The sequence below is a fragment of the Schistocerca serialis genome, chromosome 1, assembly GCF_023864345.2.
Source record: "Schistocerca serialis cubense isolate TAMUIC-IGC-003099 chromosome 1, iqSchSeri2.2, whole genome shotgun sequence".
Taxonomy (NCBI): domain Eukaryota; kingdom Metazoa; phylum Arthropoda; class Insecta; order Orthoptera; family Acrididae; genus Schistocerca; species Schistocerca serialis.
In genome coordinates, this window is record NC_064638.1 from 761,874,495 (window position 1) to 761,946,583 (window position 72,089).

The following is a 72,089-nucleotide window of genomic DNA, read 5'->3' on the forward strand; positions in this document are numbered from 1 at the left end:
TGCAGCAGCAGCAGCAGACAACAACCTATTCCCCTGTGCACTGTGTCCACCGGATTTAACATCCTGCGATTTCTTTCGGTGAAGGTTTGTTAAAGACCGAGTTTGTGTACCATGAATGAACATGTCCCTTGAGGAAATGTGTGACTGGATAAAGCATGCACTGCAGACCGTCGCGGAAGACATTTTACGCCGACTAGGGGAAGAACTCGATTACTGTGTGACAAAGGGTGCACATAGTGAAGGACTGTGATTAATGCATCAAAAAATTGGACAGTTGCCTTATTAATTTTTAAAACCACACCATTTATTTATAAACACACTGTATATTTTGTTTTGTTTATCATTTGTCAGTTATTTGTCCGTTCTAACTGCAACACACGAGGTACAGAAATTATAAAGCTCCAGAAAGCATTGTAACGGTTCTAGGCGCTTCAGTCCGGAACCGCGCGGCTGCTACGGTCGCAGGTTCGAATCCTGCCTCAGGCATGGATTTGTCTGATGTCCTTAGGTTAGTTAGGTTTAAGTAGTTCTAAGTTCTAGGGGACTGATGACCTCAGATGTTAAGTCCCACACTGCTCAGAGCCATTTGAACCATTTGAAAGCATTGTAAATAAAGTTGATATGTACTGTCCCTGATGAGATACGTAGACAGCTGAGAACGGAACACATAAATAATAATAAACGGAATTACAAGTGTTCCGGAATGTGACGTTATGGGCGGGCCTGCAGGACAATGAAAAGTGTGTTTCGTTTTCATCACACCACCTGCTCGGCCATGTGTGTGAAACTGAAGCGCACCATTTCAGCATGGGAGGTTCTGCATCCAGATTCGTTAGAGGAAATGTCTGGAGGAGGGCTCGTTTGTGTCCGCATTAACGAGGTCCGAGCTGATAAACGTATACACAACTAGTAGTAGGGCGCTATTAACGAAGAGTAATAGTAGACGCAAATCGACACTTAGTTACTGGGTCACAGGGATAATATAATTCAAGTGCTCTCGTAACCTAGTCAGTATCTGTTTCTGCAGCCAGTGCCATTATGGAGCTGCCAAAACAGGTTCGAATTCCCAAACCTCTGCTCAGCACGAAACACGCGTCTGGAATAATGAAAATATTTAATATGAATGTTCATCATGTCTCCCATAATGATGAAACAGTCTTGCTATGCGCTACATGTCTTCATTTCTGTGAACCGATGTTGAGTGGTATTTATTTGAACTTCCTGTTACTTCCTAACTGCTAAATTTCGGTAAGTTTTCTTATGATACTTGCAACAGGAAAGCAGTGTGATTGGTCGGTATTGTCTATTGACGTATCTACCCCACCCGTTCCCATACTGTCACGATTACAATCATGCTACTGGTTGCAAAAGGGGCTGGTAATAGTAGACAGGACAGTAGGTCGTGACGACAACGGAGTTTGTCAAAAGTTCGAGTTTTTGCTGAAATTAAGGCAGCTAAAACACTGAGAATCTTCTTGGTTACGGAGTGGGATAGTTGTCTGTCAATACTGAACGATCTATCAGGAAATTAGTGGCTGTAGTGGTCGAAGTACACTGGTGTCCAAAATCAAAGCAGCAAATGGAAATGTTACAAGGTTGCGCTTATTTTGCCACAAAACAATATAAACGGGTGACAGTAAAGTAGAAACAACGCAAAGAATACTGAACATGCATAGCGGTAGACAAAAATGTTCATCGTTTTTTCCAACTTAACGGATTTGCACACATATTCCGACAACTCATAAATGTGCTCAGTATGGCCTGTGACTAACTCTGGTGCCGGCCGCTGTGGCCGAGCGGTTCTAGGTGCTTCAGTCTGGAACCGAGCGACCGCTACGGTCTCAGGTTCGAATCCTGCCTTAGGTATGGAGGTATGTGATGTCCTTGGTTTGGTTTAAGTAGTCCTAAGTTCTAGGGGACTGATGACCCCAGATGTTAAGTCCCATAGTGCTCAGAGCCATCTGAACCATTTGAACCAACTCTGGCAACAATACAGGCCTGACAATGACGGAGCATGCCCCGAATGATGTCATCAGTCTCTTATTGAGGGAAAACGCCCATTCTTCTTGCAGAGCTGTACGCAAGTGAATGGTGGATGCTGACGTGAAACATCCCGTATCCCTACTGCTTTCTGGAGATTATAGGATGCAAATCGGGAGAGTGAGCAGGCCAATGCGTGCACTATCTTCCGTTTCCATGAAAACATCAGTTAACCACCCATGCTCTATCAGGTCGAGAATTATTATCTATCAATAAAAAGTCTGGGTCCACAGCAGTTCGCAACAACTGCACATGCTGTCCCAAGAGCTCGTCACGATACCTGATAGCAATTAAACCTGTAGATTCACCCGCAAAAATTCATGGAGAGGTATTCGAGTGTTATACATATCCCTGCTCACGCCATTAGCGATCCTCCTTGATATCGGTCTTTTTTCACAATGTTTGCGCCCCGAAATCGTGTTCCACGTTCCCTCCGGATGCGGATTCGTAGAGAATCATTCTCCAGACCAAATCGCGACTCATCTGTGAAAAGAACATTGGCTCACTTTTTGACTGTAAGGTGGCTTGTTGACGACTCCACTCTAGACGTTCCCTCTTGTGAAGAGCCGTCAGAGAAAAACATACGCCAGGTCTCCGACAATAAAGGCCGTCTGTACACTGTTTGCCTCGATACAACACATGTAGTGGATGCTGCGAGGTCTAATGCAGTACTAAGGCGTGCCGTCGTGCCCTCACAGCCAAATAACGTTCCACTCTTTCTGATGCCACACGTGATTGGCCCTACCCTGGTTTTCAGGATACAGTTTCGGTCTCTATAAAATGCCGCCACATTCGAGAAGTAACAGAACGATTCACACGAAGTCATCGAGCCACATCAGTTTCCAACTGTTCTGCTTCCATTCTTCCTATGGCCCTCCTCCGCGGAGAGGCTGGTAGGCTCCTTCCCCGTGCCATACCGCACTGTCTGTGGCTGTGTGCGCAGTGATGGTGGATGTGGGTCTAACCGGCAAACACTGTCCCGTGTGATAGGCGCCCTGACGTCATCGCTGGTGTGACTGTACATGACTGGAATGCCATGTTCCGTGCAGAACATGCTTGTACGGACATCTGTTGACAGTTTGTATCATTATATTGCAACGTAACCTTCCGGTGCTGGTGGTGGTAAAAGTCTGCCTAAGTAGGAAGATTACCGTCGCTTTGACATGTCCTACCGCTCCTGCAAGCTACCGTCTGTAGTAAATGGTTTCTTAAATTCGTGTGGTCTACGAAATTACTGGCCCCTGCGAGTTATTGCGGGATATTAATAATTACTAGCGGAAGGTTTTAACGAACCGGTAGAAATTTGAACGCAACGGATAACGCATTTTTTTTGAACCACTACAGAAGGCACCTATACAGGGCTTAATAGGTAGTATATAGCTTTTATTTGCTTTCATGACCCAGAATTCGACTGTGGTACTGACTGCCACCTATTCTTTATGATGGAAGGAGTAAATAATCAGTCGAGGGTAGGGATTAATTGATATTTATTCAGCACCGATGGTATTTCAACAACTAATCGTGTTTCTCTTGCAATGTACATCATCAAAACCGGTCTCTAGTTAATATGATTCAGTTTCGCCATGTAATTATGGAATGGGACAGAGGAGCGCAGATCTGGCTTCAATGTAATTTTATACAACCGCACAATTATACCTAAACCCTCGGTTATTACATTCAGTTGCTATAGATTACTCAGAACAAGTTCCGCAAAGACGATACAAGCAAAACTAGGTCAGGGTGGAAGAGTATTTCGCAAATCTTTATCAAATCAGTGGGCATTATAATCCGATACTTTTCCTAGTGGCACGAGTATTTTACTTAACGCACAACATCGCCAACAAATCAAATCGCTATGGGGGTGCACAATAAACATCACTTCAATGCTGTTCAACCCACATGACCAAGTTTCAGTAGCCAACAGAAACCCAGAAAAATGGTCATACACGAGTATTCCTTCCCTATTTTACACTCGCTCACTATCGTATGATTTTTCATCGTGTACAATATATTTTCAGACCGAAACTACAATTTATCAATGCGGCGGTTGCTCCAACCGACCACGTGGTGCGAAAGCAAGTTCACAAAGAAAACATATGGAAAATAAATAAAAATCCCCAAAATATTACTGTAAATGGAAGCGCAGATTAAAATACATTGAATGAGTGAATTTCGGTTAAGCACCGAGCAATAACGTGACCGTGAGCTTAAGGCACATGGTGCATTGCCTGAACAAGGCACTAACGCAAGGTCTACAGAAATTCGAGTAAATTAAGCAAATCAATTCCCTTATGGGGTTCAGTGGTAATTTCGCACCTGATTTCAACATCTGGACTTCATTACAGAGCAGATTTCAGACAATCTAATACCTATGTTAATATTACCAAAACGAGAGCTGCGTCTCCATGTCTGTCCAGCGCTACGACCCAGGAACAAGTGCTCTTCCAACCGAATTCGCCTAACCGTCCCGCTTACAAACGTAGTGGGGGTGGCGCGCCAACCTGACAGAGCCAATACGCGCGCCTACGTGTCATCTTTGCCCTGACCTGCAAACTTGGTCTCTGCTAAACTTGTTCACGCTTGGGGGGTTGGTACTACCCTACCCCAGAATGACCATTCATGCAGTGTTACAATCAGTGCCTAAAGCTTTCTGCTAGTTCACACACTCACTCATTCATACCGTCCAGGCCGCACAAAGGAAAGGAAAATGGTAAACGTAGTACACAACATAAAAAAATACAATAAATAACTCTGTTTAGTCCATTCTCTCCTTTTGGACTCCAGCTGAGGTATTACCTTGCTAATAATTTCTGCGTGCTAGCAATTTAATGAAACATTGGAGCGGTACTACAAGTTCCGTTTCAATATCGTGAATTAGACATGGTAAGGACAAACAGATGTTTGTTGCTTTGATTTTGGACACCAGTGTATTAGGATAGGCAACGGAGATTTTAGTATGGAAAACATAAACGCACAAAATATTAGCGCTACCGCTAATAATCTGGCGAGTAAAACTGACAAGTATAATTCGGTAATAGTTCCAACGAGGCAGGGGAGAACATTTTGTGGAAGGCTATATAGGTGTCAGTTCAATATGGATTTTCAGTGAACCTGATTTCCATATTGATGACTCATCAATAAACAGAAGCTGCCCTCTTGGGGAATTACATCTCTGCTTGTGTGACAGACCAAAAAAAGAGTCATAACTCTGTTTTTATTATCACTCTATCGTCATCATACTAACTACAGTGCGATGCTGTACATAGGGGGATTGTTCCTACAATGCAATAATAATTTGACCAGATAAGCTACTCGAAAGACAATAAAATAGTTACTTCAGACAATTAATTTCCGGAAAACGCGAATGACTGGAAGTGTTAAATTACTGAAAGCCGAATAGCTCCCCTCACAAGCAGCGACTCTGAGAAAACCAGATCGATTTTTTAGAACGTATATAGAAAGTGAGTGCCAAGTTGCTACTTTTTCTTGACGCAAAATAGACAAAATATGCGATTTCGCCACATTAGACTAAGTAACTCAAAATACAAAATTATGAAACGAACTGTGTACTTTGAAGAACAGAGATTCAGTTTGGCACTACTTGAGGAGCGGTATATTTAGTGGGACTCTGTTCCTAGTTCGTATTCATTCTCCAAGAAGCACCTTAATAATAATAATAATAATACGAACCGTAAATGGTTTTGCTTAGTACTCCATTTTTTATTTGCTCTCGATGTACAGACAATGCCATCTGGTTTTTTCCGGAAAGCGTCGTGGCGCAGCGCTATAGGCATTCCTATTTTAGCCACTGCATTCGTTTAGCACTACTGTGTTAGCTGATATTTGAGAGTAGATTTCAAGTTCTTCAAAAATATTTGTAAATTATCTTTCAGTGCTACATTCAGATGTTTAAAATTTTCTTCACTACCTAATGGAGTGCTTCCTTGTCGCAATATATCCCATAAAAGCCGTTAAAAGGTTTTAAATAAGTTCCATGAACCACGCCTCTCAATTTCTCTGAATTTTCCCAATATACTAAATGTAACAGTTGCTTTACGTAGTTTATATACTACTGAGTACAGAAATTAATTGTAAGTATGTAATTATTAAAGTTATGTTTTAGTGCGTATTTGATTACATTACTACTTTGAAATGAAACATTTAACATTCGAACTTCGAATTCATTCAGTGGTTTCTCAAGGCAGTATTTTGTGCCCGTCATATTGATGTACTGTGCTTAGCTTGTTTGTAGAAGGCACGGTCATTGTTCCTTTATTTCCTTGCATGTTATACAGATGGAAACAGCCACCCTCCCTCGCCCCTTAACGAATATGACAATTTATCCATGATTGACTTTGATTAATCGCTGTAACTGTTCACTGCTTGATTCATGCCTGCAAGCAGGATCAAGTGCCATGATTTCGAGCTGTACGGAGCAGAATCTATTTTCCTGGTTTCCTCTTGTTAAGGTAACTGGTGTGTTAGTTAGGTGCACTACCACGGCTTTTCCAATTATTTCTAGAGTCGTCACCGACGCTCATCGGATGATAATTATTATTGAAAGTAATGGTTAAATAAAGGAGTTGGGTTGAGTTGTAACTTCAGAGGTGGAGAAGCAACCATACACACGACCCGTAAACAATGGCCGAGCGGTTCTAGGCGCTACAGTCTGGAACCGCGCGACCGCTACGGTCGCAGGTTCGAATCCTGCCTCGGGCATGGATATGTGTGATGTCCTTAGGTTGGTTAGGTTTAAGTAGTTCTAAGTTCTAGGGGACTGATGACCTGAGAAGTTAAGTCCCGTAATGCTCAGAGCCATTTCAACCATTTGAACGACCTGTAAATCATCTAGATCCTTATCTTCCTATCTGGAGGTACAATGAAGGAAATGTCGCTCTAATCGCACAATACTTCAAATATTAAAACAGCTACTTGAGGATATGACCATCACACACAAAGGAACTTTCCGTCATTTTGATTCATTTAGCCATAGCAAGGATATGAGTTCGTTCAGAGGGCCACCATGAATGGAGTCTGAACCCATTTATTCCACATACTGTAAGATACCCCAGTACCTACGTTATGGCTGCACTGACGAACCAAAATATTATGATCACCAGCTTAATAGCTTGTTTCTCCGTCTTTGAAACAAAATACATAATCGATTCTGCTTATCAGTGATCCGACGGTTGGTTGCTCGGTTTGTGCTGGTATGTGGAATTAGATATGTAATCACAGGTCATGTATTTTGCGTAAATAACGAGTAGTAACTAATACGTCCTTGGTCCCGGGTTCGAAAACCGCCACCGCTTAAATGTTGGTTAATAATCAGCATTGGCCGCCGAAGACTTCCGGAATAAGAAGTCACCCTCATTCTGCCAACGGCCTTGTCAAAGAGGGCGGAAGAGCAGACAGAGGTTCAGGGCACTCTCTTGTCCTTGGGTTGGAAAACTGCATCTAAAGGCGGAAGAATCAGCAATAATCAATTGCATGAGGATGCAGAAGGAAATGGTAACCATTGCATTAAAGACACATAATGTGTATCCACAGGACATGTGTCCAGTCATTGAAAAACTATCTTGATGATCTCTCTTTTGGAAGAAGTTTCTGGAATAGTTCCTCGTTTGGATCTCCGCGAGGGGACTGACTATCAGAAAAAGATTGAATAATCAACGAAAAGATAACATTCTACGAGTTGGGGCATGGAATGTCAGAAGTTTGAACATGGTAGGGAAGCTATAAAATTTGAAAAGGGCAGTGCAAAGGCTCAATCTAGATATGGTAGGAGTCAGTGAAGTGAAATGTAAAGAAGGCAAGGATCAATATAGAGTACTACCAAAAGTATAATGGGCGTGGTATTCGCTATGAATAGGAAGGTAGGGCAGAAAGTATGTTACTGTGAACGGTTCAGTGATAAACTCGTTCTTATCAGAAGTGACAACAAACCAACACCGACAACGTTAGTTCAGATATACATGCCGTCGTCGCAGGCTGAAGAAAAAGAGGTAGAGAAAGTATGTGAGGATATTGAAAGGGTAATACAGTGCATAAAGGGAGATGAATAGTCATGGGGGAATGGAATACAGCTGTAGGAGAAGGAGCAGAAGAAGAGGTTACTGGAGAATATGGTGATGGGACAAGGAATGAGAGAGGACAAAGACTAATTGAGTTCTGTAATAAATTCCAGCTAGTAATAGCGAATAGTCTGTTCAAGAATCACAAGGGGAGGAGGTATACTTAGAAAAGGCCGGGTGATTCGGGAAGATTTCAGCTAGATTATATCATGGCCAGACAGAGATTCCGAAATGAGATCTTGGATTGCAAGGCATACACGGGAGCAAATACAGACCCAGATCACAATGTAGTAGTCATGAAGAGTAGACTGAATTTTAAGATATTAGTCAGTAAGAATCAATACGCAAAGGAGTGGAACACGGAAGTACTAAGGAATGGCGAGATACGCTGGAAGTTCTCTAAGGCTATAGAGGAATAGCTCAATAGGCAGTAAAGTTGAAGAGGAATGGACATCTTTAGAAAGGGAAATCACAGAAGTTGGATAGGAAGACATAGGTACAAAGAAGGTAACTGCGAAGAAACCACGCGTAACAAAAGAAGTACATCAGTTGATCGATAAATGAAGGACGTACAAAAACGTTCAGCGAAATGCAGGAATACAGAAATACAAGTCGCTGAGGAATGAAATAAATAGGAAGTGAAAGGAAGCTAAGACGAAATGGCTGCATGAAAATTGTGAAGACATCGGAAAAGAAATGATTGTCGGAAGGACTGACTCAGCATATAGGAAAGTCAAAACAGCCTTCGATGAAATTAAAAGTATTAAGAGTGGAATGGGAATTCCTCTGTTAAACGCAGAGGTGAGAGTGGATAGGCGGAAAGAGCTCATTGAAGGCCCCTATGAGGGGGAAGATTTCTATGATATTATAGAAGAAGAAACAGGAGCCGATTTAGAAACACAGTATTAGAATCAGAGCTTTGGAGGGTTAAGACCAAATAAGGAAGAAGGGATGGATAACATTCCATCAGAATTCCTATAATCATTGGGGAAACTGGCAACAAAACAACTATTAACGATGGTGTCTGGAATGTATAAATTTGGGTAGATACCATCTGACTTTCGGAAAAAAAATATTATCCACACAATTCCAAAGACTGCAAGACCCGACAAGTGTGAGAATTATCGCACAATCAGCTTAACAGCTTGTGCATTCAAGTTGCTTACAAGAATAATATACAGAAGAATGGAAAAGAAATTTGAAGATGTGTTAGATGACGATCAGTTTGGCATTATGAAAGGTGGTGGCACCAGAGAGGCAATTCTGACACTGCGGTTGATAGTGGAAGCAAGACTAAAGAAAAATCAAGAGACGTTCATAGGATATGTCGACCTGGAAAAAGGGTTAAACAATGTAAAATGGTGCAAGGTGTTCGAAATTCTGAAAAAATATAGTGGAAGCCTATAGCGAGAGACGGATAATATACAATATGTACAAGAGCCAGGAGGGAATAATGAGCGTGAACGACCTAGAACGAAGTGCTCGGATTAAAAAGGGTGTAAGGCAGGGATGTAGCCTTTCACTCTATACATGGAAGAAGCAATAATGGAAATAAAAGAAAGGTTCAGGAGTGGAATCAAAATTGAAAGTGAGAGAATATCAACGATACGATTTGTTGATGACTTTGCTATTGTGAATGAAAGTGAAGAAGAATTACAGGATCTGCTGAATAAAATGAACAGTGTAATGAGTACAGAATATGAATTGAGAGTAAATCGAAGAAAGATGAAATTAATGAGAAGTAGCAGAAATGAGGTCAACGAGAAACTTATAATAGGATTGCTGGTCACGAAGAAATTCTGCTACATAGGCAGCAAAATAACCAATGATGACGGAGCAAGGATGACATGAGAAGCAGACTAGCAATGGCAAGAAGGGCATTCCAAGCCAAGAGAAGTCTACTAGTATCAAATATAGGTCTTAATTTGAGGAAGAATTTCTGAGAATGTACGTTTGGAGCACAGCATTGTATGGATATGAAACATGGACTGTTGGAAAGGCAGAACAGAAGAGAATCAATATATTTGAGATGTGGTGCTACAGACGAATGTTGAAAATTAGGTGGACTGATGAGATAAGGAATGAGGAGATTTTCCGGAGAATCGGAGAGGAAAGGAATATCAGGAAAACACTGACATCAGAAGGAACAGGGTGACAGCACATCTGTTAGGACATCAGGGAATGACTTCCATGGTACTAGAGGGAGCTGTAGATGGCAAAAATTGTAGAGAAAGACAGAGATTGGAATACATCCAGCAAGTAAATGACGACGTAGATTGCAAGTACTACTCTGAGTTGAAGAGGTTGGAACAGGAGAGAAGTTCGTGGCGGGCCGCATTAAACCAGTCAGAAGGCCGCTGACTCAAAAAGTGCATAGATAAATAAAAATAAAATCAGGCCGCTGATTTGCGTACGGGGTGTTGGCGTTCGATAGCGATCCATATGAGTTCCATAAGATTTACATCAAGCAAATCTGGTCACCGAGACATCTACGTGAGTTCACTATAATGGTCTTCAAATCACTGTAGCACAGTTTTGGCTTCGAGACACGGACAATTGTACTACTGAAAGATATACTACCGAAAGATAACATCTCTGTCGGGGAAGACATCTACCATGAATGAATGCGGGTGGTTCGCAGCTGTCAGCATGCCTTCGATTACTGACACAGGTCCCATGCAAGCGCAGGAGAATGTCCACCTTAACATAATACTGCTCCAACCTGTGTCCTTGGCGCGTCGCGCGTTTCGAGCCGCCGTTCACCTCAATTACGGGTTTGTGAATACGACCAGCGACCTAGTGTAGCAAACATGTGATTCACCCGAAGAGCTGGCACGTTTCCATTGATCGACGACCGAAACCCGAAAGTCCCGTGCTCACTGCAGTGGAAACTGACGATGTCTTTAGGTTAACGTGTGAACACTTTGGGGTGGTTTGCAGCGAAGCTCCATGTTCAACAATGTGCGATGAATGGTGTACTCCGAAACACTTTTGCGTGCATCAGCATTCTGCTATTTCGGCAGAAGTGCGACAGATCGCCATATATCGTACTTTACAGAGCAGACAAGCCTACGAACCTCACCATCTGGAGAATCGTGGACACCCAACCGGACATGAACATTTGAAGAGCTTCGTCATTTTCGAGATACTCGTTCACAGGCTCTGCGTAATAATAATCTGCCCTTTGTCAAAGTCGCCTATCTCGATGGATTTCCCCATCTGCAGCCCATATCTTCGCTAGGGTGATCCCCCGTGCGTGTCTGCTCGGCTTACATACCTTTGTTACCGCGTCACGTGCCCGCTAAGCCACCAGGCAGCATCCAACATCGCGGTGGGCAGCGGTCGTAAGGTTTTGGCTCAACAGTGTGTATCGTGGACAAGACAAATTGAGGAGTTAAGCGCAGCATTGTATAGGATAAAACCGGACTTTAAAAAGAAGTAAGAATTATGGATTTTCCTCTAAAATAAAGCTGCGTGGAACAGGGCTGATAACAGTGACTAGTTGTACCACAAACTACTGCTCACTTGTTTGTAAGCCTACAGAAGTATTAATTGTGAAGTAACTACGGTTCAAAGTGATCAAACGCATCAAGTATCATTTCTTGTAGGCATGAGTCAACTATTAATGAAGGGACAGCATAGCATGAACAAAACTAATTAATGAAAATGAACATAAAGGCAATTTAACAAATAGATTATGATGATACGGGCAGTGTTTATCATTGGCAGAAAAAGGCGCATGATTTTTTTATCGAAATTTTATAACTGTATCAATTTAGGAACACCCAGACTATGTAAAAAATAATACTATTCGTCTTACATCATAATTACGGGTAGGTGTTCTGGGTGACATCTGGTGATTAATGATTAAATTTTCTGATCATTTACTAGTGGGCCTACCACGTCCAAACCAGATGATGATTTTCCAGTAGTCTGCGTCCCATAATTAAATGCTGTTTTCACTAAACACTGTCACTTGTTGTATTGGCTTTGACAGGAATTATCGCCACGCCAGTAGTTGCATTCGTTAGCAGTCCAGATGTAATTATCTTACGTGGCTGCTGAATACAACTTTTATTATCAGACTAGTGCACTGAGCTGAAAAGACTGTAAGTGGCAACAAAAGTTAAGATTTCAATATGCTTAATGCTATAATTTATTTTAAATATTTTAAATTATTGAGCTATAGTGGTTCAAAAATGGTTCAAATGGCTCTAAGCACTATGGGACTTAACATCTCAGGTCATCAGTCCCCTAGACTTAGAAGTACTTAAACCTAACTAACCTAAGGACATCACACACATCCATGTCCTAGGCAGGATTCGAACCTGCGACCGTAGCAACCGCGTGGTTCCGCACTGAAGCGCCTAGAACCGCTCGGCCAACGCGGCCGGCGCTATAGTGCTTCTTTCGTAATTAAATAACTAGAACTGGAATACAATTAGCTACCCTGTTCGTAAGTAAGATGAATGATTCTTTTGTTTCTGATCAACTAGCTCATAGACCTAGCCTCTTCTTTTGTCATTCCTCTTATTTCAGTGCTTTCAGAATCTATCTCGGAAGTCAAACAAAAATATTCACAAAAGTCATAGAAGTTCATTGTCTTCTCCCCTATACTAAATTGTCATATATACACTGCGGAACACAGGGTCGGTTCCTTGAAACTCCTTAACTGTCTTCCATTGCGACGAAGAAGTTGAAATTTGACTCAAAGGTACGAAAGCGTGGCGCCCTGCAACGTGCCCCTAGGGCTCGGCGACGTTTCGCTCTAGGTCAGGGCTCAGAGGTTTAAGTGAGGCGTAAATTGGATTAGTGATGTCGCATTGGCAACAAATTTCATCACAATTTTTCCCAGCGTCATCGTGGGAAGGTTGTCACACGCTCTCTTACCCATATTTTACCTCATTCTTGGACGCCTTTGCGGTGGAGGTCAGAACCGTGACGACTAGCACTGAAATCACGGTGTTTCCATACCTTTGGCTGGGGAAAAGACATACAGGTAACGTCGCTCAAAATAGACTTGACAAGGCCACAGGGGTTGTATAATGGGCTTCAGTGAAACAACACTTTCCTTGGCTGGTTGACTCCCACGTATTTTTTGGTCGAAAGCGAGAGTTCACAGTGCGATAAGCAACATGACGATGTTCTTGACAACCTTTGACTCTGCTGTCAGCCCCCCCCCCCCCCCCACAGTTCAACTCTTCTCTAAAGACATGTCTAAGGCGCTGCAGTCATGGACTGTGCGGCTGGTCCCGGCGGAGGTTCGAGTCCTCCCTCGGGCATGGGTGTGGGTGTTTGTCCTTAGGATGATTTAGGTTAAGTAGTGCGTAAGCTTAGGGACTGATGACCTTAGCAGTTAAGTCCCATAAGATTTCACACACATTTGAACATTTTTTTTCTAAAGACGTAAAAGCCTGTATGTATTTAAAATGACCCAGAAAGTTAAACTAGTGCTGGACACGTCTTCAAGTACCAAGAGAAATTATTGTGCAAAATGGAATGACTAACGCGAATTTACGGTCGTAACTGTGGGTCGTAAAGTGGGCAATTGCGTAGTATTAAATTTGATATTATGGAAGATGTTGACAGAAACCATTTTTAAGTAAGCAGATGCATTTAGACAGAACTGATACTATAAATGTGTCGTAGCAGGAAGATGTTAAGTAAACTTACTGGCTTTCTGCGTTACTTGAAGGCGAAGGGGACTGTGCCCTTGAGACACAACTCACGTTCTAAAATTTTACGAACTAATATTCCAGCGAATATTATTGATGTGACAGTTAGAGGATCGCATGCATCTACTAAAGCAATGCTCAACTTCCGAAACATAAGCGCAATGATCTGCGAGCAAGCGTGGACCAAGGGTTGTCCTAAGATGCAGGTGCTGTTAATAATGCTCACCACAAATATTCAGCAAGAGAAGGGCAGAAAGATTCTGTCTTGCCTGTGTCTCTGCGGTACAAGGTGGGGGTCGTTCTTCCACCAACAAGAACTGCGGACCCCAGTCAGCTGCTAAGGGGTACACCGCATCCACGCTTCCCTGTCTACGGATGAACGCTTTAATACGTCAGTGTCTGTCCCACAACCAACTCCAAATATTCTAGCTGAATCGTACGCCTGATCTTTTCCTTCTGCCAAACAGTACATACTCGCCAATCGCCGAATAAGGGCATTCAGAAAGCCAATGGTGTGGTTCCTTCTTGTACGAAAACCCTACCAAGAAAGCACATAAAGTAAAAACGCCAATCACTTTTTGATTCGTCCTCCTTTCTCAAAAAAGATACTGCTTCTGCTTTGCCCTTGTGACCTCACAAACATTTTTACCGATCATGCATTTTTGTGCCCAGTAAATAAGCCTCACATCATAGGTCCTCTGAAAGTAAAAAACTGCACCCAAGGCTAGGCTCTTATTTTTCTGCAAGTTTTTTTAAGTTTCTTATTCGCTGAGGGCACTTTCTAGAACATAGGAAAGTTCTGACCTACCGCTGATAAAGTTCGTTCCCTGGCCTCTGCCCGGCTGCAAGGCTGGGGACAGTTCAAATGCACAGTCGCTCCAACTCCCTGGTGAGGTGACTTTAAGGGAGACAACAGCCGAGGGCGCCTGCCTGTGTGGATGCCAGAAGCTGCTTCTTTCGTGACATCGGACAGTGCTGGCCTGTTCAAGATCCAGAATTCTGTCCTGTTCCCACGAATTCTCAAAAGTAAAAGGAAAAGAAGACACGCACCATGTTAAATGTAATTAAGATCTGAAGCTAGTTAATCAGTATGTATAGTCACTGCAGTTCAATTGGCTTTTGTATTCTACCCCCTCATTATCCTCTAGGTAGAATGTTATTCTCATATTAAACTTAAAAGGACTTGCCAATTGGCTTGCCACTTTTCATATCATCCCCGTAGCTATGAAATGTTTTACTGTAATGTTATACTGAAGGTGACCCTCTGAAAAGAGGTACAGGGGCAGTTACAAGCAAAATGTACTATTCACAATGCGTTTGATTCTGAGAGAACGTCAAGTTTGTCCAGCTGACAATCTGCTTCAATAACTGTGAATAGAGTAGATCAAGTAACTCTAACAACCATATCGTGTACATAATAAGCAGGTGACAATCACAAACAAGCACATACATCGTCAAGGAAATTACCCTAACTATACTTAATGTTAGTTTGAATGCTGAAGGCATTATTGAATGTACAAACACAAATATGGAATCTATTATAAGCTGATCAACACAAAATTATCTTTACCAAGATGAGAGTCAAATTATTTTACCATTATGTTTGTTAGTCTGCCTTTCATCAAGTGTGCATCATTGCCGATTTACTACAAGAAAGATAAAACGTAGTGACAGAAGGTCCACTAATACTAGTACCTTTCCAGAATTTTTATGGTTACTCAACGGTGTACAGAAGGTACATGACCTCTATCTATATCTGTTAAAACTGCGATATGATTACAGCTTTACGAAAATAGTGTGACATACTATAGGTGTAATCACTCTCAAAATCATCAACAGAAACTTGTGAAAAAGTAGTAAGATAGTACAGAATGATGTATGAAACAATTTAGATAACACTGACACAAACCAAATAAGAGATTCCAATGTTGTGCTTATGACTAACTATGTTTTCAGTTACGTGAGAAGAGTAAAATAAAGTGTGTCTCAATTCGCTAAAGTAGTTTGTCTGTGAAAAACACGGTGTATGTGTTACATCTAATGTGAACATGGTAAAAAAGAATAATCTTTACGTGTTACCGAATGCTTGAAAACGAACATATGTTTATTTGGTAACTCAAAAAATTAATTGCAAGAAAAAATGGTTCAAATGGCTCTAAGGACTATGGGACTTAAGATCTGAGGTCATCGGTCCCCTTGACTTAGAACTACTTAAACGTAACTAACCTAAGGACATCACACACATCCATACCCGAGGCAGGATTCGAACCTGCGACCGTAGCTGCAGCGTGGTTCCAGACTGAAGCACCTAGAACCGCTCGGTCACAGCGGCCGGCGCTAATTGCAAGAGAAGCGTATGGTATGAATTGTGAAAATATAATATAGAACATAATACATTATAAACAACAGAACATAGCCATAGAACATAACGATCCATCGTAACGACACAAAAAAAAAAAATAACTGAATGCACCTGCTCTGAGGGTGGTATCACTTTGTACTTTCACACGTACACTGCTGGGCTCATCCTGCCACATAAGTGGAGTGGCAGTATCAACCTAAACAAAACGTACATTGGAAGGGACATATATCAGTCTGTTGCATTTCCCTCTGGTTGGGATTCACAGCGCAGACGTGATACAAGTGGCATGTGTAGGAACACCAGTGGGCACCAGGAGAACCATTATCCCACTCTAGCAGGAGATAGTAGGCGCGACAACACCTGTGTCAGTGGTGACTTGGCTCAGTTCTTTTATACTGTTAACTCCCTGTCAACATGTGTGTGTGTGCCAGGAACGAGCAGTCAGCGGTGCTTCCCAAAGGCAAACGTGATGTTAACAGTGCTGTACCGTCACGACTTGTTGCTAAGTTACTCTCGAGCTAGACTGTGACAGGTCGTGGATTGGCTTGAGCAATCGGTCCCCTATCCGTGGGTATCTTTCGCAGATGGGTTTGTGGATCAATATCGATAGTTGATAGCATCTCGGTACTCTCACAAGGGGAACTAAATCTAGTACCGGGTGATAGCTGTTTAATACAGTGCTGCATTGTGGGGCAAATTGACTAACGCATATGATCCCCCATGAGGAGAAAAGGTGGCGAGTTTACACTGTAGCCACTGAAAAGTCAAAGAAACTGGTACACCGCCTTATATCGTGTAAGGGCCCAGCAAGCATGGAAAAGTGCCACAACGTGACATGGCATGAAGTCGACTAATGTCTGAAGTTGTGCTGGAGGGAACTGACACCATGAATCCTGCAGGGCTGCCCATAAATCCGTAAGAGTACGAGGGGGTGGAGATCTCTTCTGAACAGCACGTTGCAAGGCATCCCAGATATGCTCAATAATTATTTCGGCCATAACGGTTCACAAAGTGATCAACTGTATCAATATTTTTTGTTCTTCATGCCTCTTCTTTCACCTGCGTGCTTTTAAATAACAAACACACACACATACATCCAAGTTAAAGAGCAGCCTTATATCTCAGTTAACCACAAAGAAAAAAACCAACAGAAGACATCGCTGACTTGGATTTCTGGCCATCCATGCCACCCTCCTCCCCCACCCCCAAATGCCGCACCTGTCAGAGTCGTATCTAGACTTATCAGGGGTCCCACATCACTCCAACTGCACACGTTCCACACCATTACAGAGCCCTCCAGCAGCTTGAACATTCCACTGCTGACATGCTGGGTCCATGGATATCCGTACACGGCCATCCGCTAGACCAGAAAACATGTTTACAGTCAAATGTCAGTGTTGACGGGCCCAGGCGAAGCGTAAAGCTTTTTGTCGTACCGTCATCAAGAGTACATGAGTGAGCCTTCAATTCAGAAAGCCCGTATCGATGATGTTTCGTTGAATGTTTCGCACGCTGACACTTGTTGATGGCCCAGCACTGAAATCTGCAGCAGTTTGCTGAAGGGTTGCACTTCTGTCACTCTAAACGATTCTCTTCAGTCGTCGTTGGTCCCGTTCTTGTAGGATCCTTTTCCGACCGCAGCATTGTCAGAGATTTGATGTTTTGCCGGATTCCTGATATTCACGGTACACTCGTGAATTGGTCGTACGGCAAAATCCCCACTTCATCGCTACCTCGGAAATGCTGTGGCCCATTGCTCGTGCGCCGACTATAACACCATGTTCAAACTCACTTAAATCTTGATAACCTGCCATTGTTGCAGCAGTAAGCGATCTAACAACTGCGCCAGAGTCTTCTCTTATATAGGAGTTGGCGAACGCAGCGCCGTATTGTGCCCGTTTATACAGGGTGGTCCATTGATCGTGACCGGGCCAAATATCTCACGAAATAAGCGTCAAACGAAAAAACTACAAAGAACGAAACTTGTCTAGCTTGAAGGGGGAAACCAGATAGCGCTATGGTTGGCCGGCTAGATGGCGCTGCCATAGGTCAAACGGATATCAACTGCGTTTTTTAAAATAGGAACCCCCCATTTTTTATTACATATTCGTGTAGTACGTAAAGAAATATGAATGTTTTAGTTGGACCACTTTTTTCGCTTTGTGATAGATGGTGCTGTAATAGTCACAAACATATGGCTTACAATTTTAGACGAACAGTTGGTAACAGGTAAGTTTTTCAAATTAAAATACAGAACGTACGTACGTTTGAACACTTTATTTCGGTTGTTCCAATGTTATACATGTACCGTTGTGAACTAATCTTTTCTGAGAACGCATGCTGTTACAGCGTGATTACCTGTAAATACCACTCTAATGCAATAAATGCTCAAAAAGATGTCCGTCAACCTCAATGCATTTGGCAATATTTGTAACGATATTCCTCTCAACAGCGAGTAGTTCGCCTTCCGTAATGTTCGCACATGCATTGACAATGCGCTGACGCATGTTGTCAGGCGTTGTCAGTGGATCACGATAGCAAATATCCTTCAACTTTCCCCACAGAAAGAAATCCGGGGACGTCAGATCCGGTGAACGTGCGGGCCTTGGTATGGTGCTTCGACGACCAATCCACCTGTCATGAAATATGGTATTCAATACCGCTTCAACCGCTCGCGAGCTATGTGCCGGACATCCATCATGTTGGAAGTACATCACCATTCTGTCATGCAGTGAAACATCTTGTAATAACATCGATAGAACATTACGTAGGAAATCAGAATACATTGCACCATTTAGATTGCCGTCGATAAAATGGGTGTCAATTATCCTACCTCCCATAATGCCGCACCGTACATTAACCCGCCAATGTCGCTGATGTTCCACTTGTCGCAGCCATCGTGGATTTTCCGTTGCCCAATAGTACATATTATGCCGGTTTACGTTGGTGAATGTCGCTTCGTCGCTAAATAGAACGCGTGCAAAAAATCGGTCATGGTCCCGTAATTTCTCTTGCGCCCAGTGGCAGAACTGTACACAACGTTCAAAATCGTCGCCATGCAATTCCTGGTGCATAGAAATATGGTACGGGTGCAATCGATATTGATGTAGCATTCTCAACACCGACGTTTTTTGAGATTCCCGATTCTCGCGCAATTTGTGTGCTACTGATGTGCGGATTAGTCGCGGCAGCAGCTAGAACACCTACTTGGGGATCATCATTTGTTGCAGGTCGTGGTTGACGTTTCACATGTGGCTGAACGCTTCCTGTTTCCTTAAATATCGTAACTGTCCGGCGACCGGTCCGGACACTTGGATGATGTCGTCCAGGATACCGAGCCTCATACATAACACACGCCCGTTGGGCATTTTGATCACAATAGCCATACATCAACACGATGTCGACCTTTTCGGAAATTGGTAAACGGTCCATTTTAACACGGGTAATGTATCACGAAGCAAATACCGTCCGCACTGGCTGAATGTTACGTGATACCACTTACTTGTACGTTTGTGACTATTACAGCGCTATCTATTACAAGCCGAAAAAAGTGGTCCAACTAAAACATTCATATTTATTTACGTACTACGCGAGTTTGTAATAAAAAATGGGGTTCCTATTTTTAAAAACTCAGTTGATATCCGTTTAACTCATGGCAGCGTCATCTAGCGAGCCAACCATAGCGCCATCTGGTTTCCCCCTTCAAGCTAGACGAGTTTCGTCTTTGTAGTTTTTTCGTTTGATGCTTACTTGGTGAGATATTTGGCGCGGTCACTATCAATGGACCACCCTGTATATCTATGTATCTGAATACGCATGCCTACACCAGTTTCTTTGGCGCTTCAGTGTAGTTCCGTTATGTAACGGATTAATGCAAGTAAAGAGAATTCATTTGTTGTGATGTTGTACCAATAAGAACAGTAATTAGGGTATTCGTAGTGCATAAGGTCCCCTCATTTACTTTAATAGCTTTTTCGCCCTCATGAATGACTTTTTTTTTATGGGGAAGTCAACTGATCTGCCACTTGCCTCTCTATCACCCTGGGGGGTTTCAGCCGAGACACCATTCCGCCAGTTTCCCATTCATGTTGCGTCGCCAGTGAGGGTGTCCTGCCCAGTGTAACTAGGCGACTGTGGCCTGGATTAACACCAGCTGCGGTAGCTGCTGCTCGCGCACTTGCCTTGGTGCCGTTTACCGCGGCACACGCCGCCATTGTGCCAACACTCCTCACACGTGTGACTCCGCACAATTTTCAGGACCAGTTTCAGCATAAATGCAGACTATTACAATTTTACACCTTACAATATTACATACAATTTAATACGATATCTCGATAAATATGACGTTACAAAGTTTGTGTGTGGAGCGATTCAAGTGTTATAAAACTGAACTGAAATTATTTCTAATATAATCCTGAGTATTCTGAAGTCATAAAATAGAGAAAGTTGCCTCTGTACAGAATTAAAGTAATTTTGTCTCTACACCTCGCTGCTTATTTGTTACTAACTGACCATATTGTTGATTTTGGATAAAGAATCTGATTCATAAAACAGTGCTTCTCATGGCAAATGATATATTCCGTTTCTTATACCTCATGAAAATATTCTTTTTTTCGCAGATGTAGGGCTAGTGCAAGCTTAGTGGGAGATTTCAGAAGATTAACATGAGTTCTTGTCTCCTGCTCTTGCCTTGCCTTACGTGTAGCACTGTTAATTATCTGCATGCGAAGTGTATTCCACTCGTTATGTAGTTTGTGTTAGCAAGTCAAACGAGAGGTTGTTAATTACTGTAACTTTTCATATTAGTTTATATACACTGAGGTGCTCTCCTTGGATGGTACAACATTTTTTATCTTTCTTTCTTGATTAGAGCTTCATACACTGCACTCGTCGCCTGTCATAAAAAATCTCGTAACACAAAAACAATGTCCTAGCACATGTTTTGCACATATCACGTTACTCTATGCCCTTAAAAAATCTGCACAAGAAGACGAGCTGAAATGCTCACTGTATTATTTTGTAATCTACAAGCAGATGTACCTGAATACGTGTAATCATTACCTTACTTTACCATAATTGTTATAGCAGGAGTCAAGCATGCTCTACATTCTGTGCCTGTCGGAACTCTATTTCAGTATCATTTTTTTTTATTCTTCATGCCACTTCTCTCACCTGCGTGCTATTTAAACAACAAAGACACACATATACGTCCAGCAGAGCAACATCATATGAAAGGTTGTTAAAAACTATAACTTTTTAGGTTACTGTACACAAACTGAGGTGTTCTCCTTGTCTCGTGCTCGTGCGGTAGCGTTCTCGCTTCCCACGCCCGGGTTCCGGGTTCGATTCCCGGCGGGGTCAGGGATTTTCTCTGCCTCGTGATGACTGGGTGTTGTGTGCTGTCCTTAGGTTAGTTAGGTTTAAGTAGTTCTAAGTTCTAGGGGACTGATGACCATGGATGTTAAGTCCCATAGTGCTCAGAGCCATTTGAACTATTTTTGTGTTCTCCTTGGGTGATGCCATCCAAGTTCAAGACTCTTTTTATAGACATTCTAAAACTATTCTTCTTACGTTAAAATTAGACAATGTGGTAGAAGAATAGGTTCCACTGAACAGACTAATGAAAAGATACACAATAAATCATGGCCATGATTAAACTTCTTAGATTCTACTTAATTCTCAACACCCTTTACTCGGATTCTGTCCCCTCATGTGTTTAGTATCAGAGCTAAACTTTCCTAATCAGTAGTACTTATCCTAATGATTTATGAACTATATCTAATCCTAAACAAGACACCATTCTTCTCTCCCTTTTCTATCCATGATTCCACTTCTTTCATGTGCCCCAATCGGTGCCTACTGTCCCCGAACGAGCACTTCCGTTTCTATTACAACCGTATCTACTACCCTCTACGGTTCTAGGGTCTTCAGTCTGGAACCACACGACCGCTACGGTTGCAGGTTCGAATCCTGCCGCGGGTATGGATGTGTGTGATGTCCTTAGGTTAGTTTGGTTTAAGTAGTTCTAAGTTCTAGGGGGCTGATGACCTCAGATGTTAAGTCCCATAGTGCTCTGAGCCATTTGAACTACCCTCTATATCCTGTATCTTGCAATGGTGCTCACTCCGTTCATAATTCGCCTGAATGGTTTATTTTTCCACGTTCATGGCCCATACCGACCGGTATACAATGGCCTTCACCTTTTTTCTACCCTCTCTTTGCACTCTATAAGCCACATGTCCTCCAACCAAATCTTAAATTCACTCACGCCCTCTTAATTTTCACCGACTAAGGCACTACAATATTGCATTGGCTGCTACTCATGGCACATGCATACGGCTTTGGTTGGGGAGAAAAGTTCGTCAAGATACATTTTCTTATTTTACAGCTCGTCAAGTAATCGAACTGGGTTACAGAAACTCCTCTCTCTTAGAGCCCTTAAACTTAACAGTTCTTGCCTAATCTCGTATCACACGTGACCATTATATCACTAGAAATTTCTCTCTGTATATCTCGAACAAAACATCTTTTCGTAACTGGAAACAGCCTATTTAGTGCCTCTGTGTGAAGGTTATTCATCACATAATGTAGGCGACGACGTCCTCGCCATCTAGAGGGGAAGCCATTATTGAATTGTCGCACCCAGGCCATCGGATGCATTGCTGTGCCATGTCCCCTGAATCCATCGCAAGTATGAGGTAACGCGTAGGACGCGAAGACGTGCTCTTCCTTTCCTCGCGACATATTTTTTCTGTCTGACTCGCTATTTCTGTATGTTCCCGGCTTATCAATGACGTCAAAGCTCGACTCTGTTCCATTAACAGAGCATTTTCCGCTGCCAACTTGATGCGCGTTTGTTTTTCACATCCTGCCTGCAATCTCCTGGCTTAAGAGCATCCGTTCTTTCTCTAATGAACGCGCTCTATCTGCCTCAAACCGATGAAAGTTCTCATTCCATTTCCCTGCTTCTTTGGTCTCGAGATGGTTGATTTTCTCCTGCTGTCTCAGTGCAGGCAGTAACTGTTCTTCTGCGCATTCTGCCTTTGCCACTGTGTGTGTGCTGTTAGGGCCCATATGTGTCTTTTGTATCGCTTCTACTATTAGTTCGGGGTTCTTGAACTTTAATTGGTTCACAGTCCCTTAAAAATTGTGTTAATATGATCTTAGAATTGTCTGACATGGTCATCTGACATATCAGCACATTTTTGTATCTTTTCTTATCGCTTATCCACGTTTTCGACTCTACTGCATGTTTTTGTTATCGCCTCACGACTGTTCTTATCTGTTTTCTTACAATCTTCTTTCGCTTCCATCGCTACCTTCTTGGCTTCTTATGCTTCGTTCTTCACCTCTTGAGTTATTTTCTTAGTTCCTGTTGCCAATTTCCGAATTTCCTTCGTAATATCTTTCTGTATCTTTACTACCACGTCCTTTCCTTCTCTCTTCACTTCTTGTGTCTTTTCTCTCAAACTATTTCCTTCTTTCTTTCTGGATTGCTTTTAAAAATTCTACGAGCCTAAAATTCCCATTTCCAATATCAACATGTCTGTCTGGCAAAGATGCACGTGAACCCACTGGAGTAACATCTCTCACTGGCTTGTTCGATCTCTCGCTCTCCCCTTCTTCTTCAGAACTGCGACTTTTTACCAATGCTACCGCATGCTGTAGCCTGGCCTCTTTTCCTTCTCCTACGTAGCCTAGCTTGTTATCTGCTTCCTGATTGCTTGAAAATGTAGAACTCAATTCATCGACTACATTTTTACGTTTTCCATGACCTTTACTAACTGTACACTTACCTTGTCCTTCACCATCTCCCAGAATATCTTTGCAATCATCGTTACTATCCTTCTTCGCTCCACAACTTATTAGCTCATCTTCTTGACAGTGAACTGCCTTGTGCGTTTCTGTACAGTCGCTACTACCAATAATTTGACCTCCCTTATCTTACGTGTACTGAGCACGCTTCTCATCTGAACAGTAATGTCAGCTATCACAAGGTGGTTAACTTCGCTCAGGAGATGGTATCTTAGTGCGTATACAAAAATCTCACAAATGAGATAACCGAATATTAGTATTACAAAGTGTGGTATTGATATGCTCACACCTCAGTTTAATGCAACAAAATATGACGTGCAGGACAAGAGAGACTAGCTGCTCTGAATTCCTTTTAAGGTTACCGCGCTCATGTTTGCTATTTTAATTCAACTAAATGTTGCTTTAACTGTTAATTTTTTCTCAATATTTGGTCATCATCTATTGCTTCTCTGTGCTTTCCTCAATAGTCGGCATATTTCTTCCTCCTTGTACAAGCGCAACTTTGTCATTGCCGTGTTGATTGGCCATACATTCTGCATGTGGCACACAATTCCTGTCATATCTCATTACATGGTGCGATGTGCCCAGTCAAATTGCACTGAGTACACTTAGTAGGATGCAGATATCTTATTGTCGGAGTTTCCCTTGAAGTGCTTAAATCCAGTAGAGCAGTCTCATGTATTAACCTAACTCGAAATACAGGGCATTATGATGTATTCCTGCCACTAAAAAGCTCACGAAAGTCTGACACTGCTTACAGCAACAGAAATTCTTACAACATTTATCCAATTTCCCGCACACAATTAATTACACTGCCATCACACTCGTACACATGTGGATTCTTTAAGTTACTTATTTTGAGGAGAAAAAATTTTACAATGCTGACACAGAACGCCAATGAAAAATCAGACATGGAGCAAAGTCCATGAAACCTGAACATGAAGCTGGAAGACAAAGTGCATGTGTTATTTAGTCATACCACTAAAGAGGTGTTAACTATCGCCGTGCTTTGTCTTTATTTTGGCCAAATCACTTACAATGAACACGAAATCACTTTACGCAAACCCATACATTAAAGTTATTGACAGTTTACCAGAAAATTCCAAAATACCCAATCCTGGCAGGTTCACCAATTCATGCAAAATCCCATGTATGTTTAAAATGTTTACTGTGAGCCATAAAATTAATCAAGGACTAGACACGCTTTTAAGACACAAGCTGAAATAGTGTTAAACAGAACGACTAACACACAGAATTAATGGTTGTAGCTGTGGATCTTGAAGTCGAGAATTGCATGGTATTAAATTTGGTATTAATGGAAGGTGTTAATGGAAATGATTCTTTTAAATGAACACAACAATTTATTAAATAAATACACATTAAACGCCCTGACTGTAAAACACTTGAACTGATGCTACAAATGTGGCCTAGGAGAATTGTACCACGTAAACCTACTGGTTTTCACCGTCACTTGAAGGTAAAGGATAATATGCCCCTTAGACACAGTTGATATTCTAAAATTATTCACGAGCTTTTGCTCCGACGAATACAGCGACTGTTGTCCTGACAGTTAGATTGAAGAATGCATGCATCTACTAAACCAACTAAACTAAACTTGAGACAGATAATCGCAGTGATCATGCACGGGCAGACCCAAGGGTCGTCCTATGATGGCGGTGCTGCTAACAATGCTCACCATAAATATTCAGCATGAGACATGCAAAAAAGACGCTTTCATCCTGTTTCTCTACGACGTAGGGTAATGGTTCGTGCTTCCTACAACATGAACTCTGGACCCCAACTGGTTACTAAAATGCGCACCAGATCCACATTTCTCCATCTCTGGACACACTCTTCGATCCTTCCGTGTCTCTGTCCCACAACCAGCTCCCTATATTCTAGCTGAATTGTACAACCTCATCTTGTCTTCCTGTCAAAATGGACATTCCAATCAGTCACTGAAGAAGAACATTCAGCTGGCCAATTCCTCCTTGCACAGAAATCTCACAAAGAAAGTGCATCACATTAAAACGCCAATGACTTTCTGAGACAACAGCTGAGGCTGCCTGCCTGTGTGGATACCAACAGCCACTTTTTTCGTTACGTCGTGCACTGCTGTATCTGGCCCCTATCCAGCATTCAGCCCCGTACCCATGAATTCTAAGCAAAAAGAAAGTGATAAGTGATTGCAGAGCACCTGGCTGCAGGAGCAGGAGGACCAGACTCATTTAAGTTTCGACATGACATTTGTCCTTTTTGCTTCCTGTATTTGCCTCAACATAAGAGATGGTACACTGGCATCAGCACAGATATTCGTGACTACAGTAATAGAATGAAATATGTTGAATTTACAGACTGGAGCCATTGGTGATTAGCCTGTAAAATATAACACATACAATAATTAAAAGAGTAAATTCTTAAGAAAAATAGAATGTTTATCTACGAATGCCTCAATGTAAAACTAAATCACTCCTAGGCACGGCTAGTGCAATTACATCTCAGCTGAACGTAAACTTCAGATTCAAACGTTACAAGTCCATAAAAATTAATCATCACAAGGATACAACCAAAGCCTTGTCAACGGGACTTTACGCAAGAAGCAATTTTACAGGATATCAACACACTTATTTTGGCGAAAAATAGAAAACAATAGAGAAAAAAATCCTTAAAACATCAATTTCAGTTTGTCTGTTCTGAACGCTGATGTACCAGTGTAGTCAGTACCCTATACTTCCTCTTACTTAAAAGAGCAAGATTTACAACTAAAAGCAAAATTTTTTGAAGAATGCACTTTCTCATCAACATTGTGTTGTTGCACTACACTTGAAAGAGCATAGCCACCCCCCCTCCCCCCCACTCCCTCTCACAGACTGCGCCCGATAGCGTCAGCAGCTAAGGCAGCCTCGGACAGGACATAGATAAACAAGCTGCACCCTACATCGTATACAAAAACCAATAAATTTATAGCTAAGCGTCGTGCCTCTTGTGGAGCCGTGAGTCTTTATGCAGCACTAATTTAAGACGGCAGACACTGAATTAACCCAACAGGGCAATCAATTGTTTCGGTAAATACCGCACAACTCGTATTGTATCTCATATAGAGACCATCAGGAGAAACAAAACTGGCGTTCTACGTATCGGAGCGTGGAATGTGAAATCCCTTAATCGAAGAGGTAGGTTATAAAATTTAAAAAGGAAAATTGATAGGTTAAAGTTAGGTACAGTGGGAATTAGTGAAGTTCGATGGAAGGAGGAGCAAAACCTTTGGTCAGATGGACACAGGATTACAAACACAAAATCAAATAAGGGTAATGCAGGAGTAGGTTTAATAATGAATGAAAAAAACAGGAACAAGGATAAGCTACTACGAACAGTGAGCACATTATTGTAGACAACATAGACACGAAGCCCACGCCTACCACAGTAATACAAGTTTATATGCCAACTAGCTATCAGATGATTAAGAGATTGGAAAAATGTATGATGAGATAAAAGAAATTACTCAAATCGTTAAGGGAGACGAAAACTTAATAGTCTTGCGGGACCGGAATTCGATAGTTGGAAAAGGGAGAGAACGAAAAGTAGTTGGTCAATATGGGCTCGGGGTAAGGAAGGAAAGAGAAACTTGTCTGGTAGAATTTTTCACAGAGCATAACTTAAACATAGTTAACACTTGGTTTAAGAATAATGAAAGAAGGTTGATATGTGGAATAGGCCTGGAGGCACTGGAAGGTTTCAGGCAGATTATATAAGCGTTTAGGAATAAGGTTTTAAATTGTAAGGCATTTCCAGTGGCAGATGTAGACTCTGACCACAATTTATTGGTTGTCAACTGTAGATTAAAACTGAAGAAACTGCAAAGAGGTAAGAACTTGAGGAGATATGACCTGGATGGACTGAAAGAACCAGAGGTTGTAGAGAGTTTCAGAGAGAGCATGAGGGAACGGTTAACAAGAACAGGGGAAGGAAATACAGTAAAACAAGAATCGGTAGCTTTGAGAAATGAAGTAGTGAAGGCAGCAGAGGATCAAGTAAGTAAAAAGACGAAAGCTAGCAAAACCCCTTGGATAATGGAAGACATGTTGAATTTACGTGATGAAAGGAGAAACTATAAAAATGCTGTGAATGAAGTGGGCGGAAATGAATACAAACGCCTCAAAAATATGATCAACAGAAAGTACAGAATGGCTAAGCAGGGATCACTAGAGGACAAATGAAAGTATGTAGAAGCACATATCACTAGGAGTAAGATAGATACTGCCTACGCGAAGATTAAAGAGCCCTTTGGAGAAAAGAGAATCACTTGTATGAACATCAAGAGCTCAAATGGAAAACCAGTCTAAGCAAAGGAGGGAAAGTAGGAAGGTGGAAGGAGTTTGTGGAGGGTCTATACAAGGGCGGTGTGCTTGTGGGCATTATTATGGAAATGGAAGCGGACATAGATGAAGATGAAATGGGAGGTATGATACTGCATAAAGGATTTGACAGAGCACTGGAAGACCTAAGTCGAAACTAGGCCCTGGGAGTAGACAACATTCCATTAGAACTACTGATAGCCCTATGGGAGCCAGCCATGAGAAAAGTCTTCCATCACGGCTGCAAAATACTAACACGAATTGTTTACAGATCTATCGGACAACTGGTAGAAGCCGATCTCGGGGAACATCAGTTGGAACATGTGAGGCAATGCTGACATTACGACTTATCTTAGATTAAGGAAAGGAAAACCTACATTTCTACCGTTTGGAGACTTAGAGAACGCTTTTGAAAATGTTGACTGGAATACTCTCTCTGAAATTCTCCAGGTGGCAGGGCTAAAATACAGGGAGTGAAAGGTTATTTACAATTTGTACAGAAACCAGATGGCAGTTATAAGAATAAAGGGACATGAAAGAGAAGCAGTGGTTAAGAAGGGAGAGAGACAGGGATGTAGCCTATCCCCAATGTTATTCAATCTGTATACTGAAGAAGTAGTAAAGGAAACAAAATTTGGAGTAGGATTTAAAATCCATGGAGAAGAAATAAAAACTTTGAGGTTTGCCGATGGTATTGTAATTCTGTCAGAGACAGCAAAGGCTTGGAAGAGCAGTTGAACGGAATGAACAGCGTCTTGAAAGGAGGATATAAGATGAACATCAACAAAAGCAAAACGAGGGTAATGGAGTGTAGTCTAATTAAAGCAGGTGATGCTGACGGAATTAGATTAGGAAATTAGATACTTAAAGTGGTACATAAGTTTTGCTATTTGGGAAGCAAAATAACTGATGATGGCCGAAGCAGAGAGGATATAAAATGTAGACTGGCTATGGAATGGAAAGTTTTCTGAAGAAGACAAATTTGTTAACTTCGAATATAGAGTTAAGTGCCAGAAAGTCTTTTCTGAATGCATATGTATGGAGTGTAGCCATGTATGGCAATGAAACATGGATGATAAATAGTTTCCACATGAAGAGAATAGAAGCTTTCGAAATGTGGTGCTGCAGAAGAATGCTAAATTAGATGGGTAGATCATGTAACTAATGAGGAGATACTGAATACAATTGGAGAGAAGAAATTGTGGCACAAATTGAGTAGAAGACGGGATCAGTTGGTAGGACACGTCCTGAGCATCAAGGGATCACCAGTTTAGTATTGGAGGGAAGCGTGGAGGGTAAAAATCGCAGAGGGAGACCAAGAGATGAATACACTAAGGAGATTCAGAAGGATGTACGTGGCAGCAGTTATTCGGAGATGAAGAGGCTTGGACAGGATGGAGAAGCATGGAGAGCTGCATCAAACCAGTCTCAGGACTGATGACCATAACGACAACAACAACAACAACAACAACAACAACAACACAGACCATCAGACAAGGAAGAGTAAATTAATTATGGGTAGTCAGATTCTTTCTTTCCTCTTTAGATAACCACAGTGCAAACTGACATATTATTAGTATTTAACTACGCAGCACAGGTTATTGAAGCACTGGGTGATTAAGAGGCTTAACTAACTTTAGTAATACCGGACACCAGTAACGTTCAGCAGAAAGATTTGTAATTAGAATGTTTATAATGACATCTCTCAAGTTGAATATAGTTTAAGAATCAGTAATGGCACTACAAGTGCTTAGCAAACTTCACATTGAAACATTTTAAATGGTACATGCCTGGTAAAACCATAGAAACTGATTTTTAGGCACAACTGTTAGCACAGGCCACCTGAACATTTACAACAAACTGATTTAAATATGAATAGCAGCCTAAAATAGGCTAAACTATGGCACTGCTCAGCCAGAAAGTACGGTAATGCGGTCATACATATGACAGTAGGTTTCCAACAGAAAAATATCCACCGAAATCTTGGTTTCGAAGCACAGAACTTTAAATGGCTCACCCGCTGGAAAAGACACGCCGTCGGTAACAGCAGAACGACGGTTGAAGATATTACTTGCCGCCACAGGACAAGACACAATCACATTCAGGCATAAGTCGCCCATGGACCGCAATGGCTTCCAACTGAGGCACTACTAACTTAAGTTCCGCTCGCCGCGTCGACCCACTCAGCTGTGTCTCTCCTTTGCGTCACACCAATACAACAGCGGTCCCGCACTTTTTCAAGGCTGCGACTGCCCTAGCCGTACCAGCCTTTGGTACACGAGACGAGCTTGTAACTCCCTTCAACCTCGCTGGAAAGAGACCTGCCAGCCCGTCTTAGCCTGTTCTTCACGTGGCCTACCACACCATGGCAAAGCAAGCTAAAGCAAAGAACCGACACACGGCTGACACCAGAGAGAAAGAGAATGCGTCACGGCTCAGGAAAGAAGACCCGCACCATGCTAAATGTAATTAAGATTTGAAGTTATTTAGAAATTAGCAATTACAGTCACTGCAGCTCAGTTCGCTTTTATATGCATTATTATCATGTTCTGCCCCTCATTATTCTCTAAGTACGGTGTTATTTTTGTAATAACTGAGAACGGACAAGTCAGATGGCTAGCTGCTTTTCAAGGACGTTGCGAGTCTGCATCTCTATGGTATGTGATCACACCCCTTTAGAGTGCGGCACGACATCAATTTTTGCTCTGGTGTTCATAGTGGAAACCACTAGGGACCTTTCAAAACCATTCGATAAAATCTGAACTTGATCAGAAGCAGGAAAATGTGTTTGTGCTTTATCAACATTCAAAAAATGGTTCAAATGGCTCTAAACACTATGAGATTTAACATCTGAGGTCAACAGTCCGCTAGACTTAGAACTAATTAAACCTAACTAACCTAAGGACGCCACACACATCCATGCCCGAGGCAGGATTCGAACCTGCGACCGTAGCAGCAGCGTGGTTCTGGACTGAAGGGCCTAGAACCGCTCGGTCACATAGGCGGCTTTTCAACCTTCCTGTTTCGCGTCGTTCTTAGTTGTGATAATGGGCGGGGATTCGAGACGGTCACATCGATGAATAAAACGACAAACGGTTCCTCTAAAAGCCCTCACTTCGGCAACATCCTCTTCAAAAATGTATCTATCTGTACAGGGACTCAACTGAAAGATGTCAAGGGACTGCCTGCCTGCAGATGGTTAGGAATCCGTTACAGGCTTTTGAATTGTTTTGCACAGTGTGTCCAGCTTTTTAGAGTTTTTTTTCATTACTTCGTCTAAGTCTTTCAAAGAGTCCATTTGTTATCTTTATTGCCTCTGGATCAGAAAATGTGTTCAGCACCTATCATCTCGGGATCAAAAGGTGCACTGTATTTTGTCACAGAGTTCACCCACTTCGCTTCGCTTCGCATCGTTCCTATTAAGAAAAAAAAAAGGATCTTATTTTTCTACTGGCATACATTCGTACTCATTCCCATTCCTTGGCTAATAGGACGGTAAACAGTAAAATAAAACTCCTAGCCGGCCGCTGTGGCCGAGCGGCTGTAGGCGCTTCAGTCCGGAACCACACTGCTGCTACGGTCGCAGTTTCGAATCCTGCCTCGGGCATGGATGTGTATGATGTCCTTAGATTAGTTAGGTTTAAGTAGTTCTAAGTCCAGGGGACTGATGACCTCAGATGTTAAGTCCGATAGTGCTCAGAGCCATTTGAATCATTTTTTGAATAAAACTCCCTCCATCCCGGCATTTGCTTCACCACGGAAGCGGAGAAAATTGGAGACCTTCTGTTTCTTGATGTCCTGGTCCGCAGAAAAGCAGATGGTTTCTTGGCACAGAGTGTGTTTCGCAAACTGACTCACACTGACCTATGTCTACGAGCTACGAGCTGCCATCACTCACCTCAACGCAGTGGCGTGTTGCGGACTCTCGTTCAGAGGGCTAGAGTTATCTCAGATGCGGGGAGCTTAGTCATCTTCGTTCTGTGTTTGTACAAAACGGGTACTCTGTTAAACAGATCCGTAATGCGTTTTAACCTGCACGCTCTATAGCTCACGAACAGCCAGAAGAAACAGAGCTCCACGAGGATAGTTTTTCTACCATATGCTTTTGGCGTGTCCTTTAAGATCGGAAAACTGTCCAAAAAACATCAAATAAAATGTGTGTTTCACCCTCCAGCGCCAGTGCAAAGTATGCTGGGTTCTGTTAAAGCTACCCTTGGTCTAAGGAGACCAGGAATATATAAAATCTCATGCCAGCGAGGGAAATCGTACATTGGCCAGACGTGTCGCACTGTTAAGGACAGATGTGCTGAAGGTAGATGCTAAGCCAGACTGGGTCTGTCTGAAAAGTCGGCTGTGGATGAACACTATCTTCACACTGGACACAGCATGAACTATGGAGAGCCGAATTCCTTTCATCCGCATCCACGTACTGGGATGGGACTTCGTCACACCGTCTCGTCGGCCGCAGACGAACGAATCTGAGTCAACACAGACGGAGAATCAAAGTCCGCACACTTAAACTGGGCGCCAACACTCTGCTCGCATACATGCTGCGCCGGTAGCTGCACCCACGCTTTTCCCGCCTCGCGAATGAGAAACCCGCGACCCGTTTGTCCGACAGGGAACAATGGATGTCGCCGTGCTCTATGATTCATCTACGATGACATTATATCCTCAAACCTTGCCGCCTGCGCTTTTATAGCGAGTCAGTGTATATATTAGCGAGCAATTGCAGCAACACGTCAGTAAGCACCTGAAGATAACGAGCAGCTGTCTCGTCGAAATATTGTTGAACTTCCAAAAATTACCCGACCCGACGCTCGTGAATTAATGAACTGGAAAAAATGTGTGACCACTGCATGTTAGATCAAGGCATGACCTCGAAAATGTACAAGCGGTGAAGCGGTCATGGGTAGGTATTCAGTAGATATCGTACATGTTTATCCACCTTTCACCGGTCTAGTGTACATAGTTTCAAGCTGTGAAATGCAGCACACGGACGTAGTGAATTCTGAGTCGCACAGTGCAATGGTCGTGGAGTTTGTAAAAGTTTTTGCCGGCCGCGGTGGCCGTGCGGTTCTAGCGCTGCAGTCCGGAACCGCGGGGCTGCTACGGTCGCAGGTTCGAATCCTGCCTCTGGCATGGACGTGTGTGATGTCCTTAGGTTAGTTAGGTTTAAGTAGTTCTGAGTTCTAGGGGACTGATGACCTAAGATGTTAAGTCCCATAGTGCTCAGAGCCATTTGAACCACTTGTAAAAGTTTGTAAGAAGGTTTTATAGAGGCCAACGCGCTCCATGAATCTACGTAATTGTATCAGAATGTTGGTTCTTTCTTTAGGAGTGGCAAACCTTCACTTGTTCGCATTAGCCGCATGCTTTGGTAGAAATGAACTCACTGCTAACGTGCACGTGCAAGTAAGTCATGGATAGCACCCCCTGTAAAGCTGTCGCTTACGCTAACATTTGTAAGTTTTATACATAATTTATCTAAGTGCGAAATACTCAATATTGTTTTTCAAAGACTCTCCTGGTGTAACGTGTGCTTTAGATACGGTAATCAATTTCTGAGCAAAACTGACTGCTAGTTGGCCCTGTGTTGCGCATGTGAACAGTGTCTCGAAACAAAACTTTAATCGTAGTGAAATGCTGAATCTGAAGAACTGAAAATGAATTTAATTAAATCCCAAAGGAAACAAACCGGGTACTCAGTGATAAACATTTAACTGAAACTCGTACTGAAGTGTGTTGTGAAAGTTACATAACATGAAATGAAATGTCTGACTTGAAGTAGCCACAAAATAAACTACTGGTCGACACGGTAGAAAATAACTGTTTAATATTACCTTCACTGTTAATCGTAAATTAATCTGCTTCCTTAGGACTATGAAAATTCTGACGACGCACTGTTTGTTCACCAGAATGCATAGAGATATCTCCTTAGAAAGAAAAGTAACTTCCCTCCCACTCCGCCGGCCGGTGTGGCCGTGCGGTTAAAGGCGCTTCAGTCTGGAACCGCGTGACCGCTACGGTCGCAGGTTCGAATCCTGCCTCGGGCATGGATGTGTGTGATGTCCTTAGGTTAGTTAGGTTTAATTAGTTCTGAGTTCTAGGCCACTGATGACCTCAGAAGTTAAGTCGCATAGTGCTCAGAGCCATTTGAACCCTCCCACTCAGCATGCTATTTTGAGTCTGTTGTACTGACGTTGAGTTCAGCAAATACAGCAGCTAAAGAAATAAGTCGACTCTAAATTTTTCTTCGCTTCTCAGAAAGAATCTGTCAACAAGTGGCGTAAGGTGCAATGTATACACTACAAAATATTTTAAACTTTCCTAAGAGTGATGGAGGGTTTTACTCTAAAGAAAATCGGTCTTGAAAAATTAAACTCTGATTATCGCCAAAAAGACTGTACAAAATTCAAAGATTATAACAATTACGAAGTTTTGTTATTTCAAAAATACAGACATTTCAGACAATTGCATAATTTGTGACATAATAAGAACAAAGAGATCAAATTAACACGAGTAATGAATATCATATTTATTTAAGGGAAGAAGATTTTCTTCAACTGATAGTTTTGACAATTAGTCATTTTATTCTTGTGCATGCATGGGTTCCCTTGAAATATTCTTCCAGACATCTTCTCCATCGATGCAATCAGTAAAATAGCTTTATGAACAAGTTTTCATCTCCATAATGAAATATTCCAGATAATTTTTCCCACATTCACAAATATCAGATCGTATTATGTAATACTCAACTGCTCGCTAGTAAGCGTCTAGTAAGAAAGCCTCAGCGCTGCACAGGTGGCTGACAAGGAAGCGCGCTACAGATTATAGTAAACACGGAATCAAGGTTCTCATCCACTACTCGTGCAGCGCTCATGCGTCTGTGTCCCAGTTCAGTGGAGGCGAGTTATTTACAGTGCCACGAAAAGTACTAAAACCTGGCACAGTCATTCAAGGTGGCCCAGATGCGTTCTTAAGCAGGGAGTGTCATTCATCGCGTGTCCTGTTGAGACGTCGATGGGAGGTCTTATTTAGTTTTTAACAAACCAGGAAGAGAAGGGTGTTCTTCAGCGAGCAGAACGTGATGAAATGCTACAATATGTAGCCGCTTACAACTTCACAAAAAGATGTTTTCTGGTTCGTGGGCACTCGATCGCAAATAAGCAGTCTAGATCAGGGATCTCCAAACTACGGCCCGCGGGCCGAAACCGGCCCGGAAGGGCCGTCAAACCGGTCCGCGTTAGCTGGCCGGATATCCCCGGTATCCGGCCCGCCAAATATTTGAGGTGGTACCTATACTGCCAACAATTGAGTTTCGGGGCCTGTCGCGACCAATACACCGCAACATTGTCGGAGCTCTGTCTTTACAAAGCGAATGGTCATGGTTAAACTTTGTAATGTTGTTGCTTTAATTTGCTATGAACGCGATACTGATAGACAATAAAAGCGGGTTAAAAGCTGTGAGCCGTCTGGGGAAGTTAACCTTGCATTACTGAGCAACTGTTTCACCAGGCATATTTTATTGTTCAAGCGATAACATCAACAATATCATTATTTTCAATTTTAATAATTCAAATGAAATACCCGAATTTTTCTGTAGCACCACATCTCAAACTTTTACCGAATTACCAACCAGACTAACATTAATTATAATCTTTTAATAGTCATACGACAACCGGTGATATATATATATATATATATATATATATATATATATATATATATATATATATATATAAATGAGAATTTAAATAAAAAGAAATAAATCAGTTTATATTTGGAAATTTATTTTACCATTGATCATTGAAATTTCAGCATATTAAACGTGAGTCATAACTAAGCTGGTGCCTTATTTAGGACTGTGAAAATGTGAGTTTGTAATCTTACGGCACATATCAAATAGGGAGCCAAGATTGGGAGACTACATACAACACTGCATTCATAAAATAACACACAAAGAACGTTGAAACATATGCAAGAGGAAATTAACCACAACCAACCGATTCAATTTTCACCCAAAGAAGTTACGTTCGTAGCACAATCCTGTCCGTCATGTAATTACCACACACTGGTATACTAAATTCATATTAACTCTTTGTGAAATCTTCCCGAAAAGAATAGCTGAGGGCTACTTTGATGATTACACCACATGCTTCAAGTGGTCAACTTGGTTTACACAAAGAGTGTAACTCCACAATAATTTTGATAATTAAAATAAATTAGATCGAAAAGCAATTTACAAAAGAAAAACCTCGAACTGGTTGCTATCGTCTTACTATTAACCTGATGGGTCAAACAATTATATAAGCACGTGGTACTGGTTTCACAAAGTACACCCCACGTGGGTTGAACATAAAGAAAAGTTGCTACATTGAAAAATATTGTCAAGACGAGACGTTATAATCTCACGCACATTATCATTTAAGATTGATGAACTTATTTAGAGATACTGATCAACACGTGGTTCCACTTTACTCACAAAGTAGTGACAAAGCAACTACCGGAATATATTCTGAACTTCACACGAGAATTACACTGCGCTGCAATTTAAGATAACATTAGATATTTTAGAGCTAAACCTGAAATAAAGGTGATTATGTTTTCAGTTAGGCTGAACTTAAGAAACCCATTGTCCTACGGACTTAGCAGACACGCGCTTAGCCGGAGATCTTACCACTTCAGACGCTCGCCACGGACAGACTGACCTGGTCCCTTTCTGAGGGTGGCTCACAAATACAAACGGAAGTGGGCAGAAGGGCAGCTTCCTATACCAACATGACAAGAGACGGACAGGACCATACTAAGGATAGAAACCTCTCTGCTTTTAGAAAGCGTAGCTCCCTGTTCCGACGTTGGTCCTACTGTTCTCTAGCAGACAGGCTTGTCTGCTGCCCTCAAGCATGCAATTAGAAATACATTTGCCCATTCATCCTCTCACACAGAAGGGAAGGGGGATGACAGTATCTTATCATATACAGTATATAAAAGAAAGCTGATGTAGGTTCCGTATGAGACTGTGTGACATGAATTACATATAAACTGTGTTTTAAAGTGTAGTAGTGTGACAGATCGTTCTCGTTTATGTGTAAAAGTAACACGTTCCACTACTCAGTCTCCTCCCAGATAGTCAGAAACGCCACAGTAAATTTAGAAGTGGAATGTATGCCGTAAATGACAACAGATTTAAGAAATCAAACATGAAAGGAATCCAACAGACACCTTTCAACTTGTGGCTATCCACAATAAACAGGCAGACCATTCTCCGTGCGATAGTAAAAAAAAAACCAAAAAAACCGGTTAACAGACTAGTTTGGCGAAAACATTTTAAGAAAAAAAGTTCTTTGCATTTTATTCTACTGACGAGTCTGGTGCAAGTCTTTCAAATGGGCGCCACTTTGGCGACTAGCCTTAGTAATCAATCATCATGGAAGATGCTTCTTAACCGAGGTTTCACTTTCTTTTGATTACGTTGTAAAATACATACACAATGTGCAGTGACATACTTTTTTGTCGGTGAAATTCGCCAGAATAAAATAAGCCAGAATTTCGGTCAGGTACGTCCACCAATCAAAATTATGTAATTAAATAAAAACCGTAGTTCGTTTCAGTGCTAGCTATTGGCTCTAAGCACTATGGGACTCAACTTCTAAGGTCATAATTCCCCTATAACTTAGAACTACTTAAACCTAACTAACCTAAGGACATCACACACATCCATGCCCGAGGCAGGATTCGAACCTGCGACCGTAGCGGTCACGCGGTTCCAGACTGTAGCGCCTAGAACCGCTCGGCTGCGCCGTCTGGCTGCTAGCTATTCCCACAACCTTAGATGTTTGCGATTTCATTTTTCCTTTGGCCTTACATTACGGTGATCATGGAGTGCTAGGGTGCATTAATCCCACTAGGTAGATCTTGGCTCTTGTGACTTCGTGGAGGAGTCAATGTGGTCCGCGGACTAAAAAGTTTGGAGACCCCTGGTCTAGATTCCTCGGTCAAGTGCTGAATTTTATGTCTGTCGCACTGGCAGTGTCTGGGAATATCCAGGATGCTTCATCTAAAAAATCCAATATTTCATGTGTGATGGTCTGGAAGGAAAGAGATCTCTCACAGCGAGGACTACGACTGTCGTTTTACGGGTGCGCACGTGTGGATTGTGGAATGCAGACTCTGACGTCTCCATCGGGAGACCGCTGCTCGTATGAGATTCCTCCGGTGCCGGGGACGTACGAGCTCAACCTGGCGCGGGGGCGTCAAAGTGACTGCGGGAGCGGGCGGCGGCTGGTGCGTCGGTGATAGGCCCGCGGGGATTGGCCGGCTAGGCGTGCTCCCCGGGGACAGCTGCGCGCGCCCGCCCGGTCGGGTGATAAATACGCGCTGCCCGGCCGGTCCTGGGAATCCCCCAGCTGCGCCAGAGGGTCGCGTCTCGTCTCCGGGGATGTACGGCCGCCGCCGGCGAGCCGGGGAGGGAGGAGGAGCTGGAGCTGGCGGGATATACTGCCTGCCCGCCCGCGCCCGGATCGCTGACTGACAAAATCTGGCCCGCCGCTCGGCTCCTGCCTTTGAGGGAATTACTTCCGGCAAACTGCCGGGCCGCCATGCCGCGCCGGGCCGGGTTGGGCCTCCCTTTGCGGATGCAGGCCTTCCCTCCGCCCGCGCGGCAATCTGCCGCATGTTTGGCGCTATCTTATTACGACCGTCTGCCGAAGCAGCGGCCGCATAACGGGCTACGAGAGTCCTGAAAGCCAAGTCTCCAAGGCGGTGTATTTCCGCTGCACCGCCGATATACCGGGTGATCAGAGAGTCAGTATAAATTTGAAAACTGAATAAATCACGCAATAATGTAGATAGGGAAGTACAAATTGACACACACGCTTGGAATGACATGGGGTTTTATACAAAAGTTCAAAAATACAAAAGTCCAAAAAATGTCCGACGGATGGCGCTTCATCTGATCAGAATAGCAATAATTAGCATAACAAAGTAAGACAAAGCAAAGATGATGTTATTTACAGGAAATGCTCAATATGTCCGCCATCATTCCTCAACAATAGCTGTAGTCGAGGAATAATGTCGTGAACTGCACTGTAAAGCATGTCCGGAGTTATGGTGAGGGCTTTGGCGTCGGATGTTGTCTTTCAGCATCCCTACCTAGAGATGTCGGTCGAACACGATACGCTTCCGACTTCAGGTAACCCCAAAGCCAATAATCGCACGGACTGAGGTCTGGGGACCTGGGAGGCCAAGCATGACCAAAGTGGCGGCTGAGCACACGATCATCTCCAAACGACGCGCGCAAGAGATCTTTCACGCGTCTAGCAATATGGGGTGGTTCTAATAAATCCCCACGTCATTCCAAGCGTGTGTGTCAATTTTTACCTCTCTATCTACATTATTCTGTGGTTTATTAAGTTTTCAGATTTATACTGACTTTTTGATCACCCGGTATATAATTCCGGTGTATTTACGCTGCAACCGCCGAAATATACAATTCTTTTAAAGATGCCCTTCGCTTTGTGAATCAAGTCGGCCAAGCTGGCAATAGGTAGGTGATTTAGAATGTCGATTTAGACCAAATAAGAATTTCTTTAAAGGTAGAATCAAAAGCTCCTTCAGCCGTTTATATTTCAAATATAATTTATTTTTGCGACTAGTTTCGGCGTTTCGCTGTGCGTTCTTCAGGCCCCTGTTCTTTCGGACATGTCCGAAAGAGCAGATACCATCGGTGACCACACAGCTCGTTAGAATGAAATTACAATGAAATGAACACCATTACCTGTTTACAGGCAGACGTTAAGTTGTGAGGACGAGGCGTGAGTCGTGCTTGGGCAGCTCTGTTGGTAGAGCACTTCCCCGCGAAAGGCAAAGGTCCCGAGTTCGAGTCTCGGTCCGGCACACAGTTTTAATCTGCCAGGAAGTTTCAGATACCATCTTAGTATATATATATATATATAGTTAAGGCTCACCGGCCACTTGACCATCTTCTTCTTCTGTGCGAATGCACAAACAGTGTTTCGCTGGCTCTATTACTTGCTTTTGTTTTATTATTACTCGCGTAACAACTAATATATGAGATAAAATATGTTGCTACGAAAAGAGCCCCGAAATACCTTTTAGTGATGCTGTGCTGTGACTTTCTTTGGATCATTAATTTTCGACAAAACAAAATATATTATGCTCTTATTATTCTGGATCTGGCTTTCTATTAAAGGAACATTTTTTCGTTACTGTAACTCGCCATAAAGTTCAACATATCTTCCTTACTTTACAGTTATTGAAAAGGTTAATGAAAATTATTTCGTTATCAATACTGATGTTACAGTACGCAATGATTGTTCAACATCAAAATTTTGCAGTCGATTTTTGTTAACAGTAAGACACCAATAAGTACCACGACTAACACGAGAACATGAGACTATTATCAGAGAAAAAGTTGTTTTTACTATAAGGTTTTCCAGACCAGAACTAGGCACAGCAAGATTTCTTTTATGTTATGAAGGTAAATTATCTTTTTGCACTGTTAGTAATATATCATCAGCAGCCCGCGTCAACTTTTAAAACACATCATAAAATCTGCTGGTCTGCTCTGCAGTTCAGGAAGCTGAAAGAAATAATTTTAGTTCACTATTGCCTGTCCGCTTCTTTGCCGTATGATTGGTTTCATTTAATGCAGTTTGAATGCGCCGCGGCAGCGGCTCGTTCGTTCGTATCGCAGCTCTGCACCACGAATAATATTTAAATAACTGAAAATGTCTTAAAGGGATGGGATAAAATGCCAGGCAAGCTTATTACAAATCATAATGCAGGTTTTCACTAAGTAGCTCTATTCAAAACATTTAAACAGATTAAGTTATTACACACCTTTCCAAAGGTATGTCTAATGGCATCCCTCTCACAATCTTGACAAAAGAATACTACGCAAGCGTACAATATAACGTCACAGGCTCTTCCTACTCACCTAACTACAAGAAGACGACAGAGAAATTAATGTTCGGTCCTTACTATTTATAGTAGTGACATATTCACATCTTTGTTTGATATTTCATAAATATCGTCTGTGGCGGTTTCAGTACTCGCCGACACAGATATTATTTTAAAAAAATCTGTACATAATTCTATTCAAGAACAAAACATGACACATAATGCTTTCTCTTTATTACATAAAGTTCACACAATCGTTGTCCACGCAATTACAATCATCCAGTTCAATTAGTCTTTTCTCCCTTTTATTTTACCACATGTAATATGTCTTTTGCTAAGAGACGTTACAATGCCCAAGCACGACTCACGCCCCGTACTCACAACTTTACTTCTGCCAGCACCTCGTCTCCTACCTCCCAAATTTTACAGAAGCTCTCCTGGGAACCTTGCAGAACTAGCACTCCTGTAAGAAAGTATATTGCGGAGACATGGCTTAGCCACAGCCTGGGGAATGTTTCCAGAATGAGATTTTAACTCTGCAGCGGAGTGTGCGCTGATCAAAATCTCCCTCAGCCGTTTATATTTCAAATATAATTTATTTTTGCGACTAGTTTCGGCGTTTCGCTTTGCGATCTTCAGACCCCCTGAGCGATTTGTATGAAGAATTCAACCTGATATATACTAAGATGGTATCTGTTCTTTCGGACATGTCCGAAAGAACAGACACCATCGGTGACAATGCAGCACGTTAGAATGAAATTACAATGAAATGAACACCCTTAGTTGCTTACAGGCGTTGACATACGTCAACGGGGACAGGAGAGCTTCTGTAAAGTTTGGAAGGTAGGAGACGAGTTACTGGCAGAAGTAAAGTTGTGAGGACGGGGCGTGAATCGTGCTTGGGTAGCTCAGTTGGTAGAGCACTTGCCCGCGAAAGGCAAAGGTCCCGAGTTCGAGTCTCGGTCCGGCAAACAGTTTTAATCTGCCAGGAAGTTTAAGATACCAACTTAGTATATATATAGTTAAGGCTCACCGGCCACTTGACCATCTTCTTCTTCTGTGCGAGTGCACAGTGCCCGAACTCTTACGGGAACCGGCAACGCGCCGCGAGTAATGAGTATAATGGGCGGGGGCACTACGAATGTAGAATGTAGTGCGGGACAATACGATGAGAATGTGGGTTTCGCGGGAGGCGTGACAGAGATAAATCCCTGCAGTCGCGCTATCCTCTGTGTCCTCGGTGGCTCAGATGGATGGAGCGTCTGCCATGTAAGCAGGAGATCCCAGGTTCGAGTCCCGGTCAGGGCACACATTTTCATCTGACCCCGTTGACGTATGTCAACGCCTGTAAGCACTTCAGGGAGTTCATTTCATTCTAAAGAATTCAACCTCATGTGCAATCGAAATAGGGGCCAGCCGTCAGTAACTGCATCGATGTATAGGAAAAATCCAACCTCATGCGCAATCGAAATAAGGTCCAACTTTCAGTAAGTGGTATTCAGTAACTGTTATACCAGTTACTGACTGCTGGGCCTTATTTCGATTGCACGCGAGGCTGGATTCTTCCTACACATTGCTAGGAACTGCACCGTTGTATAGGAAAAACCCAACCTCATAAGCAATCGAAATAAGGGTCAACTTTCAGCAGCTCGTATTCAGTAACTGTTAGTCCAGTTACTGACTGCTGGGCCCTATTCCATTGCACGTTAGGCTCGATTCTTCCTACACATCTGTCAGAAGGCCTCAAGATGGTGCAGTGAAACGCCGAAACTAGTTACAAAAATAAATGATATTCGAAATATAGACGACTGAAGGTGTTTCTGATTTTACATTCTATACTGAACAGCTGGATCCCCGCATCCATCGTGTACAAAGGTGGACTTACAGGGAAATACGAATTTCTGCTGTTGGAGAATCGTTGCAAAACACGAAGTTTACAATTATCCGCCACTAGGATTAAGGCGAAGTTTTCCACCCCTGCCTCCCCTCTCGCCCCTCCCCTCCCCATCCGAAGCAAAAAAGTTTTAGTGCCATCAGAGAGGAAGTTTGTGACACATAAAAGGGCGATTCGTACCTTATGGAACGGAACGTCGCGTGAAAACATTCCACAATGCTTTTCAAATGGCAGCATTCGCACAGGCCATCAGCGGCACAGAACGGGACGGAATTCCACATCACTGTCAACGCGTCTTGGGAAGAAAGTTTTGACGTTGACGTAGGTAGAGGCGAATTGTGTCATCTTCTGCTAAGATCGGAACTGAACCGACTTTCGCCATGCTCACAGAAAGTAGTGTGTTTCCTGATTGTGTGTCTTCATAAAACTTTATTTTATTATTTTGCTTTGTTTTCGTGACAGTGTGCAAATGTTCCATAGTGACTTGGATATTTTTTCCCATGAGTATTCTTCCGTAAGTGAGGCGAGATGTCTGAAATAAAAGAACAGAGCTGTAACCTACAATGTGCATAAATAGGAACATGAAGCAATTTTCACTAAATAACTTTTAATTAAGTAGAAACGTCACCTCTAAGGAAAAATGCAGTTGATTTTGTTGCTACTTGCTACGTAGGAGAAAAAATGATGAATAAGGTAAACTGGCGCTATGTACTTGTCTGTGACAATGTTTGTAAAATTTATTGTAACGTAGTTTGTATATGTGTGTTTTAGCTTGCAAATAAATGTCTTCGTTTTGAAATGTTTCGCTTCTCAGCATTTACCGTACGAATGAGATCAAGAACATCCATTATGAAGTTTGCCTTGGCCATTAATGAACTTTATCGTTGTTAGTTCCTTAATTCTCAAACTATACTCTGAGTTTTTGTAACACGGATGGTATCTCATAACCTCACTTTCACCTTTCGGTGCTGGGCTAGGCGAAGTGAGTCGTTTTGACTTTCCTCCAGCATTTCACCATGACGTCACATGACTGTCCATTCCGTTCAGTTGACGTGTACTGTGAATCGGCCTTTAACTGTCATTTCTTACCTGTAATAGTGCCAACGCCGTGAGGCGTCTTCGTTCACTACCTGTTAGACGTTCTTAAATGATATGAATCATGATGTAACTAAACGCGTCACAGTGGGCGTCTTAACGAATACCGTTCTCAGGAATTTTGACAGAAAGTGGAACCGTCGTATGCAGTAAATGGTGCAAGGTCAGAGAATACGCACGTAACAGTTTACCTACACTTCTTTTTTGGACGGTCATTAGCCTTCTGACTAACTTGATGGAGCACGCCATGAATTTTAGAGCTGCCCTTGCATTCGACGTTCACAATTATGTGTTGGATACATTCCAATTTCTGTCGTTCGCTGTAATTTTTATCCTCTACATCTCTCTCTCTCGTAACATGGAACTTGTTTCCTATTGTGTTATTCCGTTCTTCTTGTCAATGCCTTCAACATGTTTCTGTCCTCGCCGACTCTGCGGGAACCTTCTCATTTCTTACCTCATCAGTCCCCGTAATTTTCAACTTTATACAAGAAATAAAATATAATAATACATGAATTAGCAGTTAAATATTTTATTGTTCAAGCGATAGCATCAACAATATCATTATTTTCAATTTTAATGATTCAAATGAAATACCCGAATTTTTCTGTAGCACCACATCTCAAACACTTCAGTTCTCTTTTCTGATTTTTCCACAGTCCAGGATTCACTTCCACACAGTGTTGTGCTACAAACGTACTTTCTCGAAAATTTCTTTGTCAGATTAAGGCAGATGTTTGATATTAGTCGGTTTCTTTTGGGCAGGAATTTCAGCTTTTCCTATTCTCTTCTTGTTATGTTCTCGCTTCAGCCGGCATGTGTTACTTTGCTTGCTAGGTTGCAGTTGTCACTTAGACGTCCCCAATTTTTGTGTGTCTCTTTATTGTTGTTTGTTTATCGCTAATGCCATTCATTATTGCCCATTATTTGGTCTTTTTTCTTTTTAATTTCAAATTCATTGTGTGCTTATTGGACTTCCACACCAACACTTACAGCCAAGTTTTTCCGAGGAGCAACATATGCACATTGAGCTGAAGCACCATCCACCAAGAGGCCAACTGTCAACACGTAGACATAACATTAATATACTAGTGCAAACTGGAAAAGAAATACTTCGAAACAGGAGATATAGATTCACTACCGCATTTGCCATTGATAGAGGGCGGAAAAGGAAGTAATACAGAACACTGTAATTTAGAAAAGAAACATTATATCTGCAATTGCTCATAGGAAAATCATGTCTGTTGAGGCGTCTTCCACACAAACAAATATTACGTTGTGAGTTCATCAAACACGCATTTGAATTTCAAGCATAATGAAGTCGTATAACATTAGTGCATGCCTGCGAGATTCAGTTAATTCAGTGACCTGTTGGTGCACCAGACTTCTTACTACAAACCAGTTGAAACGTGAGATAGTGAACATGCGGTCGAGAAAGAGAAGACATTAGGAATGTGACACGGAAATATGAGGTATTAAGAAGTGAAACATTGTCGTTGACAATCATAAACATATCAAAAAACGTTTTTCATCACCCCAGTTCCCACAACTCGTGAAGATAGACATTGACTGTGGGTATTGTATCACAGACACAGCCCCTTGACTTTTCAGGGATGTCACTAAACTCGCCCACAATATGTAAACAGTCATGCATGAGCAGCGCCTATTAGACGGAGGGGTCCGACAGCCGATCAGTTATAGTCATTCCACCAGGAAGGAGGTACACGGCTCGTGTTGTCTGTAGTTCAGCCATGCCTAAACGGTCAATACCGGGGTTAAATCGCGTCCGCATTGTTTCTTCGTGCCAGGAATAGTTCTCAACAAGGGAAGTGTCCAGGCGTCTCTGCGTGAACCAAAGCGATGTTGTTCGGACATGGAGGAGGTACAGAGAGACAGCAACTGTCGATGACATGCCTCGCTCAAGCCGCCCAAGGGCTACTACTGCAGTGGATGTCCGCTACCTACGGATTATGGCTCGGAGGAACCCTGAAACCAAAGCCACCAAGTTGAATAATGCTTTTCGTGCAGCCACTGCAACCACGACACCATGCAGCGCGGTATAGATGGGCCCAACAACATGCCGAATGGACCGCTCAAGACTGGCATCACGTTCTCTTCATCGATGAGCGTCGCATATGCATTCAACCAGACAATCGTCGGAGACGTGTTTGGGGTCAACCTGGTCAGGCTGAATGCCTTAGATACACTGTCCATCGAGTGCAGCAAGGTGGAGGTTCCCTGCTGTTTTGGGGCGGCTTTATGTGGGACCGACGTACGCCGCTGGTGGTCACGGAAGGCGCCGTAACGGCTGCACGATACGTGAATCCCATCCTCCGACACAGTGCAACCATATCGGCAGCATATTGGCGAGGCATTCGTCCTCCTGGACGACAATTCGCGCCCCCATTATGCACATCTTCCTTCAGGATAATAACATCGCTCGACTAGACTGACCGACATTTTCTCCAGACATGAACCCTATCGAACATGCCTGGGAAAGATTGAAGAGGGCTGTTTATGGACGACGTGACCCACCAACCACTCTGAGGGATCTACGCCGAATCGCCGTTGAGGAGTGGGGCAATCTGGACCAACAGTGCCTTGATAGTAAGCCACGACGAATGCAGGCATGCATCAGTGCAAGGGTATTAGAGGTACCGGTGCGTACAGCAATCTGGACCACCACCTCTGAAAGTCTCGGTCTTGCTGTTTGGTGATACAACACGCAATGTGTGGTTTTCATGAACAATAAAAAGGGCGGAAATGATGTCTATGTTGATCTCTATAACAATTTTCTGTACAGGTTCCGGAACACTTGGAATCGAGGTGGTGCAAATATTTTTCTGATGTGTGTAGTATCCAACCATTTATTTATTTATCCAAGCGAGAAAAACACTAAAAACAATATCATTCTAAAAGTTAAGTCTGACATTAACGACTGATAGAATTTCGCCCTTCGCGAGTCCAATGGTAGGCAGTCAGAAGGGCACGGTCATTCGCTGCAGACAAGTCTTCTATGTCAGATTAACGCACACCAACACGTGTTCACAGTCCTGCCTTGTCCCACACCCAGGAAGCTCACCATCATTGATACGCCACTACTTCAAATCAGTCTCACACCTTGTCACAACTGTTCTCAACCTCCGAAGCTCTGTTAAAGGTCTTCGGAGGCCCGTGTTGGAGACGGTAGACAGACGGTAGCTTCTCCTTCGCTGTCAATCCTCCGTGGGACTTCGGCCTCCACAGCTCCGTTCGGCTAGCTTCTGCTGAAGCTGGAACTGGTGCTGTTGTAAGAAGCATAAAAAGCATGACAAAATTTTTAAGGTGAGTAACTGACTAAACAGAAAAAAATATTGACCAGTTACTGAGACATCAAAATTCTCCCACGACGTATTGCTTGCGGCTGCAAGTGATGCCTCTTGACTCCTCCGAGACGCCATCTGAACAGCACTCTGGGGCAAAGTGTTCTTCCGCCCTTTCTCTTCATTGTCCGAGGAATTACTCTCATTGCTGTGGTATATTCTCCATCCAGTGGGTTTTGGGATTCAACTAGTGGACTGCGCTAAATCATCTCGGCTCTGGCTTTGTTCATCCACCAAACGAATTTGCCCTAAAATACATTACCATCTGACTGAAATTTCCGTGTTAGTTGATATGTTTCACTACCACACAATACTATACTCCAAACGTACAATGTCTGAAATTTCTTGTCTACTCTTTATGTCCTCCTTGCTCTGTCCATAACGGGTTATTTTGCTGCATAGATAGCAGAATTCGTTCACTTCGTCTGGTTGCAGTTACCAGTTTTCAAAAGTTTCTCATTCTGGACTCATTTTACTGTTCATTCCAGCCAACAGATCCTTAAGTCTTCTTCACATTCACTGACGATAGCAGTTTCAGCAGCGAATCTTATTACTGATATCCAATCACCCTGAATTTTAATTCCTCTCCTGAACCATTGTTCTGTTTCCGTCATTGTTGCCACGATGTACAGACTGGACAATAGGGGCGAAAGACAAGAGTACATTCCTGTCTTACACCTTTTTTAATTGGAGCACTTCGTTCTTAGCCTTCCATTGTTCCCTCTTTGTTCTTGTCCATATAATATATTACCCGTATTTTCCTAGATTTTACTTCTGTTATTATCATAATTTTGAACATCTTGCACTATTTTACACTATCGAATGTTTTCTCTAGGTTGACGAAACCTAAGAACGTGTTCAAAATGGTTCAAATGGCTCTAAACCCTATGGGACTTAACATCTGAGGTCATCAGTCCCCTAGAACTTAGAACTACTTAAACCTAATTAACCTAAGGACATCACACACATCCATGCCCGAGGCAGGATTCGAACCTGCGACTGTAGCAGCAGCGCGGTTCCGTACTAAAGTGCCTAGAACCGCTCGGCCACAGCGGCCGGCTAAGAACGTGTCTCAATTTTTTAGTCTTTGTTCCACTATCAATCGAAACGTCAGAACTACTTCTTGAAACCTTTATCTTTCCTAAAGCCAAAATGATCGTCGTCTAATAGATTCTCAATTTTCTTTTTCATTCTTCTGTGTATTATTCCTGTCAGCAATTTGGATACATGAGCTGCTAAGCTGACTGATTGTGTGTTAACCATCGCTCTTGTCGACTCTTGCTATATTAGAATTTGTGGGGACATTTTTTTTCGAGATACTGATTCTGATACTGAATGACTTACCTCTTCCCTGTCGAGATCTGCTTCTTCTTCCTTCAAGTCATCAGACAAGTTCTCCACCTCACTGAGGTGGAATTCTTTCCACCTATCCACTCTCTCCACTGTATTTTGCAATGGAATTCCAATTGAATTCTTAATGTCACCGCCCTTGCTTTTAATTTTTCGAGGTTTGTTTTGGCTTTTCTGTATGAGGAATCCAGCCCTTCCGAGAATCATTTATTTTACTATTTCATTGCGATATGCCGTACTTTTATACGAATCTTCCTATGTGGGGATTTATTTTACCGGAGGATGGACAAAAATATGGAAACATCAAAAACCATGTCTAATACGTTGCAGGAAAACCTTTGCCATTCGAAACAGCTTCCAGTAGTCCCTAAAAGGATGAATAGAGGGCCTGTATGGTTTTCAAGGGAATCTTGTGCCACTCTTCCTGCCAAAAAGCAGCAAAGCCAGGTATGATGATGGGTGGGATAGCGATCACGCACACTTCCCTCCAAAATGGACCACAAAGGTTCAGTGACACTGACATATGGTGACTAAAGTGGCCAAGGGAGACGCGGCAATTCATCCTCGTGCTCACAAAACTAGTCCTGGACGATGGAAGCTGTGAGTAGGAGTTCTGTCGTCCTGGAAGAAAGCGTCACCATTGTGGAAGGAACATTGTCTCATGTGATGGCCCTGATTGACCAAAGATGGTCACATAATTCTTGGCAGAAATGCAACTTTGCAGAGTAACAATTGGGCCCATGGAATATCAGGATATGTTTGTCCAAAATAATCACCAAACTCTCGCCATGTTTCATTCTTGGGCGGTGTAAACTCGACCAGCAATTGGAAACAAAATGGAACAAGACTGCTTAGACGAAATGACTTTCTTCCATTGCTCCATAACCCAGGTTCGAGGACTTTGGCACAACGTTTTCCTGTTACGGGGATTTGCATCACTGATGAGTGGTCCTGGAATTCCAGCTCGCCCTCCAGTTTCCCCAATATAGAGATCCCTTCGTGTTGTTCTGCTTTTGACAGATTCTCGAGTGTGACATTCAGTTCTGCAGTGACTTTTGCAGCTGTCGTTTTATTATTCATCACAACCCTCTCCTATCACCCTCCGACATGATCACTCAACACACTTTCGCTCGCCTTGTGACTCAGAGGACGATTTTTCTCAGATTTCCCTGCATGTGATTTATTTATTTTGCGATCGCTATGCCAGATGCTTTACGGTACTATACACGTTCAGCATGGGAAGATTAATTAACATGCAAATGTAACAAAACATTATTCATTATAAATTTAGTTATACATTTTTCGCATTCGGAGGAGAAAGTTGGTGACTGGAATTTCTGAGAAGATTCCGTCTCAACGAAATTTTAATGATGTCCAGCCCAAATCCTGTATCATTTCAGTGACACTCTCTCCCATATTTCGCGATAATACAAAACGTACTTTTTCGATGTACCCCGTCAGTCCTATCTGGTAAGGATCCCACACCGCGCAGCAGTATTCTAAAAGAGGACGGAGAAGCGTAGTGTAGGCAGTCTCCTTAGTAGATTTGTTACATTTTCTAAGTGTCCTGCCAATAAAACGCTGTCTTTGGGTAGCCTTCCCCACAACATTTTCAATGTGTTCCTTCCAATTTAAGTTGTTCGCAATTGTAATTCCTAGGTATTTAGTTGAATTCATGGCCTTTAGATTAAACTGATTTATCGTATAACCGAAGTTTAACGAATTATTTTTAGCACTCAAGTGGATGACCTCACACTTTTCGTTATTTAGGGTCAATTGCTAATTTTCGTATCATCTTTTATAAATCGTTTCGCAATGTGTTTTGATCTTCTGATGACTTTATTAGTCGATAAACGACAGCGTCATCTGAAAACAACCTAAGACGGCTGCTCAGGTTGTCTCCCAAACCGTTTATATAGATAAGGAACAGCAAAGGGTCTATAACACTACTTTGGGGAACGTCAGAAATCACGTCTTTTTTACTCCATGACGTTTCGTCAATTACTACGAACCGTGGTCTCTCTGACAGGAAATCACAAATCCAGTCACATAACTGAGACGATATTCCATAAGCACGCAGTTTCACTACAAGCCGCTTGTGTGGTACCGTGTCGAAAGCGTTCCGGAAATCCAGAAATACGGAATCGATCTCAGAATGTGTGAACTCCTACCGGACCAAACTGCTGAGATCATCAGTCCCTAGACTTACACACTACTTATACTAACTTATGCTAAGAACAATACACACACCCATGCCCAAGGGAGGACTCGAACCTCCAACTGGAGCGGCCACGCAACCTGTGATGTAACGCCTCTAACCGTGCGGCCACTCCGCGCGGCTGGAATCGATCTGAAATCCTTTGTCAGTAGCACTCAAAACTTCATGCTAATAAAAAGCTAGTTGTGTTTCACAAGAACTATGTTTTTTAAATCCATGTTGACTGCATGTCAATAGACCGTGTTCTTCGAGGTAATTAATAATGTTCGAACACAATATATCTTCCAGAATCCTGCTGCATATCGATGTTAATGATATGGGCCTGCAATTTTGTGGATTACTCCTACTGCCTTTCTTGAATATTGGTGAGACCTGTGCAGCTTTCCAGTCTTTGGGTACGGATCTTTCGTCGAGCGGACGTTGTATGTGATTATTAAGTATGGAGCTATTGCATCAGCATGCTCTGAAAAGAATCTGATTGGAATACAGTCTGGACCGGAAGACTTGCTTTTATTAAGTGATTTAAGCTGTTTCACTACTCCAAGGATATTTACTTCAACGTTATTCTTTTGGCAGCTGTTCTGGATTCGAATTCCGGAATATTTACTTCGTCTTCTTTTGTGAAGGCATTTCGGAAGGCTGTGTTTAGTAGCTCTGCTTTGACAGCACTGTCTTCGATAGTATCTCAATTGCTCTCGCGCGGAGAAGGCAATGATTGTTTCTTACCGCTAACATACTTCAAATACGACCAGAATCTCTTTGGATTTTCTGCCAGGTTTCGAGACAAAATTTCGTTGTGGAAACTATTATAAGCTTCTCACATTTAAGTCCGCGCTAAATTTTGAGCTTCTGTAAAAGATCGCCAATCTTATGGATTCTGCATCTGTTTAAATATGCATGTTTGTTTCGTCGTTTCTGCAACAGTATTCTGACGCGTTTTGTGTACCAAGGAGGATCAGCTTCGTCGTTTGTTAATTTTTTGGTGTAAATCTCTCAATTGTTGCCGTTACTATTTCTCTGAATTGAAGCCACATCTGGTCTACGCTTCTCAGGAAGGCGCCAAGTGAATTTTTATCTGCTTTTTTGAATAAGTATATTTTTCGTTTATTTTTGGAGCATTTGGGGGTTATAGTATTCAAACTCGCCACGACAACCCTGTGTTCACTAATCCCTATATCCGTTTTGATGCTCGTTCTTAACTCAGGAGTATTTGTTGCTAAGAGGTCAAGTGTGTTTCCACAACCGTTTACTATTCGCGTAGGCTCATGAACTAACTGCTCGAAATACTTTACAGAGACTGCGTTTAGCACAATTTCGGATGATGTTTTACGCGTACCTCCGGAATGGAACATGTATTTTCGCCAACATAACGAGGGTACATTAAATTCACCACTAACTATTATCGTATGAGTCGGGTAAATGTTTGAAATCAAACTCAAGTTATCCTGGAACCTTTCAGCAGCTGTATGATCTGAATTGGGAAGTCGGTAAAAGGATCCAATTATTATTTTATTCCGGTTACCAACAATGACCTCTGCTCATACCAACTCACAGGAACTATCTGCGTCAATTTCGCGACAAGATAAATTATTTCTAACAGCAACAAATACGCCACCGCCAACCATGTTTAGCCTATCCTTTCGGAACACCGTTAGGTTCTTCCCAAACATATCGGCTGAATTTATCTCCACCTTTAGCCAGCTTTCAGTGCATATAACGATTTGTGCATCAGTGCTTTCTATTAGCTCTTGGAGCCCAGGTTCTTTCCCAACACAGCTGCGACAATTTACAGCTGTTATACCGATGGTTCCTGTATCTACGTTCTTCCTGAGTTCGGCCTGTACCCTTTGTGACCGTAGCTCTTCTTGAATTTTTCCGAGACCCTCTAACCTAAAAAACCGACCAGTCCACGCCACACAGCCCCTGGTACCCGTGTAGCCGCCTCCCTTTGGCGCAAGTCGAGGAATGTGCAGCCTACACTGTCGCAGAACCGTCTGAGCCTCTGATTCAGATCTCCAATCGGCTCTGTACCAGAGATCCGCAATCGGTCCTGTCGGCTATGCTGCAAATGTTCAGCTCTGCTTTCATCTTGCAAGCAAGACTGGCAGCCCTTACACCTTTTGTTAGCCGCTCCAAACCAGAGAGAAGCTCTTCTGATTCAAAGTGACACACATCATTGGTGTCACAAGGCTAGAGCGGTGTGTGGGGCGGCGCAGTTAAATAATAAGTCATTTGTTCTCTAACTTTGTAAGTTGAAATGTGTAATAGTTTTGTGCGATTTTAAGAACTACTACCTTTAAAAAGGGCCTGAAAACTATAGCCAGAAAGTAATCGGGAGTTATGTCCATAGTCTTCACTCGACAGGTCCACTTCTCAAAATGTCTAAACTGAAATAAAACCGTAACTTACTAAGAATAATGAAGAGGAGTCACGAACGACGAAAAGTACACTGACGTTCAACGAACCAGTATATTCTGATCAATGTTCACAAGCACAAGAAACTTTTTTTTTTAAATTATGGAGTATTTCCTATTGTACTTAGCACTCAAAACTGTTCAGATATGATTTTTGCAGTTTGCTTACATTTACGAAAAGTTAGTTGCTCGCCTTAAATGTGGAGAATAATCTTCGACACTTGCCACGCGGTTTTCTATAATATAGCGAGAGGCAATCAAAACAGAACATGTAGAACGAAACATGGGTTTTCCAGATAAGTTCATAATACAAGGAAGTTCACTTTTACACCGTTTCACAAGTTATATGGCATATATTATTGGACCTAAACACAACAATTTCAGCCATTATAAACCCCATCCGAGGCATAAACAGAGCAGAGCGTAATACATTCCTATATGACTGACAACGATCGAATAAACATCCACGTGCGGAAAACTCGTTACTTATATATGATCGGTGCGGAATGCGAAGGAAACGCTTGTTCAGAACCGCTTCCGGCTCAGGCAAGTGTGCCCAGCCAGTACCCTTTATGATTACAAAAAATCTTTATCGTTGTTAGTTGAAGACTAATTTCAATTATTCTATAAGTATCTCTGCGCTTATTTATGTTTCATAAAATACTAGCCAAATAACCCTTAGATGTTGAAGTCCAGAATTTTCCAAACGTAACTGACGGTAGTGGTGGCTGTTAACTGTCTGCGGATTAATTCTGTACCTTTTAAATTTTAAAATATTATCTTGGAACTTAGTACATCTTCATTAATACACATAGTGAATGTAGAGCTGCTATCTTGGATTTGTTTCTTAATAACCAAGACTAATTAATGTAATTCTTTCTGCAAATTTTTCTAAATAATTAAAAAAGCAGATGAAACCTTCTACCATATGTTTTTATGATAAACTGAACCTAATTCCAGAACAAGAATTCTGTAACTTTAAAATTATGCGCTTCTAGTATTTCTAAAAAAATGAAATAGTTAAAGAAAGTAGCTTACCGAAAACTTCTAGTGTGTGTTTTCGTGATGAACTGCATCTAATTCCAAAAGTGGAACTTCCTAGAGTTAATACTATACGCCTCTTAGAATTTGACAAAAAATTGATTTTCCATGCAACTAATAAGTGAACCATATTGAGCTTCACTATATTTAACCTCTTCATAGTCTTCCGTACTATGACTGAAGTCTGAAGTAATGTTTAAATATTTAATTTCAAACAAGTATATGGAGCAGTCTCTTCGTTAGCAGCACACAGCATACGTCAGATGCACTGCTGGACTGACCTAGTCCACGCGAGTAGGATTTAACTTGCGTCACTACAGTAGGCTTGCTTTCTCACACGTGCTGTCGTAGTTTGTTGAGCCCGGCAGTAAACTTGAGATGATATCTTGGACACCAAATTTACCTGATACGAATACAGTGGAACACACGAGCAACGCTATTGGGCTTCAGTACGCTCCCACCAACAACCGGCCTGTAATTTTATGGAACTGCATAACCTGTGTGTTGACATCTTGTGCCATATACCTCCAGAAATATAAGGACTTGTCGAATCCATGATATAAATAATCGCTGCTGTGTGGCGTTCCAAATGTGGAGCTGTACGCTGTTAACCAGGTGCTCTGTTTTGGCTTATTGGTGTATATTGTTGAAGCTGACAGAAATTTGGTGGACATATGAGCGTTTTAGTTCCATTACTTTCAAATGACCATTGAAATTGCTTCCACACTAGCAGCAGTTTTGACCAAATAGCGACTGACATCCCTATACTGGTAGAGGCGTGCAATTGTTCACAGATCGGGCTTATATGGTGGTCCAAGTAAACCATAACAAATAGTGTGTTTCGTGGCTGAAATAGGAAAGGGGTAAATGAGAGTGGTACACAAAGTACCCTCTGTCAAGCATCGTAAGGTGGCTTGTGGAGTGTAGATGTAGCTGTAGATCCTGTTTTGCCAAAACATGCACAGAATGCTATTTATATGGACAATGGTCACATTGTCACCAATAGGGTGATAATACATCTCGGTCTCTGTTGATATTGCCAGTGGGCATCACTGTGGGGGTCCGGATGGGGGTTTGTCGGGGACGGCCAGCTCGTCCCACGCATCCCCTGATCGGACTACGACTGTGGTTGCCCGGGATACTGCCCGCATTGAGGCTGATCCCTCACCTGTGGTAGAGTGGGAGGTCGTCTCAAGGTGTGGCAGGGGGCGAAAGACATTCTGGAGGGCTGAACGGAAAGCCTCTCCAGTTTGTCTGACGAACCGGTTTCAGGCTCTGTCTCAGGCTGATACTGATCTTCGGCCTGACATGGCTGCTTGTCCTGTTCCAGAGGTTGCCCCTCAGTCTGCAAGATCCGGGCAGTCGCAGAGGGTGGGCTTACTGGTAGTTGGGAGCTCCAACGTCAGGCGCGTAATGGGGCCCCTTAGGGAAATGGCAGCAAGAGAGGGGAAGAAAACCAATGTGCACTCCGTGTGGATACCGGGGGGAGTCATTCCAGATGTGGAAAGGGTCCTTCCGGATGCCATGAAAGGTACAGGGTGCACCCATCTGCAGGTGGTCGCTCATGTCGGCACCAATGATGTGTGTCGCTATGGATCGGAGGAAATCCTCTCTGGCTTCCGGCGGCTATCTGATTTGGTGAAGACTGCCAGTCTCGCTAGCGGGATGAAAGCAGAGCTCACCATCTGCAGCATCGTCGACAGGACTGACTGCGGACCTTTGGTACAGAGCCGAGTGGAGGGTCTGAATCAGAGGCTGAGACGGTTCTGCGACCGTGTGGGCTGCAGATTCCTCGACTTGCGCCATAGGGTGGTGGGGTTTCGGGTTCCGCTGGATAGGTCAGGAGTCCAATACACGCAACAAGCGGCTACACGGGTAGCAGGGGTTGTGTGGCGTGGGCTGGGCGGTTTTTTAGGTTAGATGGCCTTGGGCAAGTACAGAAAGGGCAACAGCCTCAACGGGTGCGGGGCAAAGTCAGGACATGTGGGGACCAAGCAGCAATCGGTATTGTAATTGTCAACTGTCGAAGCTGCGTTGGTAAAGTACCAGAACTTCAAGCGCTGATAGAAAGCACCGAAGCTGAAATCGTTATAGGTACAGAAAGCTGGCTTAAGCCAGAGATAAATTCTGCCGAAATTTTTACAAAGGTACAGACGGTGTTTAGAAAGGATAGATTGCATGCAACCGGTGGTGGAGTGTTCGTCGCTGTTAGTAGTAGTTTATCCTGTAGTGAAGTAGAAGTGGATAGTTCCAGTGAATTATTATGGGTGGAGGTTACACTCAACAACCGAACTAGGTTAATAATTGGCTCCGTTTACCGACCACCCGACTCAGTAGCATTAGTGGCAGAACAACTGAGAGAAAATTTGGAATACATTTCATATAAATTTTCTCAGCATGTTATAGTCTTAGGTGGAGATTTCAATTTACCAGATATAGACTGGGACACTCAGATGTTTAGGACGGGTGGTAGGGACAGAGCATCGAGTGACATTATATTGAGTGCACTATCCGAAAATTACCTCGAGCAATTAAACAGAGAACCGACTCGTGGAGATAACATCTTGGACCTACTGATAACAAACAGACCCGAACTTTTCGACTCTGTATGTACAGAACAGGGAATCAGTGATCATAAGGCCGTTGCAGCATCCCTGAATATGGAAGTTAATAGGAATATAAAAAAAGGGAGGAAGGTTTATCTGTTTAGCAAGAGTAATACAAGGCAGATTTCAGACTACCTAACATATCAAAACGAAAATTTCTGTTCCGACACTGACAATGTTGAGTGTTTATGGAAAAAGTTCAAGGCAATCGTAAAATGCGTTTTAGACAGGTACGTGCCGAGTAAAACTGTGAGGGACGGGAAAAACCCACCGTGGTACAACAAGAAAGTTAGGAAACTTCTGCGAAAGCAAAGAGAGCTTCACTCCAAGTTTAAACGCAGCCAAAACCTCTCAGACAAACAGAAGCTAAACGATGTCAAAGTTAGCGTAAGGAGGGCTATGCGTGAAGCGTTCAGTGAATTAGAAAGTAAAATTCTATGTACCGACTTGACAGAAAATTCTAGGAAGTTCTGGTCTTACGTTAAATCAGTAAGTGGCTCGAAACAGCATATCCAGACACTACGGGATGATGATGGCATTGAAACAGAGGATGACACGCGTAAAGCTGAAATACTAAACACCTTTTTCCAAAGCTGTTTCACAGTGGAAGACCGCACTGCAGTTCCTTCTCTAAATCCTCGCACAAACGAAAAAATGGCTGACATCGAAATAAGTGTCCAAGGAATAGAAAAGCAACTGGAATCACTCAATAGAGGAAAGTCCACTGGACCTGACGGGATACCAATTCGATTCTACACAGAGTACGCGAAAGAACTTGCCCCCCTTCTAACAGCCGTGTACCGCAAGTCTCTAGAGGAACGGACGGTTCCAAATGATAGGAAAAGAGCACAGATAGTCCCAGTCTTCAAGAAGAGTCGTCGAGCAGATGCGCAAAACTATAGACCTATATCTCTGACTTCGATCTGTTGTAGAATTTTAGAACATGTTTTTTGCTCGAGTATCATGTCGTTTTTGGAAACCCAGAATCTACTGTGTAGGAATCAACATGGATTCCGGAAACAGCGATCGTGTGAGACCCAACTCGCTTTATTTGTTCATGAGACCCAAAAAATATTAGATACAGGCTCCCAGGTAGATGCTATTTTTCTTGACTTCCGGAAGGCGTTCGATACAGTTCCGCACTGTCGCCTGATAAACAAAGTAAGAGCCTACGGAATATCAGACCAGCTGTGTGGCTGGATTGAAGAGTTTTTAGCAAACAGAACACAGCATGTTGTTATCAATGGAGAGACGTTTACAGACGTTAAAGTAACCTCTGGCGTGCCACAGGGGAGTGTTATGGGACCATTGCTTTTCACAATGTATATAAATGACCTAGTAGATAGTGTCGGAAGTTCCATGCGGCTTTTCGCGGATGATGCTGTAGTATACAGAGAAGTTGCAGCATTAGAAAATTGTAGCGAAATGCAGGAAGATCTGCAGCGGATAGGCACTTGGTGCAGGGAGTGGCAACTGACCCTTAACATAGACAAATGTATTGCGAATACATAGAAAGAAGGATCCTTTATTGTATGATTATATGATAGCGGAACAAACACTGGTAGCAGTTACTTCTGTAAAATATCTGGGAGTATGCACGCGGAACGATTTGAAGTGGAATGATCATATAAAATTAATTGTTGGTCAGGCGGGTACCAGGTTGAGATTCATTGCGAGAGTGCTTAGAAAATGTAGTCCATCAACAAAGGAGGTGGCTTACAAAACATTCGTTCGACCTATACTTGAGTATTGCTCATCAGTGTGGGATCCGTACCAGATCGGTTTGACGGAGGAGATAGAGAAGATCCAAAGAAGAGCGGCGCGTTTCGTCACAGGGTTATTTGGTAACCGTGATAGCGTTACGGAGATGTTTAATAAACTCAAGTGGCAGACTCTGCAAGAGAGGCGCTCTGCATCGCGGTGTAGCTTGCTCGCCAGGTTTCGAGAGGATGCGCTTCTGGATGAGGTATCGAATATATAGCTTCCCCCTATTTATACCTCCCGAGGAGATCACGAATGTAAAATTAGAGAGATTAGAGCACGCACGGAGGCTTCCAGACAGTCGTTCTTCCCGCGAACCATACGCGACTGGAACAGGAAAGGGAGGTAATGACAGTGGCACGTAAAGTGCCCTCCGCCACACACCGTTGGGTGGCTTGCGGAGTATAAATGTAGATGTAGATGTAGATGTAGATATTCTAAAACGGCGTTTTTACCTAGATACTTTAATTTGATTGACAAATGGGTATTGCATTATGGGTATGCCTAAGGAGAAATAAAAATATTTGTGGCGCATATGGGCATAACTACGGCAGGAGCCGGAATACAGAGGGGATAGATACGAAACAACGAAGAGAAATAAACTGCAAGGCATTCAGATAGTAAGTTTAATGAAAATACTATTTTAGCGGCTACCTCAACTCATAGCGTCAATGTGGAGGGGTCGGCAGGAGGAAATATCTTCAGTTTAGTAATATTTGGTCTAATTACGTTATCAGTTGTTACCAAATACAATTTAAATAATGAAATAAGTGGGATTTTGTGATTAAGTTGCGTTTCGTCGGTAAAAATTTCTACGTATTTAGTCCTAGCATCTACTCTTCATCTTAAGGCTATGATGTCGACTCTTGCTAAAAGCCATGAGGGAGATTCACTTATAAAGACCACGCAGGTCGCAATATTCAATTTTATGTTTTTGACTGTCGACGTAAAGATGTAATAGCAGATGGAATTAGCGGCGGGAGTAGCTATGTATCTGACTGAGCACAAACACTTCACCGAAGAATTTGGACTAAAAATCGGGAACCTACAAAGAGAGCTGTGTTGAAGCAGTCACAAAAGGTTACATTTCTGCGTGTAGAGGTGACGCCGTGGCTCATTTAACGCTCCTACGTTCTAACTTTGTGAATGACATGTTCAAGTAAATGAAATGAACTGACCATCGAACGCCAGACATTAATTTTGAAATTTCATGCTTTGCTAAGAAACAGAAGACAGTAATAAAATTGCATCTTAGGGCATTGTGCACACGATCACACGAAGTAACGAATTATTCTGTTCTACAGTTGTTTGTGCATCGCTTTTAAACTCAGCAAGGCGTATATTTATGTAGGATGTATATTCATGGTAGTTCTACATTTCACATTTCTGCCAGATTCAAAAATGAATGGAACCTTTACATTAATTTATAAAATCCATTGCTGTTTTTCGTAGTTTGGAAGGCTATTTATATTTGCCTTGTTTCCACTGCAGCTATTTTTAAATAAACATCTCTAATTGTGTTACGCTTGTCCGCTGAAACTTTCTCTAAAAATATTTTTTCTTCTCGTATTACATTCATGTTATTTCTCTTTAGTCTATACCGCTCATAATATCTCTTCTACATTTTTGATGCAGGTCGGTACGTTTCTGCTGCTGCATCCAGTTGTCATACATATCAGCAATTTTTCTTTGGCCCGTGGCTGCTACAGAAATGCTTACAAATTACTAGGTTTCCTCGAGCGCCTTTGCTACACGTTTCGTCAACAAAAGTAGAGCAGAAGTTGGCTGATAACGTAATATATACGTCCTTTGATATTTAGTTTACACTCATTCCCATTCAATACGGGTGGGACCTTTCAGACAGTAAAGATACATTTTCATAACTCGTATAGAATGTATTTTCTGTGTCGAAAGATCACGTTGATTCTCTTTCATGCTTTTGCCAGTGGCAGAACCAGAAGCTACTTTTCTCTCACTGTACTATTATCAGACGGTTCTCTGTCGTTTTTCACCAGCACAGCGTAGCTCATCTCAGAGGAATTCTATTTCGGATCCCAAAAAATCCATGTTATCGGTAAAATGGTAAACAATGGAACATTGTACACTCACTGTTGGAAAGGTACTAAGCACTCTGGACACCACGATAATTAGATAGTATACTCTGTAACATTAAATAATATGGATAATACGGCGGAAGAAAGTAATGACCCACAAAAGGGTATATTGACTTACTGCATTTCGGATACTTGGTTAAGCTCAACGTCAAGAAGATAAACAGAAAAAGACAAAAAAATTTATACAGTAGACAGTGATTTTCAACAGCACATATGAAAGTACTTGTTACCAGAATGTAGCACATTTGGGAACAACAGATAAGGTGATAAAACCAATCTTTATTAAACTGTAGGTCTCTTCCTTTTGCCGACCCCTTCATACTAACTGTGAGTTGCGATTGTTTGTACAAGAATATTTTCATTAGACCTGTAATATGAATACCTTCCATTTTACGTACTTTTTCTATCTCTTCGTTGTTTCATGCAAGACTCGAGTTTCATGAATTTTGACTTCTCCTTCGTTGCAGCAGTCCCCCTCCCCTCCATCAGGAATTGTATCTCGGCCCTTCCCAATAAATGTCCCCATATGTACCACAAATATTTTTACACTTGTTCTTAGGATGTATCCATAATGCAACACCTGTTCGTCAATCAAATCAAGGCCGCAGGTAAAAACACAGTTTTCGAATGTCAACCGAGATTGAGAATTTTTCCTAACCTGTGGCTAACAAGGTGTTCATTTGGAACGTATCCGTTTAATTACATAGCTTGGCTCATGGAAAATTATTCTGTTACGTAGCTTGGTACATTATCATATGAATTTTCAATTGAGAAAAAATTAATGAAAACTTGATATACCTTGATACTCTGTTGGACTACCATCTTCGGAAATTTTCTTCAGTATACCAGTAATCATACACGTGCGAACTCAGCAGGCCGGGAAGAGCCTCGACAGGAAACTGTATAAATAGCGGTTGAGTTATTGTACATCAGGAGTGCCTTTTACTATACAGTTAGTTCAAGACGAAATCTTTAAAAGGGATGCACACGAACAGAAGTATATATTTACCAGAAAAACGTTAACCTACCATGGAATGTTGGTGCTGAATGTTGCTGGTAAAACGCAGTGAAATGTATACGTGAATAACACGATCATTTTAAATCGGGAGTGCCATGGGGAAGATGGGTTACAAACGTAACATTCGAATTACCATTCATCACAGAGAAATAAGTTGTTCAATAATTTAATAAACGAAACAGTATCTGAATTGGGTTCGAGAGAGACTAGCCTCGATGGCTGAATACTTTAGCGAGATGGCAAGTAAGAACAATGAACGGTAAGTACGTCCTGGGAACAACTGTTCCCAAAGGTGGGACCCGCCGAAAATCACAAGTAACCACTTAGCTACCCATTGTAAAGAAGAAAATCATTAAAAAAATCAGAACAAGAAAGATCACAAAATCAAACAATAAAGCACGAGAATTTATTTAAGAAAGGAAACGGATTCATTTGCAAGTATGGAATACTAAAGCACAGTATCACGATCAAAGCACGTGGTAACCACTACGAACCAAGCACAAAGAAAACTCACTGAAATCTGTCTTTTATCAGTATGACTAACATATGCACAGCTCATACTCAGCTACAAGATTTATTCAGAAATCTAGTCACATAGATCCACCTAGCCTCATGCCGCACAATCCCAAAGTTATAGAGCACGGAGAAAACACTACAATAAATTCCAAAAATCGCGAAATTACCCTCAATTCCTACTTATACAAGGTAGCCCGAGTTGAACCTAGTAAGAAATAAATGAAGGACTCAGTTAAACTGATACTTACGCAATTACAAACTGACATCTCTTCAACGATTCACAGTGCAGTGAGGCTGCTCGCTACTAACCCACAGTCCCTACTGCGGACCGGAAGCCGGCGCACATACAGTAATGCACTGTCTGCCTGTGCCAAATGAAAAAAAGCGACGGATCGTCGCTCGCCGGTGTCTCTCTGGCTCAGAAGAGTTTCCCCTACGGTTCTCGGCGCTACAGTCTGGAACCGCGCGACCGCTACGGTCGCAAGTTAGAATCCTGCCTGGGGCATGGATGTGTGTGATGTCCTTAGGTTAGTTAGGTTTAAGTGGTTTAAGTTCTAGGGGACTTATGACCTGAGCTGTTAAGTGCCATAGTGCTCAGAGCCACTTGAACCATTTTTTTGAATGACTGTTAGTCAGACACACGCACCGTGCATGTATGTTTATAGTAACAGTAAGCGTGCTGTTCGTGTGTAAAATGGGGAAGACGTGCTGTCTATCTGAGTTTGACCGAGGGCAGATTGTGTTGGCCTGGAAACTCGGCACTAGCATTTCGCAAACTGCACGACTTGTCAGGTGTTCGAGGAATTTTGTGGTGAGTGTCCTCAACAAGTAGCGTCGTGTGTCTGGCAGTCAGTTGGAGATGGACCAGCAGTGTAGTCGGGACGCAGCAGCAGTGAGGTCAGGGATGGAGCGCCGGTGAGGTGCTGACAGCGAGTGCTTGCCGACCGCTGGGGACACACATGAACTATCCGACGGAAGGACATTGGAGTGGGACGACCATTGGTTGGTCGTTTAGTTGGTCGTCTCATCGGCCGACATATATTTGGTCCTTTCACCGTATCTGGGCCTGGGCAGTCGGTCGGTTGGCGTGGAGCAGCAAGGGAGTCTCCGTCGCTCGTACTCTGGCCCGGGCCGCTGGCGGTGTGAACGCGCGGTTGGAGTGTGAGGTGCTGCTTGCGGGTGCTACGAACTTCGTCGCCCACCGATCTTGGTCATGAAAGTTGAGTCCTCACTTAAACTACTATCGAGCCTCAACTGTTTACATTTCTTCGTTTGATCCTGGCTGTCGCTTTTGGGACATTCCCGCGAGCAACAACGCTTGCGTATTCAAGTCGGCTAAGATTCTAGCCGTCTTCCCGCGGAATTTAACTTAATTTATTCCCTGTTATTGAAGTTGACCAGCGGTATCTTATGCCTCATGGCCGTTGACGTTACGGTTACCTGTCCTGGTCGTTGACGTAATTTTCCTCATTGTGTTGTTGCTCTCCAACGCAGCGTGTAGTTTGACAGCTGAGGTGTTGTTGGTCGTTGTGAGCGCCAATATTCTGTGTGTCGTTGTATGAAATCTTGTGGTTGTTTTACTGATTGCGTGGAGCAAAACTTATTTTGTTGATTGATCGGTCGGCTGTCTGTCGGTTGGGTTGCCTTCAGATTAAGAAGTCGTTGGACAGGCCGACTGTCTCACCTAAATGCGGATTAGAGTTACAATCTCAAGCCGACCCTTGGAAACTTCTGAGCGCCATTCTTTGTGTGTTACATAGCAATTTCCCTGTTTGGGTTTTAGTTATTTGGTTGATGCGTGGCGTTCAGCCGAGTATCAATATCTCTTAAAATAATGTTCTTGTCTTGCCCTTAAGGCATGAGATTATTATACTTTTATACGGGGCCTTCAGCCGAATTTTACATGAGATGTTTTAAGATACGGCCTTCTGCCTTTTAAAAATTGAAACTCTTCTTTCTAGGGCTTAAGCCGTTAAATTATTTGCTAATATGCGGCCTTCAGCCGATTTTTAATACCTATTAAATTAATTTTCCTCTCTTGCCCTTAAGGCATGAGATTGTTATGCTTTTTACGGGGCCTTCAGCCGAATTTTGCATGAAATGTTTTAAGATAAGGCCTTCTGCCTTTGGATTGAAACTCTTGTTTAATATGCGGCCTCCTGCCAGGTTCCATTAAAATTAAATTGCTAAGACCTCCAGCCTGTTTAGATTGAAGATTTACAAAATATTTTTGGGTTAAACCTCCAGAAGAACCTTGTATTTCAATTTCTTGCTTAGGCTTTGTGTTTTGGATTTTGAGTGTGGCCTTCAGCCTCTAAAGTTGATCAAAGGAGGTCGATTAAAGTTTTGAGTGTTTTGCAACCTTGTTGTTATATTGTGTGTTGATAAATAACTTTTGTATGTTGAGTGAAACTGACAGCAAGTTATTTTGGCCCCTTTCCACAACCCAATCCGCTCTGTCCTGCTAGCCCAGCATTTCACGCCCACTCCTCATTATAGATGTCGGACGTCGTAGGGTGGGCAGACTGATAAAATAGGACAGGCGGCGAACTTTGGAAGAACCAACATGAGACTTCAATGCTGGGCAGAGTACAAGTGTGTCTGGACACACAGAGCATCGAACACTCCTAACGATGGGCCTCCGCAGCCGGCGACCCATGCATGTGCCAATATTAACGATACAACATTGGCAACTGCGACTGAAATGGCCACATGACTATACACAGAGCACTGCATGGTCTGATGAATCCCAACACTTTCTTCGTCATGCCGAATGGAGGGCGAAAATTCGTTGTCTTCCACGGGAACAACTCCTTGACACCTGTACTGCAGGACGGAGACAAGCTGGCGGCAGCTCCGTTATGCTCTGGGGTCATTCACCTGGGCATCCATGGATCCTGTGGGACTTCTGCAAGGCGACGTGATGGCCAAGGAGTATCGTATGCCGGTTGCAGACCGCGTGCACCACTTGATGATAATCATATTGCCCGAAAGCAGTGGCATTTTTCGCTAATATAATGTGGCATGGCACAAAGCAAGGAGTGTGGTGGTATGGCGAGGAAAGCAGCGGCGAGTTCCACCAACTGATAGGCTCGCCTCCAAATCGCGAGGTCTAAACACGATCGAACACATCTGGAACATGATTGAACGTGCTGTCAGAGTTCATCGCTCCCGTCCCACGAGTTTACGGAAATTAGGTAGTTTGTGTGTGGAGATGTGGTGCCAATTCTCTCCAGTGACTTACCAAGGCGTCATTGCTTCCATGACAACGCGTGGCCATTGTTATCCATGTCGAAGGTAGACACACTGGCTATTAGGTAGGTGGTCATAACGTCCCGACTGATAGGTGTACACACTCCAGCAAACGACATGTGTAGTTAAGTTAAAAACTGTGTAAAATTTTGCGGCGCAATTGTCGGTAGAGAAGGAAATACGTATTTTAAAACGATTGTGTAGCTCAGGTGAAAATGGTACTAAATATTGTTGCACAGTTATCAGATGGGAAGGAACTAAACATTTAATATTTGGCTACGTACGATTAACCACATACACTGCAACAGTCAACAGCGTGTTGAACTTTGCAAGCAGAAAACCAAAGGGATGGGACAAGGTAAGTACAGGGTGACAACGCAAATAAGTAATGATTGCTTTTCTGTATCAAATTAAATTCTTAATATGTATCTAGCTAATGTGGAGTATTATTTAGATACGAGATACAGTTCTGATATGATAATTAAGTACTGAAATATCACTATGGCTGCTTGGTTGCCAGACGGAGCACCCACATGGTCATCCTCTCAGTTTGAATTTAGAGCGGCACCGACACCTAAGTGATGCTGTTCAGGAATGTAAAAGTGTGTATCAATCCGGAAAGTCAATCAAGCTACTTACATAGAGATGCTTCACGTTGTTTGTGTAGCTAGCATTCTGCGTACGATTTACCAAAACACGATCTACACCTGAGTCTGCACTCCGCAAGCTACTTCACGGTGTTTATCTGAGGGTACTTCGTTTACCGCTTCCCTATTCGTCATCAAAGGCCGACAGGAAGAACGATTGCTGGAAAGCCTCCGTGTGAACCTCCGGGTGAATTCGAATCTAATTTTACTTCCATGGTCTTACCGAGAGAGAGAGAGACGTAAGAGGAAGCAGTATATTGGTTGACTCTTTTAAAAGCGCGCTCTCTACGTATTGTAACAGTGAACATCACCGTGGCACAGAACGCCTCTGTCCCAGCGTCCGCCGTTGCAGTTGCCTGAGCATCTCCGTGACGCCTTCGCGCTTGCTAAACGAACCAGTGACGAAACACGCTGTTCTTATTTAGATTTTAAATATTTGCAACACTTCGCGGCCCTGTCAGCAACTGTATAAATATTAATTTTAATTTTAATAATCAGCAGCCTCAGTTGCACCGTTTGCCTAGAATTTACCTGGGTTTCAGTCGGGATAGCCCAACCTTCTTCAGAATAACAGTAACTACAGTTTGTCCACAGTGGACAACGTCAAGCTAAAACTACAAATCCATAAATTATCGTCAAACTGTAAAATTTATCTGAAACTGCCTCGGTCCCACTTCGCGACCGCGATGCGACAGCCACGAGTGCTGTACTGGAGTTCAAGTACTGGAGGCAACTGAGGCTGCTGATTATTAAAATTAAAATTATTATTTTGATTTTTTCTATTTAGACTGTCAGTCCCATCTAGTACTGGTCCCAGACTGACGTGAGACATTAAAGTAATGGTCGAACGAGGGTTTGTAATCTACATGGTTTGATAGTGGACTACACTGGCCGGCCGCTGTGGTTGAGCGGTTCTAGGCGCTTCAGTCCGGCGCCGCGCTGCTGCTAAGGTCGCAGGTTCGAATCCTGCCTCGGGCATGGATGTGTGTGATGTCCTTAGGTTAGTTAGGTTTAAGTAGTTCTAAGTCTAGGAGACGGATGACCTCAGATGTTCAGTCCCATAGTGCTTAGAGCCAACTGAACCACTTTTTTGGAATACACTTCCCAAGGATTTTTGCAATGAATCTCAGTCTGGCATCTGCCTTAACTATAGTTACTTTCGTGTGGTCGTTCCACTTCAGTTCTTTAGTTTGTGGGTGTGACTGATTCTACTGATAGTTCTGCAATCAGTTTTTTTTGAGTCATCAGTTTTCTGACTGGTTTCATGAGGCCTTCCAGGCTCACCTCTCCAAACGTTTTCAGCTTAAAGTAGCAACTGCAACCTAAATCCTCCATTATTTGCAAGATATATCCCAATCTCTCTATTCCTCTATAGTTTTTATCCTCTACAGTTTCCCCTGACCATAAAATGATGGTTCTTTCTGCCTATCTATATGGAATGCATTGCATTATAAAACAATGGAAACTGCAGGTTGGAATAACAACAATATAAGGAATAGCATAGATTGCTACTCACCATAAAGATGATCCGTTGAGTTGCAGACAGGCACAGTGAAAAGACTGTTACACATACAGCTATCAATTACAGCCTTCCTCAGCAAAGAAAACATACACACATCCAAAAAAGCAACCAAGCACATATGGAATACACCCGGCTGATGCCACTGGCAGCTCCGACCGTATTCCGCTCGGAGTGGCATGTGTAACAGTCTTTTCACTTTGCCTATCTGCAACTCAACAGATCATCTTTACGGTAGCATTCTACCCTATTCCTTGTATTGTTGTTACATTTCTTTAGAATGGGAATTAACTGTCAGTCTCCGTGCCAAACGTCGATCCTCAGCAGGTCTTCCCTTCATTTCGCTAAAACTTCCTAGCGTTGAAACTTCTCTATCCACAACAGCATTATCGGTGAAAGTCCTCAAGGAACTTCCAATGTTGCCGCGTGGAGTGGGCTCGCGGTTTGAGGTGCCATGACACGGATTGCGCGGTCCATCCTGCCGGAGGTTCGACTCGTCCCTCTTGCAGGGGTGTGAGTGTTGTTCTTAGCGTAAGTTAGTTTAAATAGTGCGTAAGTTAGGGATCGATGACCTCAGCAGTTTGGCCTCTTAGGAATTCACACACACACACACACACACACACACACACACACACACTTTCAATGTTTTCTACAAGGACTATTCGAAAACGAAGTTCCGATCGGTCATGAAATGGAAACCACTGTGAAAATCCGATGAAGCTTTACACGTCTGTGTTGGGCAGTGTCTCTAGAACGCCTGTCGATCACGTCATGTGGCTCTTTATCAAACCTGAGCGCACAATGAGCACCTAAAGCTGCCTAGGAAATGGTGCCTCCCGCCAAGTATGAGGCCCTGATGAGAGATTTCGCCTGATGGCATGCAACCCACATAACATATCTGTCGTACAATTCCCTCTTCGCGACAATTCTCGGCCGCACACTGCAGGGGCAATGAAGATACTCCTGCAGCCTTTTCGATGGGAAGTGTGCAGCCCATCATTGGCTCCCGCTAAGTTTCATCCCTGCTCACACGAACTGCTGGCTATGAAGACAACGATTTTGCAGAGACAAGAGCTGCAGACCAGCGTACAGAATTGGCGGAAAGCACAGGTGGGTGCCTTCTATGACGAGGATATTGGAAAGTTAGTACGACGCTACACAAATGTCTAAGTCGGAGCGGTGAGTATGTAGAGAAGTGGCTGGAATGTGTAGCTCACTGTTACTTATAAAACATTTTTGATTTTCTAAGTGGTTACCATTTCGTGACCGATCGGGACTCACTTTCCGAACCGCTCTCGTGTTAGGTCACTTACAACTGCTTTGAAAATTAGTGGTCCTACAAGGCGTGATTCAGACTAAGGCGATACGATATGTCGTACGCCACGTTGCGGTAAAGGTCGCGTGATACATGCTTATCTGTGTGACACCTGTGTTCTCACAGGAGCGATTCGACAAGCAACAAGACATAGCACGTGGCAACAGCCTCGCTTGTAGCACGCCGTAGCGAACCTCATCGCGGAAAAGCCCAAATTTAAAACATATTTACTCTAGACTGAAAGGAAGTATGGCTGTCCACCCAGCATTGAAAACAATTTCGGTCTTTAGTTACATTTTGTAGATAGCGATGTATGACCTACAATGCACCTAAAATAAACCGGCCAGCGACTACATTTTTCACTGCAAACTTTTCAAAATACGCGTGTTGTCTTAGAAAATTTCGAAGTATCACAATAGCTATGAGCAATAACGCAAGGAATGGTAAAAAGAACTTTTTATGCGAAAAGTAAAAGCTCTATCGAGAAACTAAATAGAGAGACGGACGTAGCTTTTCTTGATTTACATGAAACATTTTGTTTGCGAAATATCGTTCAGTACACATTTTTGTGTCATGTGTCATTATCACGCTTTTGTTACTATCCTCGCGGGGGTTGGTGCTTCTGATTAAGTCCTGAAACACAGAAAATTAACCTTGTGGTCCCCGTGGCTGTTGATTGGACGCACGAACACTGTCTTACATTACTAAGCTAAAACTGAAATGAACCTGAAATAAATAGAAAAAGGCTCACTGCAATGAAAATAAAGTACACGAGAATGTGAAAACTGCTCCACGATAATTTGGAACGCGCTCACACGAATTTTAGCAGGTCGAATAGCGCTCAAGATACTACGAGAAGAACAACGAGGTAATTTAATAATTGATTATTATATTCAAGGAAAAAATCAAGTTCTTTGTGCACTGAAGGTAATTTCGTAATACACTCCTGGAAATTGAAAAAAGAACACATTGACACCGGTGTGTCAGACCCACCATACTTGCTCCGGACACTGCGAGAGGGCTGTACAAGCAATGATCACACGCACGGCACAGCGGACACACCAGGAACCGCGGTGTTGGCTGTCGAATGGCGCTAGCTGCGCAGCATTTGTGCACCGCCACCGTCAGTGTCAGCCAGTTTGCCGTGGCATACGGAGCTCCATCGCAGTCTTTAACACTGGTAGCATGCCGCGACAGCGTGGACGTGAACCGTATGTGCAGTTGACGGACTTCGAGCGAGGGCGTATAGTGGGCATGCGGGAGGCCGGGTGGACGTACCGCCGAATTGCTCAACACGTGGGGCGTGAGGTCTCCACAGTACATCGATGTTGTCGCCAGTGGTTGGCGGAAGGTGCACGTGCCCGTCGACCTGGGACCGGACCGCAGCGACGCACGGATGCACGCCAAGACCGTAGGATACTACGCAGTGCCGTAGGGGACCGCACCGCCACTTCCCAGCAAATTAGAGACACTGTTGCTCCTGGGGTATCGGCGAGGACCATTCGCAACCGTCTCCATGAAGCTGGGCTACGGTCCCGCACACCGTTAGGCCGTCTTCCGCTCACGCCCCAACATCGTGCAGCCCTCCTCCAGTGGTGTCGCGACAGGCGTGAATGGAGGGACGAATGGAGACGTGTCGTCTTCAGCGATGAGAGTCGCTTCTGCCTTGGTGCCAATGATGGTCGTATGCGTGTTTGGCGCCGTGCAGGTGAGCGCCACAATCAGGACTGCATACGACCGAGGCACACAGGGCCAACACCCGGCTTCATGGTGTGGGGAGCGATCTCCTACACTGGCCGTACACCACTGGTGATCGTCGAGGGGACACAGAATAGTGCACGGTACATCCAAACCGTCATCGAACCCATCGTTCTACCATTCCTAGACCGGCAAGGGAACTTGCTGTTCCAACAGGACAATGCACGTCCGCATGAATCCCGTGCCACCCAACGTGCTCTAGAAGGTGTAAGTCAACTACCATGGCCAGCAAGATCTCCGGATCTGTCCCCCATTGAGCATGTTTGGGACTGGATGAAGCGTCGTCTCACGCGGTCTGCACGTCCAGCACGAACGCTGGTCCAACTGAGGCGCCAGGTGGAAATGGCATGGCAAGCCGTTCCACAGGACTACATCCAGCATCTCTACGATCGTCTCCATGGGAGAATAGCAGCCTGCATTGCTGCGAAAGGTGGATATGCACTGTACTAGTGCCGACATTGTGCATGCTCTGTTGCCTGTGTCTATGTGCCTGTGGTTCTGTCAATGTGATCATGTGATGTATCTGACCCCAGGAATGTGTCAATAAAGTTTCCCCTTCCTGGGACAATGAATTCGCGGTGTTCTTATTTCAATTTCCAGGAGTGTATATTGCTCCATATCACGTATAAAAGAGCGATCACATCACAAGTACTGGAAACACAAGTAACTGCACACGGATATCCATGAAATGTACAAATTAAAACAATGTCCTGCAAAATATTCCCTAGCAGACAGGTTTCTGTTTCGAAAGAGTTCGTATGAGCGTGACACTGACGTGGGCATTAGAGGATTGCTTGGATGTCACCGCCTTTGTTGTTCTTGAGTTAGAGTCACCAGTGAAAGCAAACTATTCAGCACAGGACCCAAGATCTCAACAGAGGCTCAGCAGTACCCTATTCAACTTTAAGCTCGTAAAGGAAGTGTAAGAAGCAAGAGGCCACATTTGATAAATTCTATGCCAGCC

General features: G+C 42.9%; 1 non-coding gene across 1 annotated transcript; it reads left to right on the forward strand.

Annotated features, from left to right (window-relative positions):
- The first annotated feature begins 42,141 nt into the window (after positions 1 to 42,141).
- Positions 42,142 to 42,216, forward strand: Trnas-cga (transfer RNA serine (anticodon CGA)). The gene has a single exon. It is a non-coding gene; the product is annotated as a tRNA-Ser (tRNA).
- Positions 42,217 to 72,089: the final 29,873 nt, after the last annotated feature.